This window comes from Falco cherrug, chromosome 2 (assembly GCF_023634085.1).
Source record: "Falco cherrug isolate bFalChe1 chromosome 2, bFalChe1.pri, whole genome shotgun sequence".
In the NCBI taxonomy this organism is placed as follows: Eukaryota; Metazoa; Chordata; class Aves; order Falconiformes; family Falconidae; genus Falco; species Falco cherrug.
Genome location: NC_073698.1, coordinates 81,262,483 through 81,334,571, shown reverse-complemented (window position 1 = coordinate 81,334,571; position 72,089 = coordinate 81,262,483).

Genomic DNA, 72,089 nt, shown 5'->3' with positions numbered 1-72,089 from the left:
GACCACGTTTTAATAGTTGCAAGGAATTCTATACAATTTGGCCCTTGGCACACAGCTGTCTGAAATGTTACCAAAAGCAACAACTGAAAAGATGTGCTGAGCTGGTACAGCATGTATTAATTGTTAGGTAAATCTCATTTATATCCTGACAATTTAGCCAGAGCATGTTGTTTGAAATGAACTAGAAATGTTATTCATCATGTCATGGCTGTGAGTTTGCTGCAGCCAGGCTTTACTTCTGAAGACCACAACATGACTTTGACGTATTTTCCACATCAAATTTACTGGTCTCCTATCATGAAGACATTTCTGACATGCAGAACATGGACTGCACTCCTAAGCAGCTGTTGCATTATTGCAGTGCTCTCTGATCTTTGAAACTTCTTCCTACAAGAAGCCAATCTCAGATTCTCTGCTACCTAGTAAATGGTGCTGTCGCCAAATGGCACTTCCAAAAGCAGTCTTCCAGCTGGGTGACTGTTAGACTGGAAGTCCAGAGACTTGGATGGTGGCCCAAAGTTACCCAGAGAGCTCCTACAGAGCTTTCACATAGAGATGAAAATATTGTGCTTTTTGGATCAGCCCTACTTGCATTTTCGTGATGAATTAAGCAAAGCTACAATAAGATACGGAGTGTACTCTGTGTGTGTGGGTGGAGATTGGCCAGAAAATCTGTAGAATCATGATTCAAATCAATGTATATCACCTCCAGAAATATGTGTACTGTGCACTGTTTGTAGATGAGCAGTATGTAAAAAGTAAAGATCCACATATACTGTGCAGTTTTACTTTTGACGAAGATGACAGGTGATGATATTACATGTGAATATTTTCAAGATCATATTTTTGTTTATTCAGTTAATATTAGCTGTATTTAATGCACCAAGAAAGAGACTTGCAATTGCACTGAGATACTCTGTTGCAAAAATTTCAGCAAAACTAGTTCAGTAACTAATGAGTAGAATTTTTTCCAGCTTTTCTTGTAACTTTTGTGCTTTAGAGACTTTTTAATGAGATTAACCTCTTTAATGCAAGTGCCTATAAAATGGGTAGTGGCATCTGTCTGGAAAAGAAACACACAAATACAGAATATCTGTATTTCTGAAGGTGAAAATGAAGGCAGCAAGTAAATCATGTTAATGTATGTTTAACAATCTCTAGCTTGCTATTTGATTTAGAAAAAAAGTTATGAAAGAATATGAAATGATAATGAGGACACCCCTCACCCAGCCCAAACTCTTAAGAAATAGCAGCAGTCCTGCAGCATTGCATTCGTCTTTCAGTGCCAGAGCTCTATATTTAACAAGCTTTCCCCAGCTCCCACACCCAGATGAATTCATTGGAATGCAGAAGGAAAGCAAGAGCTCATCTGACTCATTAGGAGGTTCACATGCAATTACCATCAATTAAAAATGTCTTCTAGAGCCACCGTGTGAATTTGGGTGTGCTGAAATAAATGAAATCATCAGGTTCTTTATAAGCAGGTCTTAAGCTTAGCATTGCGCTAAGGACAAATGCCGATTTGATTAACCTGCAAAAATAATTTATTGAGGTGCTGACTAACACGTGAAGGGATTCTTAGAGAAGCTATGCCAAATGAAGTTTCATGTCTTCTGCCATCTGTGACTTGCAAGTAATATACCCAAAGTAAAGCTTCTCTATATTGAGAATGTATTGAAAAAATACCTGCTGTAACAAAACGTTTTATTGATGCCAAATGATTTTCTCTCTTTCAGTTCACTGGTCACTAATACGAAAAGAAGTTAAGAGGCGGAAGTGTGATTTATAGATGGATACCAGTTTCACTATGTTCTGATTAAGATGGGTTTTAAACACTTTTCTTCCTCATCCCAAGATCCTTCTCAGAATCTATTCCATTTAGGCTTAATTTGTTAAATTTATAATAAGGTATTCAAAAGACTCTGGGAAGATTTTGAGCCAACCAAACAGAATTAAGGTGCCTCTGTCATATATGTTCTTTGAAAAATTTTATCTCAACATGAACTTTTCCCATTCATCTAATATTTTAACATGCACTTTTAAACATTTAAGTATTGTTGATTAAGCTTTTTATTACAACTTTTGAAAAAATATAATAGCACAATTAAATATACATTATACATAATTACACAAGCATTTTAAAAGTATATGCAATAATGTAAGCGTGTACCTACTCTATACTTATTTGTATTCACTAGTCATAAGAAGCAGCCAATCCTACCTTTGTCTGTTAAAAGCATAATACCTAGTTATCTAGGATTATTGTATTGTTTGTTCTTGAAAAATCCCACCAAACTTTAGCTGTAGGCACTTTAGAGCAGGAACTGCCATTTCTGTTACTATTTTTATTCTGGTGGTGCCAACAAGTTCCTTAGTTTAGATCTGTATAAGCTTATAATGAAACAGAATTAATCCCATAGGTGTAAAGCATCCAGGCCTGCACCAAAACCTCTAGGAGCTGCCACTGCACAGATAATAAATAACCCTAAAGTGCAGACATTGATCTTGGTATAAAGTTTGACTGATCCTTTTAGTTCTTACATGAGTGTATTTTAGGACAAATGACCAAATCCAAGCAAATCCTTTTGGGTTTGTATGGCTTTTTTTATAAATGCAAAGTGGTTCAAAAACATAGATCTGAGTTTTGCATGTTGGGTCTACTTCTTACTGGAACATTGTGTAGAAATTGTAACATATCTGCATATATATTAATTTTTACAAATACTGTTTTCTCTCTTGTCTCCAGTAAGCGGTTATTCTGTGGAGGCCAAACATGATCTCAAAAATCCCTGATGCTTTTTGCTGACATTTTAGACATATGTATGTACTCAATGTACTGAGGCCAAACAATTACTAAATGTGGTGAAGGTCTCAAGAAAAACATTTGAAGTTAGCAAAATATAGAGGAGCATATATACTCTCATATGACCAAGGAAGAAGTGTTTACAGTTGAAGAATACATCAGCTCCCACGTAACTTAATTTCACCTGTACATGTTAACCTTTTTCAGTATATCACAAGAGATCTCAAGTTGGAAGAGATCCATAGGGATCATCGAGTCCAACTTCAATATATAGGATTTTGTTCAATGAATTATCTACAAATAAACAAATACTGATCTTGCTTTTACATAAATATCCCTCCAGGTAACAGGAGTAAACCAGCGGAAAACCAGAAGTCAAAAACCTTGTTTCACTTATGTAAATTAAATGCAGACTGAGATTTTTTCCTAATGTTTCCCTTTTTTATTGTCTCTCAAGAAAAGGAGTGCTATGCTAGGAAATGTAAGTGTCAGTAAAGTATAGAGGTGGTTTTATTAACAGGAAGGATGCTGCTTTTTTTTTAAATATATCCAGAAGATTTAGTGCCTGGTATCTCCCCTGAAGTTGTATGAATCACAGAAGAAGGTGGAGCTGAGGGGTGGTATAGGAGCTATTTATCAAGAACATTGGAGAAACAGAAGACAAAAGATCCATTTATTTCATTATCTTTGATCATCTGCAGGCTTTGTTTGAATGTGTTTATATCTGTACTTGCAAAACTGGACAGTGTGTTAACTTGTTGCCAGGCAGAAAGGCTGTCTCCTCCCAGATCAATTTGAATTTATACAAGGGAAAAAATAAGTGTTTGAAACCAAAAGCAGTGTGACACTGTTGATATTCCAGTGGAAACTGAAGTCTGTCCTGCTATGTCCATAAAGTGAATGTGTCTTGGGTCACAACACCAACAAATGAGATATTGGCAGCCACTATAGAAAATACCTTTGGAGCATTATAGGAAAGGGTAATTTCCACACGGGTGTCCAATACCATCTGGAAGAACCAAATAGCATCACTGCCATCAGTGCTTCGACAGGGAGTTTCAGAAGGGAGAAACCTCTAGACCTTGGTTATTTCCTAGCAAACTCTGCCAGCTTCTGAGTAGCTTTTGGACAAAGCTGTTGATTTAAATTATGTTAATCTTCTTCACATGGCAGTGATAAGCAACTTTCTGATTATGAGAACAAAATAAGAAAATAATGGACAAAGTCTCTATGGACATAAATCAGTGCAATACCCTTGAAGCCAACACACAACAGACAATTTCATTTGCTATCCAGCATGTTCTAAAACAAGGAAAGAATATTAAAATTCTTCTTTTCGTGCTGAGATTAAGTCCTGCAAATTTGCCATGGAAACCGTTTCTTGCCTTTTCTTTTTCTTTTTTCCTTTTTTTCCTTCCCCTCCTTTTTACAGTTGAGGTTTTTTACAGTGATGCTTTCAGAGACATTGTGGTTTGGGGTTTTTTTTGGGGGAGGTGGGTTGAAAAGAGAAATGGGGAGCTGTGGAGAGGGAGAGGGAGGAATACATTCATCCTCAAAAATCAGTTCCCTGAGCTCCTGGCATCGAGAACTAGCAAAGGGCAGATGCTTCTAACAGTTGGAGAATTAAAGTACAGAGGCGGCAGTCATTCTCCAGAAGCTGAGAAGCCACCCCGCAAAGCAAGGAGGCCTGGGATGACCCACTTCAGTGAGTGCCTGCGTGGGTGCCGGCAGGAGGGAGAGTGGGGCTGGCAGGAGATGGAGCTCCCCCAGCCACGTGAGCTGTCTCTCTGCACTGGTTTGATCACAGAGCTGCAACAGCAGAGCAGAAGGGAACACCATGACAGCAGCCCTGAGTATAAATAAGGCTGGCATAGCATGACAGGGAGGAAAGGCTGGGACCAGGATCCCTCCAGGGTGACCAGTGTACCTGCCACTCAGCCCCAGTCACACTGGTCCAGGGGCATCGCCAAGGAGCAACCACCCCATGCGGACTGGCTCACCAACCCAGGCTTGGCCGCACCACCAGGGTGCTTGGGCAGTCTGTGGGTTCCTCATAGACATGAGTAGGTCTGCCTCAGCTTTCATTTTGGAAGAAGAAAAAGACTTTTGCAACATGCCTGGGTTGCTCTTTCAAAAGCATGGGTTTGGGTTTTTTCTTCATGTTTAAATTCACCTGTTGCTGAGTAGCTCAAGGGCACCCCAAAGGTTATGTCAAACTTTTAATATAAAAAAGGCTAAGAGAAGGGCATGGGGAGAGGGCAAAAGGAAAGGTAGCCAAGGTGGTTTGGCTCCCCATTGCTTCACCCAACATGCAATTTTGCATGAATCATGGAATCATTTAGGTTGGAAAAGACCTTTAAGATCAAGTTCAGCTGTAAACCTAACACTGCCAAGTCCACCACCATGTCCCTAAGTGCCACATCTACCTGTCTTTTAAATACCTCCAGGGATGGTGAGTCAACCACTTCCCTGGGCAGCCTGTTCCAGTGCATGACAACCCTTTTGGTGAAAAATTTTTCCTAATATCCAGTCTAAACCTCCCCTGGAGTGATTTGAGGCCGTTTCCTCTTGTCCTATTGCTTGTTACTTGAGAGAAGAGACTGACACCCACCTCGCTACAACCTGCTTTCACAGCAAATTGGGGGTATGCAAAATCTGAATGAATGCCTCCCTGCTTTAATTCAGTTAGGACTTTATGTGGCTGACAGGATTGCCAGAGTTAAACCAAGTCTGCCCCTTACCTGCCCACTAACAGTACCTTTGGGTCCATTTGTTTGTCTTCCCCATTTCTTAGTGTTTCCATTTTTCTCATCTATTTCTCTCAGGCGGACTTCCCATATCCTTTTCTACTGATGGAACATTTCATCATCCTTCTCTTGGCATAATGTCTTGTCTGTTTGCTTATGCTAAACATGAGGAATTTTTTATGGTGCCTTATCAACCACATTGAATTTTTAGAATGATTTGTTCCTTTCTACTTCTTTTACTCACTCATACAGTAGACTTGCTCATGACAGAAATGAGATATTTCAAGGGTGACTAGATGCTATAGCAGCCTAGCACAAAATTACATCTTTCTGCCCTGCTGTGTTTTTAATGTGGTACCTCACTGTCTTTGACAGTCCTCAGCTTTTCACCCTTTTTCCTGAGGATGTCCACAAAACAGAAAGTTAGAGCAAATTCATGCTCAGACACGACCTCAACAAAACTTCAGAGACTGAATGGGATAATCAGGGTGTACAAGGTTTACAAAATTCAGGTTTTGCCTGCCAGTAAGTCTGCATGTACTTTTCACATTATTTGTTTGTAACCCTTTGGTGTCTTGGAGTTTGAGTCATAGGTCTGGAACTTACTATGGATGGCCTCTGCACACAGGCTTATTTATACCCCAGTGATGATCTAGTTTCATCTAGGTTTAGAGCATAAAATTTATGTGTAGGAATATGCTTCTCTCTCCAATAAGTAATAATACAGGTGCTTCTAGACCACATACTGGGCACTGCATGATGTCTTGACACAAAATATCAGATGTTTAGATTTTGTCAGTTTTCTTCATGTATTTACTGTCTCAAAGGACTTACACTCTTACGGAGAGCTGCATTTAACTGCTTTTCGTGTACTGCTTTGCATTTCTCATTCTTGCACAAGTTACCGTAAAACACATAAATAAATATGTTATTTTTCCATAATGAAATCCAAAACAAACAGAAGCCTCTACACAAATCTCCCAAAAAATCAACCCTGAAGTTTCAGGCAGTTTTCCCACTTGCAAATGGACTATCAGTATTCTTCCAACGAAGCTTTCAGGTTCATCAAACTGTTTGTTGCAGCCCTTCATCGCTCTGATTACTACTCATGTGCTTTCTGCTGGTGTTAAATTTTGTGTATCTACTTCTGTGAGCTCTGCACAGCGTTGAAATGATTGCTGATTCAGAAGGTAATGGGGATTTTTTTTTTCCAGGTCAGTAAATATAAGCTTAGGATTCAGCATGCAGACTGGTGATGTTGAAAGACCAGCTTTACAGTTTCAACTCTAAATAGGGAAGTTAGTCTGTTATCTAAAAAGGGTAGAAAACAGGGGACTGGGAGGCAAAGCAGTGGTCAGCCATTCCTTCTGTAAACTTTTGAAAGGCTTACTTGCATTTGGAGTCTCATATTTGACATATGGAGGACTCAAGATTTCTGCTTTGTCAAGGTTTTTGCTGTGTTGAAGTTTGGAATCAAAATTATTATTTTCCATGATGAAAGATGAATTTGAATTCTTTTCTCCTTCTGAAACCTTAAAAAAATATTCCTGCACCCAGGCAGCTGCTGACTGTTCAGTCTTATAGGACAATGTAATACATTTTCGTAGCTCAGTTGATAAACTATATGCATACATATAGGTATATATGTATACACATGTATTTAAGTATGTACTACAGGTAGTCAAGCTTTCCTGCACATCTATGAATGGTTTAGACTCTGTCTTCATGACCATAGATGGTGAGTTTGGAAAATTAATTATATTCATGATGCCTTGGAGCTGGAGACCCAGTACCATGGGGTGCCTGCTGACACCTGCAAAGAGAGAAATTGTGTGGGAATGTAAAGCCTGGTAGCCCACCCTCCAGAACTATTCAAAAGGCATGTTTTTGTCCAACCCATGCTCTCCAGGTCATTTAAAGCTCGTCGAGCCCAAATGCTTGTATGCAACACTTGAAAACCACTAGGTTAGTTGAACCCAGCAAGAATTTTTTATCATGAAAAGATTTTGGGTGAGTCCTTGTGACAAGCCTTCAGCCCTGTCTCTCCACAGCACTCAGTGTGACAGCTGAACGCCTCCCAGATATTTTGTACTCCCAGAAGCAGGGTGAAGTATGAAAGGGCTCTTTTATTTCCCTTGCACGTGTTGGGGTAAGGCATGGTGACACTGCCCTCTCCCAGCCACAAGAAGCCTGGGGCAAACCAGAAGTAAATGCACATCTCCAAAGGCCTAGACTCCAGCCCAAACTAATGGGAGCATCCTTCTTATGCATAAATAAAGAGATCTTGATGGAATAAAGCTTCATGAGAAATGCAGATTTGTGAGAAACTGCCTGATTTCTGTGCTGCTGAGGCCTTCTGTGTGGTAGCACCAGATGTCAAAAAAGAAGCAAGAGAAAAGAGTAAACCCAAACCCACTTCTCCCCAGCAAAGAGGGCGAGTGACCCCATTCCTGCTGCCGTCTTGTGTGCAGGGCAGCTTCAGTCCCAGGGACAGCAGTGAAGGCAAGGCTGCACCACTGCGCGTGGGACACCCCCACCTTCTGCCACACTCTGTAAATCTTCACAGAAACTGTGAGACCCCACTCACAATCGATAAGCAGGGAAAAAAGGGGTATCCCAAACCGCTTTGGTTAATATAGAAAGTAAAAGTGCCCATGGCTCCTTCCTCATTTCCCTTTTGTGGTGAAGGGTGCCAGGAAAGACACAGACTGCAGTAAGAAAGCTGGAGGTCTCCAGGCTGATATATTTTAAAGGCTGCTTCTGCTTCTGCTCTCCTGAGTGGCCATTTCTGACCTATTAGCTTCCTAATTTGGCCACTCATTTTATTGACAGTGTGCTTAGGCACAACGTGCCATAACCCATGAGCAGCAGTGCTCAGAGTCAGGAACAGGTGGATGAAACCGAGCAGATTATGAACAGGGGAAGGCAACAACAGCACAGTACTCTCCAGTGATAACCACCATGGCAGGGTATTTTTGGAAAAGGAATGGGTTTACAGACTCTGGCAACTTTGCCTTCCCTGTATGTGAGGATCAGCAGAGGAAAACGCACAAGTACTCGGATCAGGCACAGGAGAGGGGAGGTGGGAACTGACTCTGCTGCTGGGCTTCTGTCTGGGTAACAGGGCTAGAGCTGGACAGTAAACCCTTGTCAAAGCAAGTGAAGTAAGCTGGATGTGGAAGAAGAAGGTAAGCCAAGAACATGGAGGGGTGAAGGAAATCAATACAATTATCTCACCAGCTACCTTCTGGACGATGCATGGCTTGCAAGCATCGAAGATGGAGGAGTGCAGGCAGGAGGGGACCAGAAAATCCATAATATTCTGGCAGTGCTACTGGAGAAAGGCATTTGCTCCTTGGAAATTTTACACATTAAAAATATTATTTAATTTGTGTATAGAGACAAAAGGAAACTTTCTTTGTACCTTTCTCTATCCTTACTATTGTTGACAATTGGCTGCAATTTAAAATTATAAAGCAGAAGAGTGAAAAGTGTGGTTTTGATGTGCTTGAAATTTGAAATTGACATTTGAAATAGTTTTCTTAAAAACTTGGACAAGTATTTGGATATCAGGTGGTCTTTTTTATGTATTTTAACTGGACATTCTAACAAAATCCATATGGACAGCATTGGTGCATGATACAGTATTTCCCACCCAGGGAAACAGTGAGATATGAAATCAATAGCTTCAGGGCTTAAAAGATGAGCACCTTCCGCTTGAAACAAAGGAATAGCCTCTGGTATTAGCTGCAGTAGTAAAATGTTCATGTTGGCCACTTCCTTGAGCATGACAAAGATCAATGCAGTGCTAAGTAGGTTACAGTAAGGTAGCAGATATTTCACTGATTGCTGTGTGTTGTACAGTAACTGGCACAAGGTTGACATCTATGCAAAATAAGACACTTAAGATAATCATTAATGAATTATTAGTCATATTTTTTATTATAGTCGTTCTATAGTAGTCATTAGTATGAATTAATATTGCCTTCGGGAGCATATGTGCTATGAGGAACTTCTCTGTGCTTCTCATCTAATAGAAACAGACTTTCCTGCAATGCGAAAAGATGTTTGGTTACTTGAACTGCAGACTTCACTCTCTGTTATGGCATAGACATGGCACCCAAAATTAATGTTTGGATTGACATGAAGGCATGAAACCTGTTAATTCCCTATCTCTTGTGTAACTTTTTTCTTTAATTGTAGTCCAAAATCAGATTACTGGCTGAAGATATTTTTTTGTGCCCAGTATATGTAAAGGAAATCCTTTCTGCTATTCTCTCCTTCCTGTACGCTACTGAGTCTTGCAGCTCAAGGCTAACACAGTATCGTGTCCCCAGCTTCCATGCACTAACATCATGCATTTAAACAGGGAATGCTTTTGCTTAGCCTGGTGTACTGAAAGTATACAGTTTGCTGTAGTTTTTGAAACATCCTTGAGTTCTCATCAAGCTGTATGTCATGCAGTATTCATTTTGCATAGGGAATGCAGAATTGCCCCAACTTGCATGAGAGGCTGGGAACTGCTCCCAGATAGCTGAGACAGGGGGAGGACCTTGTCAAAGTACAAGCAGCATTGCACAGATGACCTGTTTTGATTTGAACCCATTTCAGATTACAGTGGGATATTTTTTTTCTATTTAAAGTATAAAGGAAAGAGCAGATCAAAGAACACAAGAGGCAGATCTGAAAATTCATGTCCATTCACTCTAGGGGAAAAAAAAGACATTTCCCTTAAATGCCCCTTCTTGCCAGCCTGTGTGGAATGCTTCCTGATCCAGGAGTTTCTGGGTTTTGAGACTATTCATAATTCAGGATTTTTAACACCGAAAGTCAAGATTGTTGGCAATTTGCATGCCTTAATGTTAGCTGTTTTTTATCTGAAGAGTAGAACGTGGGGACCTGGACAGCTAGAGAAGCAGGCTCAGGTGAACCTCATGAGGTTCAACAAGGCCAAGTGCAAGCACCTGCAGCTGTGCAGGGGCAGCCTGCATTACCAATACAGGCTGGGCAGAGAATGGATGGAGGGCAGCCCTGAGAAGGACTTGGGGGTGCTGGTGGATTAAATCTGACAATGTGTGCTTACAGCCCAGAAAGCCAACTGAATCCTGGGCTGCATCAAAAGAAGTGTGGCCAGCCGGTCCAGGGAGGGGATTCTACCCCTCTGCTCTGGTAAGACCCCACCTGGTTCAGTTCTGGGGCCCCAACATCAGAAGGACATGGACCTGTTGGAGCAAGTCCAGAGGAGGGCCATGAAAATGGTCAGAGGGCTGGAGCACCTCTCCTGTGAGGACAGGCTGAGATTTGGGGTTGTTCAGCCTGGAGAAGAGAGGGCTCCACAGAGACCTAACTGCGGCCTTTCAGTGCTTAAAGGGGCCTATAAGAAAGATGAGGACAGACATTTTAGCAGGGTGTGTTGCAATAGGACAAGGGATATTGGTTTTAAACTAAACCAGGGTAGATTTAGCCTAGCTATAAGGAAAAAAAAAATTATAATGAGAGTAGTGAACTGGAGCAGGTTGCCCAGAGAGGTGGTAGATGCCCCATCCCTGGAAACATTCAAGGCCACGTTGGACAGGGCTCTGAGCAACCTGACCTAGGTGAAAACCCTGCTAATTGCTGAGGCAATTGGATCAAATGACCTTTAAAGGTCCCTTCCAACCCAAACCATTCTAGGAATCTGTGAATAAAAAAGGTGGTGGTGTGTTACTGAGGTTTTGATGGGAGGAGCATGAAAAAAAATAAATATTGTACAGATATTAGATTTTGTAAAGGAAAAATATGAAAAAATCCACACTTACTTTTACAGAATTCTAATTTTTTAAAAAAACAAAAATAGATTTTAAATTTCAGTTTCAATTGTTGAATCATTTTGAGTTTTAATATCAAATACATTTTGGGAAAACTGTTCCGTAATGAAATGCTATGCTACAGTAAAGTATATGGTGAAGTACATTATAATAAATTATAGTGCATTTACTGAGCTTCTGACATTTTACTTCTTTTTTAAAATAATCTTTATACTTTCTGAGCTGCACAGCTAGAGATAAAAACATGCTAATTAAACACTTATTTTCAGAGGGCTACACAAATATTTTTTACTCTTCATATTGAATAGCCTATATGATAGAACTGTGGCAGTATATATCAAAAAGAAAGCTGACCCTTAAAGATGTGTTGGCAACTTATATAATCTCTTAAATTGTATCAAAAATTGCTTAGCCTGGAATAAAGCCCCTTAAAATATTATATATATCTTGGAAGAGATAAATGATTTCACTAAACCATAGAACTACCTAAGTAAACTATCCATTTTATCATGTAATGACGTTGAGAGCAAAGCTTTCCTGTCAATGTAGGAACCACTTATTTCTCCCTATTGGTCATACCCTACTGCCTTGAAGGAGATAGACATAAAGTTGTAATTCCAGCAAATTATTAATGTATTTGCAGTGCTTTAAAAATATTGAAGAATAATTATAGATTTCTATTGGTAGGTTAGGTTTTAAATTTTGAATTTTTCTTAGTCAGTATTTCATTGTCATATTTGCATGCCTTTTACACAGTTTTATAGGCTACTAAGGAACCAAGGAATATATCTGAAGTCGTAATTTCTTGAGGTTACATTCTAAAATATTTAAAAGTATATGGTAAGGAGAACTGAACTTCTGTTTTATCAATGTTCTGACAAAAATACTGTAGTTTCAAGATTTTCAGGTAAAATTCTAAAAATAATTTTAATGCTAGGAGTATTTTCTTTTGTTGTCCAGAAGAAAGTGTTATGTGCTACAAAGAACAGCATGCTTAAAAATTGTTCTGCACCTGTAGTTTAAATAAATTTTCCTTACAGGTTACCAATTAATCATTTTTCAGAATTATGTTAAGCTCCAACTCTGCAAACACTTAGGGCAGTACTGCAGATAATTTCGGATTCAGGGTTTTAAATACTTCTGAAAAAAGATTTAATGTCTGTCTTTGACCTGCAAGCATAAATGTGAAGGTGAAAAATCCAGGATCAAATATTTCATTCTTTCATGTTTGTAGTTTGAGTTCAGGTTCTATAGAGTTGACTACAATTAGGGTTTCGGGTAGTTATTTTGGTTCAGTTAGTGCTATTAAAAAACAGTTTTAGGGGAAAGATGGAGGGTATGTCAATTCCATAGTTTCATTTTTTAATAAGGTTGTACATAAGAAAAAAATACTGCAAAGAAGTAGGCAAAATCACTTCTTACAAATCCGTCCTTTAATGGAAATTCTTCTAGAAATCCCGTTTAGGCTTCTGTTCTCCACGTGGTTTGTTACAGGTCTTTTTCTGTGGTTTTGATTTTTTGAGAAAAACAATTTGTTATGCATCTTTTGAGGAAAGGGCTTCTTTTATTCCCTAGATTATCTTCAGATTTTGGGGTTGTGGTGTGTGGGATTTAATTTTTGGCTTTTTTTTTAAAAGTTTCTGAGCATTTTTCAAAGACAGAGAAAGTATATGAGCAGATCTGGAATATTTCCTAACTTGTTTTTGAACCCTCGGCAAAGCGCTACTGCTTTCAGCAATAACAATACTAAAAATCCCTTGCTCTTTAGAGCGCTTTCAGTCCAGGCCTCAGACCTCTTACTCAAGGCAATGGCAGTCCCTGTTTCCCAGCTGCAGGCCCTGGGATGGGGCAGCTTGGCTGGGGCTGGGAGCAGGGCTGCAGAGCCAGCTGTCTGCCTTAGACTTTGTTGCTCCATAGATATTTAATGGTCATGCATTTGTATTCTCAGCCTAGTGCAAATACAGTATTAATGTAATCTGCACTTCTGCTTCACCTTGGAATATGACTAGAACGACTTTCTTTCTCTCTTTCTTTTTTTTTTTTTTTTAGTTGGAAAATATCTAAACGTTATTCCTGACCTTTTTATCTTGCTGGCAATGTCCCTGCTTTTCTATTAATAACAGGCTTTGGGGAGTGTTTCGTCTGCACTGGCAGCAGAACTGTTATTTCTTACTCAGTTTGGTATCTGCAATTACAGTACTTCTCTGAAGTGCAAAAGACATCTATAAAAATCAAACCCATTTCCCTGCTTAACAGTTTGGCAGCTCACTGCTGCTTCCAGCTTACATTACATTTTCCATCTTTTTGTTGAAACTCTGTCTGCAGTGATTGTTGATGAATGTTTGTTAGCAGGTGAAGGACCCTCACTGAAGTGATGGGAATAACATACTTCATCAAAAAGCCTGTTAAGTTTGTTTGGCTTGGATGTTTACTGATGCCTTGGTTAAGACCTTCAGCTCCTAACAATATCCTGCATTGCCAACATATCTGTATAGAGGGGCACTGTCATTGAAGGCAACGCTAGTGGGAAGCTGCAGAAGGGAAGAGCTGGTTTTCATTTCCTAGGAGGTCTTAATTTCTTCCTTTTAGATGGACAGTGCTGGTGAGGCTGCTCTCATGTAGCTGCTCTCCACGTGGTCTGCAAGACTTCTGAGAGGTCATTTGAAATCCCTGGCTCTCCCAGACAGAAATAAGTATTAGTGGAGTAGCTTAAAAAGGAAGAAGCTGGTGTTTGTGCGTCAGGGAGAACCAGAGCATCTGCAGTTTCAGGAACTCTGTGGAACAGTCTGTGATACTGTCACTGTCTGCTCTTTGTTAAGGTTTAGAAAAACTGTTGCTGGTTGCAATGGGCCGAATTTCTCAGCAGATCCAGCAGTGAGTGACCTTCTTACAAATAGTTTCAGGCTGTCAATAAATTACAAGCCTGTTTCACTCTTTCATCCAGTCTCTCTCTTTCCAGAAAGTTTCCCTTTCCCATGCCGAGCTATCCAAGAGGGACCTGTCTATTCATCCATGTGCAAAACTTAGACACTGTCATGCCGTTATGGGGTTATTTTCTACATGTAGGCCCATAGTACTTTTCACATAAGCACAGAGGTTCTGACCAGGACTCTGGGGACAGCCAGCCTGCTATGCTTTGCCCTCACCCCCCATCCAGGCAGTCCCCTGGGGAGGAGTGGGAGTGCATTAGCAGGTCTCGAAACATCCCTGGTCCTCCCTGGCTCAGCACTTGACTCACAGGACACCACCCGTCCCTGTGTCCCCGACCAGACTCACAGTAACCCGCTTTCTCCCACCCTAGAGCCAGTCCTGGCTCTGCAGCGTTCCTGTCCTTTAACCCCATCTGGGAGAGACTGGTGCCCACCAAGGGACCTGAGTGGCACGGGAAGAGCCCCACGAGCCATCCTGCTTGCCTGGTGCTGGTAGACTGGCCAAATCCCCCACGCTGGAAGGGTTATGGATGCAGTTGCTGCCGTAAGTGATAAATCTACTGTGAACCTGTAGTCATAGCTCTGCGGCTGTTTTCCTCAGAGTGGTCTGTCTGGTGATAATCTGCACAGATAATTTGGTTTGTGGGTTTTTTTTTTTTCCACCAGCCTCTTGTTTTCTTCCATGAATTCTACATCGCCTCTTGTGTTTTACCTTTCCTGGCAAAACTGTTTCTCCTCATGACACACAACTCTCCCCCAGGGCCAGTTATGTAAGGTATTGCTGCTTGGTGTTTGTACAGCCCTACATCTTGATCCCCTGTAGAGAGCACATTGTGTATCCTACTGGCAGCAAACAAAAGCAGCTTCCTATACAAAATACACAAGTCTTGCTTCTGTGCTTGCATGTTTAGGCAAACACCCTTCTGTGTTTTGGGACGCAAAGGAAGAACACTATCAGTACCTACTTTCCCAGTGACGTGTGGCTCTGAATGAGGGGGGGGAAAAAAAAGCTACTAATAAGGAGAAAAGAGTCTGCTGTACTAGTCTGCATTGTATATACACCTTTCACACTTCAGGCAGTCTTCAGGCAGTCATACCATTTAACATGCAAACAGCTCTTCCAGCTAGCAGCCTCATAGTCATTTCAAAGACTAACACATTTGTTTTGTCTTTAACATATTAATTCTGGGTGGCAGTGAAGGGGCTACCCCTTTCTCACGAGGCTCTTTAAGTTTCAGCTAGTGAGATGGAGAAACACTTTCTTTAAAAAGGAAAAAGCCAGACAAAAATCCCACCTCCAAAAACCCCAGGTTCTAGCTGATATGAATGTTTGACACTCCTGTTGCAGGTAAGGTGTAGGTGTTCTTGTAGGGGAAAAAATTATAAATATCTACCCTCCTCATCTTCTCTTCCTCTGTGCCTGGATGATTTGTGTCTTCCCCTTTCCTGCCTCCAGACTTCCCCTACACATGAGCTATATTTTATGTAGCTGCACTGCAGTTTGTTCATTACAGGTGATGGACAAAGCCCTGGCAATCAAGCCAGAACTGCAGCTATCCAGACTCTGGGTATTGGGGTGGGCTGGGTTGGGGACTACCACCAGCACAGCAGCCTGTGTGGCAACACTGCTTTGGGGCAGCTCAGCTGCATCCCCCTGGGTATGGGCATCCCTGCGAGCCCTTGGGCTGCCCAAGAACAGGGAGCATCAGTTTAGTTTCTGCCTGTATCAGACTGATCTGATAAAGGCTGGTCATAGGGTTTCCTGCTGCTTCCTTCAATTTCCCAGGGCCAGCACAAGAAATAAACAGGTTTCTGAGTCCAGGTGCATTAGATGGCAGGGATGTGAAGCTTTCTGAGTGATGTGGCTGTAGACCCTCCATGTCAAGGTCAAGGGAGGGTCTGACTTTAAGGTTGGGATAGTGGTTTCCCCTGGGGGAGGGGAAGAAGAAATGGTCCCAGCTGGTTGGACAGAGATTTGTTTGCTTTAAACAGGGGATTTCTAAGCGAGCAGAAGCTAGGTTGTGCAGAGCTGAAGGAGCTTGGGAAAGCTCTGAGCATGGGGGGAAGGCCAGGGCTGGCAAGGATGAGTGTAAAGGAAATAATTAATCCTTAATGAACATGTGAGTGGGAGGCATAAGGGGATGGCTGAGGAGGGATGGAGCAATACCGGAGAGGGAGAGGTTGGGAATCGAACAAAACAGCAAAAGAGTTGCCCAGAGTAAAAAGCAAACCAAACAAAACAAAACTTTCCCTTGCCATTACTGCAGATTGCTCCATTTTTTCCTACCCTGTCAAACTAAAACACTCTCTGCAACAGCCTCCAGCTCCTCGCCTACCTTCCAGTTTCTATCCTACAGCAATGTTTCCCAAACTGCAAGGTGCACCCCCTCCTAAGGAGGAAAGGGGAGCAGAGCTCACAGAAAGAACAAGACATGCAAGAAACATGTGAGTGCTTCACTGGCTTCTGCAACCTTATTCAGGCTCCCTGTCCCTGAAATCAAGTCCTTCACAGGAAAAATTCCCAACTGTTCGTTTTTATTCCCTAGCTAAAATTAAATGCATAGCAAGCCATATATATGGTTTTCATATAGGCAGTTAGAAACCATTATGGCAGCCCAGTCACTATGGCTACTAACACTGTGCTGTGTTGAGGACCATCTGATGCTGAGCTGTGAGTGCCTTTGAGCCACACTGCTCTGGTGGTGTTGCGGCTCCCTAAGCACTGCTCTTTCAGTAGAGCACTGTCCCTTCCCCTCTGTAGCTCCTGGCAGCTCTGCTGCTGGACACTCTCTCTTGAAGGTAATGTTGGCTCTCCTGGCCATCCCCAAAGCTGGGTTTTTACCATATTTACATTGCAATCCTCTCTCCAGTCCATGTTACAAGATCAGTCATTAGATCAGTAACCTCTTCTTCATTTTTGTACCTTCATCTTACAAATGTGTTACAAATGTCTTACATGTTTCATTGTGGTGGGAATATGGGATTGCTAAATTTCTGCTGCCCTCCTCTGCCTGAGAATACTGGAAACTGTTAAACATATCAAATGTATCAGACCCAGTTACTGTCAGGAGCAAAATCTGTGTCCTTTTTCACTAGCACTCATTGCTTAGAGACACGGAGTGAAGTATGGTTTAGATTTCTATCAGTTGTCTCCTATATTTGTAGAGTGTCAGATCTGATATACCTTTAGTCACTCTGTTTCTCCACTTACTTTCCTTTTCTTCCAATTCTGTGTAACCCTGGTACTGTGAGACATTCAGCAGGTTTTGTGGAACCATAGCACTTTGGAAATGTTTTCTCCATTCAGTGCCTTCTTTCAGCTGCCTCTGCTTGAAAGAATACAGGCTTCTTCCATCCCTCCACACGTTTTCCCCCTCCAGCAGTAACGCCATGTAAAGAGGTGGCACATCCTACTTTGAATGCTGCTCGCTTTTGACCCCGCTGCGGTGGTGACTGGGGAGGAGCAGCAACCTGCAGACCAGCAGCCTGTGGCAGCCGGCTGCTGCTGTTTGGCAGTGCACACCAGGGGAGGTTGTGCTGCTCCACGCAACTGAAATCTGCCTGAAGGAGGAAAAAACCCACAACTTTGCAAAAGTACTATTGGGAACAAACCCAGAATGGGAAATCAACTAGCTGTGTTGCATTGCTGAATTGGTTGGGTTTTTTTAGATACATATAAATTTTCCATAGAACCATGTCTGATCTCCCACCTGCTCATTACAGATTTCTCATGTGGGTGGGATACAGATTTCAGTTATATCAGCATTAATCTGGAGCAACTGTACTGATGAGCTTATAGCGAAGGTTGATTTGTTGGGTTGGTTTTTTGTTGTGCATCTTAAATGTCATTTTAAATGGACAATTTCTTTGTGGATTTAGGACTTTTTCAATTATGCTAACATGATGCTGCCTTTTTATCTCCTCTTCCACTCAAATTCTGTTGGCTTCACTAGTGGTTTGTAATAAACTGTCTGTTAATTAATTCTCTAAAAGGTGATTCTGTTGGTTTTTTTCCTTGCAAGATGGGAGACAGAGGTGAAATTTTGGCACTTGTAGCTGATAGGGTGGCTACCCACATTCAAACTCCATGACTGAGTGGGAGCTGAGACTCCTCCATGGTCATGGAAAGCTTGGAAATCAATCAGGCTTCTAGACCCACCTATAATAAGGCTTGTTTGTTCTGATGGCCTAAAACACTGCCCCTGACAAGGAACACAGAACACAGCGCAGGCTCCCTCACCTTCTCACCATTAGTACCAGTCACCGCCAGCTGGGCACCTCCCATTTACAGCTGAGAATCTGAGACATCCTCCTTCCACCCACCTGGCTTTTGGCCCACTTCTGCATGTTTCTTAGTATGGGCAAAAGCAGTTTTGAATATCTGGAGTGGCGGCGGTGGATGTGTGTGTGGAAGCTGGGTATCAGTTTTCCTTTTCCAAGTACTGCAACTTGGGCAGAGATCACAGTGGATCAAAAGAACATTTCCCTCCTGTCACCATCCTAAACAGGCAGCAAGAAACACACGTGCTGCTTTCTCACCTCTGGTGTTGTTTAGTTTCTTAAAGTTTCTAATACTTACTGGTTTCCTCTGCCAGTAGTGGCAGATGGGAAGCTGTGAACCCAGTAATGAGCTGTGGGAACATTTCATTGATGTTGTGGGAGAATAACTGGTTTCCCTTAGTTATGGTCCCATTTTTCACCTTTTCTTTTTCCTATTTTTTTCCTTCTGGTATGAAACAAGGAATAGTCAATGGAAGAAAAGAAAAAACTGAAGGCATATGGTATTTTCTTGCAGTCTTAAGTGAATCTTAGGCAATTTGTGTGACTGTAGGAAGCCCCATGGGCCACAGGTTCCCTGTTTTTCAAACAGGCATTATAATACTTAACCAGGTCAAAATACTATGAGGAGCTTGGGTGGAAAGTGCTTTAAGGCATGCGCAATGGACAGCTGTTACATTTGCTTCAGGAAGAGGCCATATGTTGTCCTTTCTTTCTCTCCGCTGAGCAGCTCTGGCCACAGAAAAAAAATTACAATTGAAGATCTTGTTTCTGATTTTGATTGGCCTGGGATTACTCCTGGTATTTTGAATGACCTTATGTGAATTTCCAGCTTGAGTGACCCTATAAGCAAGAGATACACTGAGCATCAGTAACACAAAAATAAAGTGGAACAAAATAAACATAAAATAAAACGCTAGTGGAAATCCCTTTCTTCTCCCCTACCTGCAGAGATGTTATTGCTGCTGCTGCCACGTGCATGAGAAGTGACGGCTGAGGATGCTCAGCGCTGGGGCACGGTGTGGGTGGCTGCCTACAGCTAGAGGAGCAGAGGTGATTGGGGCTGGCTGGGGCAAGGGGAGCGAGCAGGCGCTGCTCTGGGTGACCTGCCCAGCCTCCCATGGGGAGAGGAGGGAAGGTTAAACTCCCATCCCACTGTCCTGGATACTTGCGCTGGCTAGACAATATGGCTTTCCAATAGGTACTCAAATAAAATAACATGGAAAGTCTATTACACTTACCAGCTGCAGAAATGCAAAATCAAATTTCTGGGCTAAATTGTGGGCAGTACTGCTAACCTCAGGCATCTCAGTATCCCAAGAGAAATTCAGAATCACAAAAAAAAAAAAAAATCCTATTGATTTCTGATTTTTTAAAGTGTAACTAGGCCACATTATCTTGGTTTTCTTTGTGAAAACTAAATACTCGACAGCTTCAAAAGGGAGGCATGGGGAAAAATATTCTCCAATCTCCAGGGCTGGGGCTGTGAGACCTTCCCAGCAGTTGTAAGGCTTGTGTTAAACCTGAGAGGTGGAAGGAATGCCTCTTTGATGTGACATCCAGGTGGAAGGGAAAGCAGTTGCCAGGGTGACACTTGAAAATAGAGCTTGGCCTACTCTGTTCCCATTGCAAGAGAAGTCCTTGGGGATAGCTTCAATGGGAAAGGAACAGTGCATACAATGGGAATTCATGTGCTGCTGCTGCAAACACATGCATTGATGGCATCACGCATGGGAGAGCCCAAACATATAGGAGAACACTTTTTAGGTTTTGATCCTAAATACAGAAGCCTGAATTTTGGATTTTTAAAGTAAATGAATGAGAAGGTTTTGTCCTTTCCTCTCACTCAGCACCCACTTGCATCCTATGCACCTATGTTGTCCCTGAGCAACTGAAACATTTGGGTTCAAGTGTAAAAATGCATTTCAAACTCTAAATCTGCAGAAATACTTGGTTAATCATGTGCAATCTTAAGAAATTTAGTTAGCTTAAAAATTTCCCATAAAAATTTTCTTTGGAATCTTTCTCTTGGACAGCCATATTATTAAGCTTTTTTACACTGTGAATTAAATTGAAATGAAGGCTTTCATATTGTTATTTTCTTCTTTTTTTTTTAGTGAAAAATCTTGAGGTATGTTTTCCTTTGAAAAGTTGCCTCTCTGCTCCTTGGCTTTTAACTCAGCGTTTCTTGAAATTCCTTAGAAAAGGGGCTACCCTGCCTCTGAGGTGGTTTACACTGAGAAGAATGTTAAAGAATTACAGATGACTGTTGGTAACATACCTGTGTAGACTGTTGGTAACATACCTGTGTAACATTAAAATCAGGCTAATTGCTTACATGGCACTGGAAGTTACAGATTGCTGCAGAGCTTAGTACTTCAGCAGATACTGGTACAGCGGGGGTGGCGGGTTGGTGTTATTGATAGTTAAACAGCAGTAGAAGTTGTCTGTGTTCAGAAGGGACCTCTTTGAGGGAGGACAGAACATTTCTCAGAGCTTCATATTTTCCCAAAGGGATTTTTCTAGCAGAACATGCCTGCTGTTCAAAGGAAATATTCCCTGTATGAGCAAATGAATGAAAAAGTTAGCTTTACAATAGACACCCTATTAAACTTTAAGGGAGCTGAAGTGAAGGAGCCCAGCTCCATGTGTTTTCAGAAAGCTAATAAAACCCAGAAAATTATCTGTCGTGCTCTGCAAGGCAGCGTGTGTACAGGAGGCTGTTGCAAAAACTGTAGAAGGAAGCAGGACAGAGGCATTGAAAGAGCATAGCTAGGGTGTGATACAGCAAAAATCCAAGGTAGTCAGTCTTTGCAGATTTAATTGACAAATTTTAATGCCAAATGTATTACTGTCTGTCCCCCCCTCATTCTCCTTGCAAGTTTCAAGTGAGATTTCAGGTGACGAACACTGAGTCTGCCCACTCCCATTAGGAAACCAGGGGATATGAGTACTATGTACATGCATGGAGAGGACATTGCTGCTATCAGCAGCTCTTTGTGCAAGCTTAAAACAGCATGAGGAGGGGAGCCCGGACATGGGCGGCAGCCCCCCTGCTCACAGCCTGTGGCTGGTGCAGCTGTTTGGTCTCTGGCCCTGGGTGAGGTAGACAGGGGGTGTGGAAGGAAATCTGTTTCTTGGGTCTCCTTTCCATTTTTCCCACAAATCCAACCATCTCCAGCCTTGTGGTGGGTGCTCAGTGAAAGAAAAGGGAGCATGATTTCAGCTGGAGTTGAGGTGCTATTTTGATGCGTCCTCTTAGCTAGCCCTCGTGTCTGCTTGTGCGTCTGTGTGTGTGTGTGTGTGTGTGGAGAAGGGTGGCTTTCTTGGCCTGATCTTTCAGCACTGTAGATATTTCTCTAAAAAAGACTCAAGCTAATTACATAAGACATGTTGATTTGTTTATTGTACAGTAATCACTGCTCTTGCAGGATATCCACCTACTTGACTGTGAGCAGAGGCTCCTAGCTTTTCTCAAAACATCTGGGTTTATAGGAAGTTTTAGAATCTGAGTTTTACATTATTTGTTAGTGCAGACTAAGAGGGAGCATTCAGATTTCCCTTTCCTGCCCCAAATTCAGGAAGATTTTTTTAGGAACTGCAGAAAACAGTAAAGGGACCCATGAATACAAAATTGAACATTGCAATCAGAAAGAGGGGCCAGCTTTCCTAATGAGGTTTTATCTAACCAGTGACAATGTGCTGAGAAATCTAGCAGAAATAGGTCAGCTAAAAAACCTGGTACTACAAACGCCTGCTGTAATTTCCCCCCACTAAAATGCACGTCCTTTTGAAAGGGCTGGTTAAGGAATTATCCCCTGAAGTCCTGCAGGTAATTTGCAAGCCATGGATGAAAGGACTTGAGCACTGGGACTCAAAACAGGTTGTGTGACAGATCCACTGTAAGATGGTTTCACACAACAGAATTTAATGAGGAAACACCTGACCTGGCTCAGCAATTAGTGGGGTCAGTAAACTACCTGTTTTGGCATGCACAAGCTAGTTAACCCTTCCTTAATGCCACAATTTCACGATTCTCTTAAACCAGGAATTAGCCAGGGCTTCTGTCAGGAGAAGTGATGCTTTCCAGTTCCCAGCTGGAAAGTCTTTTGCCTAATGTCATCTCTTTCCTCAAGCACAAGTGTTGTGGCATGAACTGGAGCAGGGCACCAGGCAGGTTTAAAATTAAGTGGCTGTATGAGTGAGTTTGTCACTTCTCCGAACAGCTTTGGTGAAATATTTGTGTCAACTCAAGCAAAAGGAGAGTGTGGAGGAAGGAAGAGGTGCTGGGGGACAGTGGGACTGCTTTATTAGTGACAATGCTGGTCTGTGTAGTCTGAAAGCATCTGTGAAACTGTGACCTGAGGAAAGGCTTCTTACCTCTGTCCCAGTGCTGTACAAGGACGGTGATGTACAGACATGGCTGTATGCCTTCCAAGGCCTGATCGTGGCATCTTCATGCAGAGATGTGTTAAACTCCTCTCAGAGAAAGACCTGTAGACCGGGTTACTAGTTACTACTGTTACTGCTTCAAAATTATTAGCTACTGTTGTATTTCATCTGGTCTCAGGCAAAGCTGAGTTATAAGCTTGCACCCATGATTTTCCTGATACGAATGCATAAAGTAGGGTTGTCAATGTGCATGTTCTTATGCTGCGTACGGATTGCATTAAATGAAGATCTTACTTTGAGTTCAGATACTGCTTTCCAAGTACAGACAGCATGTGCATCATCACAGAGTATAGCCAAGGATGAGATAGCACACCAATTATTTAATATTTGAGCCAATGAAAACTGCATCAGACCATCCCCAAGAAATACTTCTGTCATTAAAATGGAGAAGACAAACAATGGTCTGGTAAAAGTAAGACCTAAACCTCTCTGATTGAACATAAAGGAAATCTTCTTGACAAAAGAAAAATCTGAATAAATCTCCAAAAATAGGGAAAATAGAGTTCCCAAGTCCTACATTTTCTTCAGTGCAGACAAGATGAAAGCCTGACAATTGCATAAGAGGTCTTCAGCTAGAAAGACCAGGAAAGGGAACCACTAAAACTGATGTCAGATGCAAAATTGTATGTGTGCATTTACAGTGGATTTGCATAGTGGATCTCTCTGAGCTTTGATACTTTCCTTTATCACTTTAAAAATATTTCATCAGCATTGCATCGCTCCAGCATGTCCAAAGATAGTGAGGTTTGCCTCCCTTTAAGCAGAATGATCGTCCTTTTGGAGGAAGAAGTATCTTCTTGTGTCCACTCTGCCAGAAAACTTGTCTGACATATAGCAAAAGAAGTGGGCAGGATCTTGGGATCCACAGGTCCTGAAGAAGTCAGTGAGATTGAATAGAGCAGCCTGGCTTGGTCCATAGCTGAGGATCTTGTTTGTGGTCTCCATCAAGCCCATGTTGTCATTTCCTGAACAGCTGTGTGTTTGGGCCTGTGGAGGAGGCACCGGCTGAGCCACTGAACCCACAGCACAAGAGATGTCCTTACCATGAGGTATCACCAAAACAAGAGGCTTACAATTGGGCAGTTGTGAAAAGACAAACTAACAATCTCTTTCAAAAAGTGAACCTGGCCCAAGTCACTCCACACTATGGACGGCCAGACTCAAGGACCTTCTATTTATTTATTTCACCTGATTTGCTTCAGTACACCACAGACAAAAGTGTGCAGCAGCAGCAACATATACTTAGATACCATGGTGATGGGTGCTATAGAAAACCTTGCATAGCTATGGAAACCACTGTTGCATTTATCCATCAGAACTGAGTATCTAGCAGCCCATGTCTATCCTTCATGTTCTGGAAAATCATGAAAAAAATACTTGTACATGGCATTATATTTCACAGCTTTCTTTTTACTTGGCAACGCACACTTATCTCTATTTGATAATAATAATGGTACATGTATTTTTAGACTAACATTATGTGATGGTAATTCTACTGTTATCCAATGTAATACAAGCTGAGAAATAAAGCCTTTACAGAGAAGAATTGAGGAAATCAAATCAGATTTAACCTGGTGGCAGATAGACAGGATTTATCTCAGAGTTTAAATAAACACTTTTTTCATTAAAAAATAAAGAAAACAGCAAAAAGTACGTCAGGATTATTCAGTCTTCAGTTTTCATGTTCAAAGTGTCTTCCTAATTGTCTGATTTTGCTATGCACAGCGCAAGAACAGAATATGTACTGTATCTGTCACGTCTTTGTAACCCAAAGGAATGAGAACAAGACTAAGAGCAAGGTATTTCAGAGCCCCCCTCATGGGTCTGACAATGGCTGTATCATCAGGGACAGGTGACATTCCTTCTCTGTTCCTTGTTATCTCCAAAATTAAGGCAATAACACAAAGCTGTAGATATCTGCATTAGAAGAAAAAAAGAAGTAGAATAGAGATGATAGAGTTGCTTTTCACTAGCAGTAATTGGCTGCATTCAAAGCTACGGGTGAGAGTGAAATAAGCTGTGTTAGCATCATAGTACCTTTTGCTTTTACCTGTCCTATTTTTTACAGGGGGCAAGCAGCTGAGCCTGCATTCCCAGGCAGCTTCCACGGCTGACCTAGCAACATATTGCCAACTTGGTCATCCATGCCAGGCAAATGTGCTCCAAAAGTACTCGGTCCACAAGCCAGACAACAGCTTGACAGACCATAGGTAAAATCCTGGCCCTGAGTAAAATCTGTGGCAAAGTTTCTGTAGATACAGGCATATTCCTTACTGCCCTGCAGTCTTTCTGTGTTAGCATGGGGTCATAGGAAATACTTCTTCCCTTCTTTTTCCTGCACTATCAGCTCTCAAGCTCACCTGGGAATCAGAGGCATACAAAGTGGAGACCTTGGAGACTGCAGAGAAACTCACAGAGATATTGGCTTTTTGTATGGGTGCTCCAGACACACAGTGAGGATTTCTATGTGAAATGCCTTTGTTAGCTAATTATCTGGAAATTATCTGGACATTAAACCTGACAAGTTCAGTTCAGATACTTATTAAAAAAAATCTGGAATAGGTAACAAGAATTGCACAGGTTTATAAAGCCATGGCTTACAAATAAAAGCAAATTAGTTTTCTTTAAAGGAGATCGAAGTCCTAGAGCTTAGTAAAACATGCTAAACTTTATTTACACCATGTTCCTTTGGTGCCTCCTACAGTTGTTTTTCAAATTCAAACCTTCTTACCCCCTACCTGAAGGCTGTTGTTCTCTAACTTTAAGAGTCATTTTCAACACCTCTTTGCACAGATTAGTGACAGCCCTCTTCTCTTCCAAAATGGCAGTGCCTCTTCAGTTAACCAGATGCCCTTTGACAGACTGGTCTGGACAATTAGCAAATCACTGATGTAGCAAGGAGCAAAGCTTCTTCTTTCCCCATCTCATCTGCATCTGATGAATCAGCGAATCTCAGCGTGAAGCTGTTCTGTACTTAAACTTCATTACCTATCCACATGAAAATGGTCAGCAGCTCCTTACAGCCATACAAGACAGATTTATAGATACAGCTTGCTACTGGCCCCTGGCTGAGACCAAATACAGCAATAAGGGGTTTGAGGCTGCTGGACCTCAACCCCTGTTTTCAGGGGGTTCTGTGACAGTGTGAATAGCAGAAAAGGAGCCAGAATTTGAATTAATTGTATTTTTCTTTAAAAGTGATCATACGCCAGATCAGTTCCTGAGGGTAAGGAGTAATATATTCCTTTTGATAAATCCCATCTGAGGTTACTGCTTCCAAATGCATGCTCAAATAATGATTTAACTCAGAATCTACTATGGCTTTTGGCAGATGTAGGAAAAAAAAATAAATAAAATTGTACAGCTACCTATTCATCTTTGTTGGGGAAAATCCTCAGTTATGGGCTCAAGCAGTGGAGATCATGTGTCTTTCACAGCTTGAAATCCTGGCAAAAAGGAACTTAAGGAATTTCAGCTATTCCACATGACACCCGGCTTGCCTTGCTACTTCCTTCTGAGTAATCTGCCCCCCAAAAGGAAAATCTGCAGTAGCGTGGTATTTCTACAGAGGTGACTTTTTGCACCTGAGGGCTGCTCCCTATTTACAGGACGATGCCAGCTTTCCCAGCCATCGCCCCAGCCAAGCAGGAGAGCACGCAGCCTGCAGCAGAAAGAGCATTACCCCGCATTATTGTTTTCCCTGGGAAAACAGCATGACCAGGAATACACACTACTTTCCTTCTCTCCACAGATCTATCTGCCTCCACAAAAGTGGCCATTCTGGTCCAAAGCCAATAGGTTTGGCCTGCAACATAAACAGAAAATGTCTCACAGCTTGAAGCATTTCACTTGGCTGCTCCCCCCTCCCCCCCGCCACCCCCCAGAGACTTGACAAGGATTGAGTGCAGCCAGAGGTGAGGGAGGTCCCTGGCCTGGTGCCAGTGGCCATTTTCTCCTCGATAGTTCAAAAATTCACCTGCCTTGATTTGCTGGTAGGAAGCAGCAGAAGAGGAAGGCAACAGCAGGGAGAGGCGGGCAAAAGCAAGCTAGGCACCGGACCCATGACTGGGGGACAGGGAACAGTTAGGGCAAAGAGACGGGGAAGAAATCTGTCAGAGACCAGGGAGGAACGACACACAGCATCACTGCCTGCGTGACAGGCCTCTCCCTACAAAGGGGCCAGTGACAGCCCTCTTTGGAATTATTTCCCCCAGCAAATATATCTTTAAGTGATTTAAAACGGAACTGTTTTCAGCCAGGTTCCCCTTATGCCAGAAATGCCTGTTCAGGAAACTGCCCACTGCCTGGACCCTCTGCCCGGCAGGCCTTGGCGCTCGCCGTGGGCCAGAGCCAACTTTTTTTGAAGGCTCGTGTCTGTCTCTATGCTACGTTGCCAGGTGCTGTCTCAAAGCTACTGAACCAGACAAATCTGCACTTGTTCCTCGCTCCTCGACATTTCCTTCATGGGGCCGGCAGAGGCAGAGGCGAAAGGGATCGGCCGCGGCGGTTCCCGGCGGACTCACCATGGAGCCCGGGGTTCAGAGCAGGGGGTGCACGAATGCTCCTGCGCATCTTGATCCCATCACCGGTGAACCAGTCCCAGAGACAAAGTATCCCATGTATTTGGCAAACTTGAGCTGAATCTGCAAAAGATGTTCTTTCTAGCCTCCTAAGATCAACGTGTGGACCTTGGGTATAACTGAGCCCCCCCACTGCCCCGGGGCTGTGCTCAGGCAATGGCACTGCAGACAGCCTGGGCCAGGCCAGCCTTGCCAGGGCAACCGCAAACCCGCATGTCTTCACTTCTCCTCAGCTGCTCCAGCCTTCCTCCGCTCTGGGGATTTTGGTGGCCAGCTGAGGGGGGACGCCTCGGGGCTGACACCTGTCAAGCAGGGGCATTTCTGCTGCCATAGGACAACCTGACCTCTGAAGCATCTCACCTTCCCCGTCAGTCACTGACTGCTCATGCTGTCCTCCCTCTTACTGGTTTTCAAATTAGAAAAGTGGAATACTTTGGCTGAAAAACAGCCTTTCTCCCTTTTCCTGAAGGTTTTCTTCATCTTTATGGAAAGATCTATTGCTGATCCCACCACTGGGGTGAATGGATACACTTATTTTGCCGAGGTGCAAACTGGAGTACCAAGAGCTGTTGGGGTTTGACTGTGGTCTTTGCCCAGCACTGAACAATTTGTCTTAGATGTTGCTGCTGCCAGGCCTGAGCTGCTCCCTGTGTGTAGGAAGGTGCCTGGGTAAACATACTGCAGCATAAAAATGAGCTTTTGAGAATGGAAGAGATATGTGACCGTGGTGCAGGACTGGTTCAAGGATCCTGATGCTGTAAAAGCTTCATCCTCTGTCCCCTCCATCTCCTTCCCCTCTCCGAAGACCCAGAAGCATTTTTCAGCCTTCTAGTTTTCAAATGGAAGACACATGTCCAAAAACATATGTCCGGCTGTAATGTGAGTGAAGCTTTGTATGGAGATGCTTTCAGTGGACATTTAAGGCAGATGAACATCTTAACTTTCATTGTCTAGGCTCCCTCCATAGCCAGAGGAAGCTCCTTGGAGGGTGGATGGAAACACAACCCAGCCTGGGTGGCCTGGGGCTCAGAGATGCTTTCCCTAGACCACCGAGGATATGTGGGACTGGACATGGAGTTACTCCGTGATGCTCATCAGCACAGAGCAGAAAGCTCTTTTTCCTCTTTCTTCCCATCAGTTCCTCTCTTATATATAAGCCAAATCAATTCCTGTATGACCCAGTAGTTTGAACTAAATTTGAAAACACTATTCTTACTACTTTTAATGATGCTTCTTCAGTCACAGGAGGTTCTTTGTGTTTCCAGAAATGGCATCTGCCTGAGTCCTGCTATGTTCACCTGATGTTACCTAGAATACTGACGAATACTGAATTAAGGGATCTTGTTCCTTTTATTTGGTAATAGGAACAAAAAGCCCTATCCTGTCAAAGTTTTATGAAAGCAGGTAATTAGGACTCGATTTTAGAAATAACTAGCCCCACTTTGTTCTTCTTTGAGCCTCTGTGATCTAGTTGCCTAAGCCTCCTTTCCAAGAGTGATATCAACCTCTAGGAGCAATCTCAAGGAAAGTCACTTAATTCATCAAGACCTGTGGTTACATACTTACCTCTAAAGGCATACACAGTCCTGCTGAGGTCAGCAGTGTTCCTCACATGCATGAAACGAAGAGCCTACTTCAGTCTCCGAATCAATGTCAGGGCAGAACTGCCACCCAGTCAAAGTGAACACTGCTTGATCATCTCAAGTAATGATCATCTGAAACAGCCTTTCAGTCTGCTGAAAGAAAGACAAAAATTCAGCAGTGAAAATATTCCCTCTTTTAGAAAGGTCAAACACACAAAAAAGACCTTTTTGAAGAAATGCGGGACCCCCAGAGACTCTCATAGGCAATCTTCCTGCCCCTGCACTGTTTGGAGTTTTAATTGCCTCTTTGGGGAGGTGCTAGTAGCTGCCTGGAAGTACAGTCACAATTCAGCAATTTGGCACACGTGACTCTTCCGAATATGGGAGCAATTAGCAAAAAGCGATATGGTGAATGGTAGCGTAAGCACCAGATTCTGGACAGCATTCAGATGAGAAATGTAAACCAGAAGAGAGTGGAGCAGACGGAAATCCAAACAAGCTTTCACAGAAATAAAACGCATTGGCTATACTTAGATAATGAGAATCTAACATTAGAAGATTGAATTCAGAGTCACTATCCCACTCCTAAACCTCGCTGACTGAACGGGTTGCAGCAGACAGTGCAAGTTCACAAAAGCAGTTTGTGAGAAAAAAATATCCAAAATGCTTAGTAGAAGTAGCTTTAAAGACTTCTGGGAGAATTAAATGAGCCTAGATTAGACGAGGAGCACACCAGTTCTTAGTGGAGAGGAAAACATCTGTATTCTAGGCATTTATTTATTTATTTAAGCTATATAATAAATATATATATTTATTATATATATAAATAAATTTAGTTATTTATTTAAGACTGCACAGATTTGGGTGCACCCATAGGATCTAATTTCCTCGGTAATTTTTGGTTATATGCTGCATATAGCATTGTTTTTGGCAACCCGCAGGATGCCACGAAACATTAATGGTAGGTTTAAGACAGACAGTGAGCAGTTTCTGTCTTAGGGACTGCAAGTCCCTAAGTCATTAAATCCTTCCCATTTCAAAGAACTGTGAGTTGCATTTATCCTAAATTATGTCCCCCTAGTTGAGCTATGTTTTCTTTAATAACTGAAAATGAATGAACTGTAACCAGGATGGTACTGTCTCCTGGGTTCGTTGCACTTTCAGATAGCTTTCGCCCTGTCAGTGAGGCCCCCACTCTCTCCAACACCTGAATGCGGTGCTTGGCCATGTCCACTGTCTCTGGGGGTGGCCTGTTGTGCCCTGACGGAGGCTGGGCTGGCCCACTGCTGAGGCAGGCAAAATGTGTGACAGCAGAGAAAAGAAAGAACCAGGAACTGAAACTGGGAAGATACAGCAAAGGGAGGAGGCCTGTTACAATAGAGTAGAAGGTAAACACGGTGGCTAGAAAAGCAAGATGAGGCACAAGCAGCTGATTGATGAATTAGCAAGGGATAATTAATTAGTGAGCAAATCCAGAGGGCAATGAAATTAAATAGTTAATTATGCAATGGAGCAAACCAACAGCAAATTAATTAAATGTATGTGGATCTACCAGATGCTCTGATTATTTAAGGCAATACATGGTTAGTGAAACTATTTATTCTCTGGTATTTCAATTATTCATAGCATCTCTGGCCATGGACATTACAGCCTGTTTAAATGCAAGGTCCAGCCACGTGCATCTAAAAAGCATTTATCTTGACAGTGCAAGTGAGATGAGCAGGACACTGATGGAAACTGATAGAAACCGCAGCTGTTCTAAATAAAATGCCTTAAAAGAAGATGCTGTAACAAAGTAATATATAATTTGTTGCTTTCTTTCCTTTTTTTTATTATTTTATTTTTTGAATTATCAGTTTGAATTGTTACACCTAAGAATGGAAGTTGGAAATGTTAGTCTCTTGCTGCCCCTGACAATGGAAGCTCTACTGTGTCTGAAGCAAGGTGATTCAAAGAGATAAATCTGCTTATTCTTTGGTTAGCTTTAAACTTCTGGAGGAAGACAGGATTTTTGAAAATGAATGATTAACAAACTCCAATAATTTCTAATGCTTAAAAACATTCCTTTTTTTGCTTATCTGTAGATTAAAATCTTGATAAACCCACCATACCATCTCTACTGTTTGAAATCATTTTGGGTTACTTTATAACTCCACTTTTCAAGTATGGCAATGTCTGATCTGCTTGCATTGCCCGCCTTTGTTTTTTCCAGTGGGAATTTCCTATTTTTTTTGGGAAATTTTATTCTGTAAATATTTTCCATTTTCCTTTCTGTTAAGTAAATTCTGATCTCAGGTGTGATGGCATTAAATTGAAGTTATTCCTTTTATCTCATTAAATGTTCCTGATGAACACAATCAGCCCATGTGATCATTCTTGGGAATATTTATATATGGTATGAAAATTTTACTTGCATGAATAGCCAAACGACACACTAAATACTTTGAGGACTCAGCCAGGTGCTCCCTACTACATTTAACAGCAGGTTTTGTGTTGGGACGTCATGGGCAGCAGTTGTCTGTATTTGGAAAGTAATAGCAAATGTAGCATTGCATGTATCATTCATTTATTTTCGTCACCTGCACATAAATGTCTCCCTCACCTAATACTTCACAGCTCTACGGGACACATTTATTGTCTTAAATGGGAGAGCTACGGTAGAATAAGGGCTTAAATAAACCACAGGTGTGAAAAATTCCAACTGGCAACTTCAAACTAAACACCACGAAGCATAAAAAGACACTTGTCAGAGCTGGAAGGAGCAGTTTGATTAAATCATTGCTTCAGCCTAGACATGTTGGGCCTAATTCTCCTCTCCCACCAGATGACTCACATAAAGCGTGGGCAATTGCACTGCTGTAAGACTAGTGTGGTGGCACTTGGACTCTGGAGCTCTAATTATGCCTGTCTGACACCACAGAGCTAAAATGTGCAGCTGAACAGATTTATGATGCTACGCTCGTCTGAGGTGAATGACTGCTCCTACTCATGGTCTGGGATCGCTAAACTAAAGCAGAGAGAATTTTAGTAGCCAACATTGCCCCAGTGTTGAAAGCAACAAAACCTGCCTGAACTGCTGGTGAGGCAGATGACAAGAGATGGATCTTTTTTTAACTGTGTTTTTCTTGGTGCCAGTTGCCAGGGAGGAGCCAGCATGGCATGTATGTGAAGTACTGCAGTTGAAAGCTCTGATGCCATCAAATTTTATGGCCCCAGCCTCTGCTCTTTGCCACTTCTGGCATGTGTCCCCACCTAGAATCCCCTCTGGCGATAGTCCCTCATCACTTATGGCACAGCAGGGCAAGGTAGCTTGCAGAGCAAGCATCTCCTGCCTGCATCTCCCTCTCCTATTTTGGCTCCCTTAGGGAAAAGAAGGTATGGCAGCTGCACTAGGCATGCCAAGGATGTGCTGCCAGTGAGTAGACAACAGAACTACATCCTCCTCAGAGACATCTTTTAAAGACCATGGCAAAGGAGGATGACCAGCCCATCAGCTGTTTCCAGCCCCAGCCCTGGTGCACAGCAGCGGCCAGCTGGAGAATGCAGATGCTGCACTGCTGCCTGCATGAGGAGCATGCCCTGGAAATGCAGGAAAAGAGGGATTTTTTTTAAAGTGTGAAATGCACCAGTGTAATACTTTTAGCTTCTTCGGAAAACGTTAGCATGTATAGCTAGCATTTCATTACTTGGAGTACTACTGAGAAAAGCACTAGCCATTGAGCCGATCTATCTTAGTGAAAGCCACATGATCCATTTTGTTCTTATGTGGATATTATTGCAGTTACAAGAGACAATTTGAAAATACCTGTCTGTTTCATAAAGCCAATGTACTTGGATTCACAGCAGGTACTAATTTTGCATGCATCTGCTGAGCTGTGCATGGGATCAACCTGTTTTTAATTACACCTGCATGTCAGGCTCAAAATGTGTCTGTGAACAGGAAAGATGAAAGGTAGACAGAACAGGATGTCATGTATTTCCCATCACCTTTCACTGGCTGGCTGCCCACAGAAAAAAGAGGAAATTCCCTTCTTCCATAGTGAAAATGTAAAGATTTACTAAGCTTTGCACTGCCAACAACAAGGTGTAATCACCACTTCCTTTAGGAAACATGCATGTGTTAACAGGGGTGAGAAGGGGAGCTCCAAACATCTTTCCACACCTTCTCTGCCACTGATCTGTAAAGGGCCACAAGTTAGCCCTTGCTTTGTTGTATTTCACTTGTATTGAAATGTCTAAGTTAGTTGACTTAATATCCCAGTTTCACTGTAAAATGAAATATGTGAGAGCACGGGTGCCCAGGGCTTTTTAATGGCTGGAGTAACAAAGAAAAAGTTAAACAACACTTCTCTCTTCTATTATTTCATCCAAGTATAGTAAAAAAAAAAAAGAGTTGAAAAAAATTTATACACGATTATAGAAATAAAATAGTTCAAGCTACAGCTAGAGATGTCCATGACTCTTGAAACACTGGACAGAGTGATTCAAAAGCTGCTAGACAGTAAGAAGAAATGTTTTTCCCTCTGAATGAAAAGTACTAAGCCATTCATGATTGTACCTTCTTATTCCTGCCATTTGAAATTGTTTCTTTTTTTAATTGCATTAAAAATTGTGCACTGTAAAAACCATAGTGTGTGCCAAGAATGTGTATGTGTAGTAGGAATATAAAACACGAGAACAGGGGAAGAACAATTGCTTTTGTTATTCTGGAATCCAGTCAGTGCTACCTCAACCACTTCACGCTGAAAAACAGCACTTACAAATCAGCAACGGTACATTCAAATTTCAGAGATAAAGAAGTAATTCAATAGCCCCTTCTATTTTAGCAGAAGTGAAAGTTGTTGAAATGTTTTGATCTTATTGCTTATTCCTACAGTATTTCTTGGGCCTTGGGGGTCTTTCAGTAGAATCTACACGAATTAACCAGTGATAAAAAGCACCCATGAAATCAGCCTGTCTGGCAGCCTGGGGCTTGTGTGCAGGTAGACCTTGAGCCCCTGGCTTTGGTAACCTGGCCTGTGCTCTGCATAGTCCAGGCTGATGCAGGAGAGCATCCCTACCTCGCCCCCTGGCAGTCACCCCTCTGGCAGCCCCAGGGGCAGGGGCTGGGAGACACTCCCTGGTGTCTGCCAGAGTTAGGGGAGGAGAGGGGATCAGGGCCAAGGCATCTTACCGCTTAATGTTTGTGTCCAAGTTTTAATGAGTTTAGTCAGAGGCCTTGGAGACCGTAGTCCCAAATTCCTGCTTTCCTCAGTCAGGCACCGATCCAGTAGAAGCTGTGGTTGTAGCTGCCCTGGCACCATCTTTGCTCTCCTGGAGTGCGATATGAAAAAAAAAAAAAAAAAAAAGCTCTTTTGCAGTAGAGGGAAGGGTCTTTCAGTACAGTTCAAACTTGAAGTGAGAGAAAACAAAATAAACCAGAAATGAGTTTGAGATCCAGACTCCTGAATGCCTCTGCCCTCAAGGTTTCCCTCCTTTGTAGCCCCATGATCCAAATATTCCTTGGATTTTTTGCATGCCTTTTCAATTTATGCCACCAGCTGTAATTTCAGTTTCACGGCAACCAGGCAAAATCTCACCACTCTCAGCAGCACCCTGCCAGGTTCTACTCTTTATGAGCCCTAAAGTTTACAGAGGTGGTACCTTTACCTCTGCCCGTTGTTGCTGCACAGATGCATTTGCCTCTAAAGGTTAAAAGTGTACTGCTGTTTTTAACGTTTTATCTTAGTTACTTATTTCATTTGTCAGTGGATGTAAGTCTTACATAACACTTTTTTTTCTTTTAGTTAAACCACTATTTTCATTGAGCACTTTCTTTGTTACCTGAATACATTTTTTTGTGTACTTTTTTTCAGGCTGCAGGAATCCAGACAAACAAGTGTTAATTCCCCATGATGTTTTCCAGCTGACAGGCCTAATTGATTTGATTTCCACTGTTTTCACAAGTGACCCCCCTCAACCCGTCATCACCACTTCTTTTGATACCTGAGCTTTACTTTCTACTCTCACATTCCACTTCAACAAGCAATAAAGAGCTTATTAGGAAGGAAGAATCTCATTATTTGTTTTCTAAACTATGCTCTATGTGCAGCAGATTCAGTGGGTTATAGCTCTGTATTATTGATCAATACAAAACATTTGCTTCTATTAGTTACCAGCATCTTTTACCATCAGACTGAAGTTAGGAACCCGTTTCTTTGTGTTCTGCTACCCACGCTCCAGCTAGACTAGACAGAGATAAAAGACAGCTGAGTAATATTTTCCTGAGATCCCTGATGATGCACACAGATGGCCTGTAACAAATGAAATATGCCAGGTGACGGCTGGAGTTCTCCTCACTCCAAGTTCAACTTTTATGGCTTAGAGAGTATTTCAGTCCTTACACCGCAGCTTCATGGTAGAGAGAGAGATTTGAGAGAGATATTTATTTTCTTATCTGTAACGGGATTTGTGAACCTTTGCCATTAATGGTTGCAATTGGAAGTAGCCTAGTACTCTTACGTACTTCTTGCTTTCTTCATTAAAAAACAGCTGGGAAAAATGTATTAAAAAGATCAAAAAGGCCATGTGGGGCTTGACAAATCTAAAGAGGAACACTGGAGAAGTTTGTTATCTGCATGACATGAAATACAAAGCTGAAGAACCTTATTAAGGGGTTTAGTATATGTAAAAAAAAGCAAACAAACAAATCTGAAATATTAAGTCAAGTGAAAGATTACATGTTGGTAGCACAGAAAAAAAAAAAAAAAGCCCTTTGGAATAAACACAGATCTCTTTACAGTGCCTGAAAAAAACGATCGTATTTGTTCTGTGTCTTCTCTGAGACAGCCTTATCAGATCACAGTCCAGCTGGTGACCGTCCCCATCAAATTCACTTTTGCCAATGTATTAAAGAATCTGACCATAATGCCTGACTGTGGATCATAGTCTGGTGAGCAGAAATTCATCCAATTTGAAATGAACATAGTTTTAAACACGTAACTCCTAGCCTTCCTAACTCCCAGTGTCTTAGCTTGGTGGCAATCATCTTAAAACAATCCAAATGTTTTCTGCAAGAAGCTAGAGTCAAAAAGTGACTTAGCTCTGTTAAACTGTAGTGGTGAAGCAGAGGTTCTTTAACTGCTTATGTGGCCTGGACTCCAGCAAGCCAGGAACAGCTCACCACCGTGCCAATGTCTGTGTCCTCAGGAAACCGCATGTGCAGAGACAGAAAAATAGGGGCGGGGGGGGGGGGAACCCAACAAAAAAAACCACCCTAGCTGCCACCCGGGAGCTGTTGCCCTCCCAGGAAAGTGATTTTATGTATTACTTCACTGGGGAAAGGGTGGCCCTAGACAGCATGTGGCCATGCAGAAGACCGCTCTGCGATGGGGGTGCCCCACTCCTAAGAAATGCAGGGCACCTTCTCCAGATCCCAGGACAGAAGAGGACAGTGGACAGCCCAAGCTACAAGAGGTGCTAGGTAGCTGGGGGGTTATGGGACTGGGGACCTCCACAACCTTAAACAGAAACCGGGCCCCAGACCAGCCCTGCTGGTTGCAGTGCCGGTAAGAACAATAAATTGGTACCCCGTTAGGAGTGGTAGGATGAAGAGTAGGTGAGAAGATACACCTTTGAGAAGATATTGTGGGAGCAAAGGGGGACCATAAATTATGATACAGAGATGCCGAACAGACCAGATTTGGTGGCTTTGGGTGACTGCTGGATGGCACATGACCCTCATACCATGCCTGTCATGTCTTCAGTCTGATGGGAAGGAATCTCAAAGTTTCCAGATTTGTCTTTTCTGCGTTGTAGTAAAGCATTTACATAGGTGTGTATCTATTTTGCAGCTTCAACCAATTATACAGTGATAGTTTTTAAACAAATCGATACTTTATGTATGCATATAAAGTATACTGTATTTCTATATATAAACCTAAGCCATTTCCTGTCTATATGGAAAGTATGGCTATTGTCTGCTGTGTGAAAACAGAAAAAAAAAAGGATATGCTCCACTTTTTCCATTTATTGTCCAGAACATACCCTCATATCAAATGGTTTCTGATTGAAAACAGCCTCTTAATGCATTACAAGTAAAAATAACCCATTATTGTGTAATATATGATATACCCTTTCCTCTTTAAGGCAACGCAGTGCTTGCAAATATGTCTAGACAGTGTGATGGAAAAGCACAAATTGGCCTCTAACTATTGCCGCCCACTTATCAGACAAACCTGGAACAAAATTTAAGATATTACAGTCTCACTCTTTGCACGACAACTATAAGGGGGAGTGTGTCTCTGAGACGCAAAGGCTTCATTGCTTACTGCAAAGCACAAGTATCAAAAACTGTCAATAAGAGTGTGACTAACACACCTTCATGGCCTGATGAGAATTGCCAAGTGACTGAAGTATGCCAGTGTTTCCTGTCAGTGGTATGTCCTATGGATGGGCAGTGTTAAAGAGTCATCTCTCCATGCTGCAGATGAATGAGTCACCTGCCAGCAGTCCAGACACGGTGAGAATTCAGAATCTATTTGCCACATTTTGGAAGAATGATTTTAAGTCCTGACTTCATCCTTCTACCCTGCACCTGATCATTTTTTTAGAAGTTTTTTTAACTCCCTGTGTTTGTGTCTGGTAACAAAATTGCCTGCGATGAGGTTCTCTTTGTAAAAAGATCATTTTCCTCCTCTGGCACACCACACCTCCTTGCTACCTTGTCATGGCAGGAAATCAACTTTGTACTTGTGCTGATGAGTCTCAGGATGCAATGTACATCTTGGGTAACAGCCTTTGGTTTTTGTTATTCTTCTGTTCTTCTCCTCACCTTTAGACAATAATGACAGGGGAAAAATAGTAATGGAAAGAGCAGCACAAGGACAAGAGAAATCAGGTGTTCAACCAAGAGTTTTTATCTGATGCCATTTATTTCCCACTTACAAAATACTTTATTAAACATAAAGCATTAGTCTTGCCTATGATGAAAAGAGAAATGGTTTATCAACAAAGTGGGTGATTTTTGTAGAAAGGGTGTGATGGATGATAATTATCCAGTTTGCAAACACTTGCATGTTTTCATCTGTGTATGTATAGGCTGTTGGTGTGCAGGAAAAGTGATGGATTCTGGTCCCAGAGAAGTTACAGAAGCCTTGTCACGTTTTCATGCCTAAATGCTCAAGACACTGTGGTGGTGAGAGCTGAGCGTGGGTTGGGATGTACAAGCCCTGTGTAGGAGCGGGGTACTGGAATAACATACTGCCAGCTGCTTTAGTCCCTACACAGAGTTATCCCTACGTAGGTCAATGGACAGGTATCAACGTCAAACTATGTTTTAATCTAACACCTACCAATGAATGAGCCAAACAGTCAGGAAGCTGGATTTTTTTGGGTGAAAGAAGAACCTAATAACTCTGCAGGCACCTGTAGCCCATGAGTCAGCACAGACTAAAGTCCTATGGACCAGGAAAGTCTCTCCTATACACATATATGTGCACCCCACACACACACATGCACACACAACTGAGAGGTAACCTAAACAGGACCGTTGTTCCTTTTGTTTTGGAAAGCCACTATAAGGTTTCTTCTGAAAGAGGAAATAAGGAAAATGCCACATACAAAACAACCATCTTGCCCCATACAATCAAAACACTGATGGACTTTGCAAGCATCACAGTAGTTCTGACACAGATGCCCCCATAAATTGAGCCATGAAGCTGTTGCTTCATGATGCACCAGAAATACACTCGCTGTTTGAGCTCCCAACTCACCCATTTGTGTAAGTGAGGTTGCAGCTGTGGCTTTGCTGCTGGGGCAGGCAGAAAATCAACCCGTGGAATAATCTGCAAGACAATCAGGAGGAGGAGGCACGTTCCAATTGAGTTTTGAAGTTACATGCTTTCTGCCAATGTGCTTTGGATTTGCTCTGCTATTTTTAAAACTGTCAGAAATGTCCAAGCTTCTGCCCAGCCCTCCCCCTTATGCTTGGTGCACTTACCATGGTTGGCATCCTGTCTGAGGCAAGAGATCAGTCAGGAAGTTAACCAGGGGTCCAGATGCTGCTCTTGGAAATGCTCATGCCAGAGCCAGGCTTCCACGCATTTCAGCTGCCAAATTCCCTCCACACAAATGTCCATGGTTTCTGGCTTTCGCACTGGGGTAGTTAGAGGAAAAGCCTGAAGAAGAATGTTTTCTACTCTACAATTAACAGGGAGGAGCAGTGCCAGGGGAGTAATACTGCTGACATACACTGGCATGCTTTGCATTACAAGTTACTGCTTTCCAGCCAGAGAAAGTTCTTGTTTGATGATGAAGATTTGCACACATGATGGGACAGGGAGTACACTTGGTAAGCAGTGCCCTGAGGAAAGGAATTTGGTTAGACTGCTTTCCACTTACAGGTAATACTGAAATATAGATGCTTATACACATTTGTATGTTAGATATTAGATAAATATTGCAATCCCTACCCCTCCTTCCTAGAAAAGACACTAATCTTACAATAACTGCTTACAATGTAGACCATGGTTGCTACCAATCTAGCAATTTATTTTCCTTCAGGCTCCTGAAATCCCGTTGCATCAAAAGCTAGGACCATATTTCAGGCTCTGTATGATATCAGAAAACTTCACATGCTAAGAATGATTTTTTTCTAAATGGGCCCTGGTTCAGCAGGCTGTGAGGCTCTAATGGATGCCTCTGCCATGTGGGGGATGCCTGCTTTTTGCTGGAAGCCTAGGTCTGCAGGAACTGACAGGGCTTTTCTTCAGTCACAGTGCTTGAAGGCTAGGGCTGCTGGTGGTGAGCATACACTATGCTACCTACTCATAGTAGGAAAAACAACTGGAAAGCCAAATCTGAATACGTGTACATTCCCCCGCCAAGACCTCAAGCTATGTTTAATCATCTTGCTTCAAATAATTTGTCCTCTTAGTCCCCTGACATGAAGGTATCTGAGACTGCAGGATCTATGAACACCATCAGCATGGGGCATCATTTCTTTGGACCAAACCTAAGCATTGCCAGAGTGCCCACATGCACATGTCCCTCTTGGGACAAGAAAGTGTGAGATTTCAAATCCAGTCACATTAACACTTTCCAGGCCATTGATGCTTTTAACATTCTGAACGCTGGATTTTTTTTCTTCCAATTTTAGATTACTCACTGAGACCTCTATTGCAACCATGGACTGTGAGCCCATAAAAAGTGATGTGGGTAGTGGACCCTTACAGATCTAATTGTCATCTGAGGCCTGATTTTGTTTCACAGGTCTCTTTCAGATCCTTCTGGGGTGTCTCTGTTAGTTCTGAGGGTTAGGGCTGCATTTCAAATTACACCTAATGGATATCCAAATGATTAAAAAAGAAAAAGGTTATTCAATCTAACATGGATTTATTTTTTTTACCACAGAAGTAATATCAGCAAATGTGACAATTGTAATTACAAAAAGAATTGCTTCCAAAAGCTTTGAGCTGCTAAAAATGTAGCAGAGAGGATAAGGAGGTAGAATTTAGGACAAAAGCTGGAACTCATCCTTCAGTATAACAGTAAGTATCTACACTTACTGTCATAAAGATCTTCTTATCAAAAGGATGTGATAAAAGCCCCAGTGCACACAGCACTGCACTACTTAAACTGGCCTATTTAAGGCCCGTTTCACTCAGTATACCCATCGGTAAGACATGGTGGCAGGACTCACTTTTTGCTCATATCTCTATATGAGGAGGCAGCACTTCTCACAAATGCCAGTAAAGGCTAGGGCATTTCATCCCAGATTTTATCTTTTGTTTAGTGGTATTTTGGCTTTAGTTTCACTGCCCTGCTGACAAAGACATTTGAGCATTTTTTTGATTCAGAAATCTGGGCATTAAGACTCATCTTTATAGTTCACCAAAAAGTAAATGTTTAAAAATGTAAAACTCCTCATACAGCTTTTAAACTTTATAGGCTGAACACTGAGTGCTGTAAAATGACTTTTTTCAGTCATGGAAGCTCTGTTTTATAGAAAACAGTAACCATTAATTCTGCTTGGTAAGAGCAAATGAACAAAATCAGACCTGCTCTATGAAAAAGGAGGATTTGGTCACTGTAATAAAAGTACAATTTTTCATATCCTCTGTTTTCACAAGACCTGCTCTTTCCTAACTCATGGGTTTTACTATATAGTCATATGTTAACAGAGGAATGATTTTGCTCATTTTAATGCATTTGGAATGAAAAGTGATACAGGCGGAAATGGGAATGAATGAGGGAAAACTTGGAAAATAGTTTTTTCCTCTTCTTCACTGTAGTACTTGCGTACTACCTGGAAGGAACTCCGGAGGTTATCCGCGGTAGCATCAGCTACATCCTTGTCCTTCCTGGCTGCTGTTTTCCTGTTCTTAAAGGCATCCAGTGGTGGAGACTCCAGAATTTCTCCAGGCAATCCATCACAGGGCTTCATAATCATACTGTCACAAAGCTTGAGGTTTTTTCCCTTAGTGTCTAGTAAGAATTTTCCCTATTCCAGCTTAAGCCTCTCCCTACCTCTGCAGCTCACCACAGGCTAACACAGTTGTATTCTCCTGCCATTTGTTGTAATCCTTTAGATATTTAAAGATATTCTCAGTGTTGTCTCCCATCTCCTTTTCTTTACAGTAAGCAAATACAGGTTTTCCAGTCTTCCCCCCACAGATACTGTTTGAAGCTGTGGTGATTGCTACAGTGCTCTGGACCTTCCCCAGATCATCTGCATCTGTCTTACGTGCTGTGACCAAACTGAACCCCATGGGGCCAGATTCATCAATAGTCAAAATATCAGTGCCACCTACAGTCTTCTGGCTCTTGAATTCTTTTCTGGCGTTGGTACTGGGCACACCACAGCCCCCAGACTGTATGACTTGCATACAGCATCTGCATGACACCAGACATGCTCCAGCAGCTTCTAGTGTATACGTTCAAAGGGAACTATAGGCCTCTTGACTCAACTATTTATAATGATGGTGTTTCAGTGAGAACCTGGCCCCAAATTAATCTTGTTTCCCCTTTTTACTCCCAGACCTCACAGCCACACAGGACAAGATGATGCATCTTGGCACTCATTGAGCTCTCCTTGTCTGCAGAGAGCAAAATCCTTCACATGAGGAAACTGCATGTGGGAAGGATTGAGAATTCAGCAAGTTCTCCTCACATAAATCACTTAACCTTTCTCACAGTGTCTTTCAGCTGCTCAAGAGCTTATTACCCCCATCTTCCTATTCTACATGCTAATCCTGTGGCTTTCTTGAGAAACTTATCTGTACTGAACATCTATGGAGCAGTTACTTGGTCATCTGTTCCTTTCTTTGCAAAGCATTACATCCTTACCACTGTCTCTAGGCTTGGTGGAGCTTTTGGGAAATTGTTTTTTGGTGTGGCATCTTTTAACAGACTTGAGCCCCGTCGCCAAAGAGAACAGCTTCGAAATTGCATGGGGGGATCAGGCATGTGCAGTCACTAGAGGAAGGGAAAACAGTAGTGCACTGTCCCCTAATGACTGATTTTCAAATCTGTCCCACGATCTGTGTTCTCTCTCCCTGGCTATGAAGTCTGGTTGCAGGAATTGGATATCAGTTGTGGTGGCTGAGGGGAGTGTTTGCGGGGTCAGCAAAGTTGTACTGTTCTGGATGGATGGAGCAACAGAAAGCTCAGGGACCAGGACTTCAGGTGAGGGTGGGCCAGATACACATACTTCTTAAAGAGCAAGGTATAGGAAAAGATAAGTAATTGTCTTTGGACCATCTAGGAATAGCTGCACTTGTGTGGACCTAGTGCGGAGGCAGGGCAGGCTCTGAGGCTGCTCAGTCATAGGGTGCTCCAGAATGCCTCCACCTCCACACAGGGTTAGCATTTTTATACCTGTACCCACTACTAACTGCTGAAATGCCTGGATTCAGCCTCTGTCCAACAAGTCAGGCTGATTCCTCAGCATGGACATGGCCTAAAAGCATCTCTCATTGGTTCAGACATCCTTTAATTTTGCTCAGTCCTGAAGGTTAAACTAGCAAGATGGCCAGAGAGCAGCCCATGGTGTACTGACTATGCAAGCAGACATAGGCAAGTAGACCAGAGAGCCATAACAGCAGAGAGCTGGCATGGGTGGGTTGCCAAAGTACTTACCCAACATGCTGGCAGGATTTTTGAGCCCTTGCTGGTGTTACCGATGCTCACGCAGCTGAATTTAATGCTGCCTTAGAAATTCTTCCTGAGCAGTACTCATACTCATGAAGTATGAACATATTTTGGGAAGGAGTAAGATACTTTGAAGGGTACCTCCCTCTTTTTCCTTTGGCTTATGCTAACAGCCTTCCAGCTCACCCCAGTCATCCCCCAGACGGCAGTCCTTGTTCCTGCCATGCAGCCTACCAGCACTCCCCCTTAACGGCCCAACTCTGCCGTAGCAACGGAAGTCGAAGCCAGTATTTTCCTCCCAGGATAATCGGGAAAAGAAGAGCACTTCACCTTGCATTTAAACTCCCTAAAATAAGGCCTAAATCAGCTTGAAAGAGACTGCCTGGTGCGTGCCTGTCCGTGTGGGAGCAGGGAGCTGGTGGGGTGTGGGGGGAGGTCTGACTGACACAAGTGCGCACCTCCCTTCCTCATCTGACCTGGAGTCACTGCCGAGGATCGCCCGGTACCCAGCTCCCTGGCGGGATGGCATTCTCCCGCGAAGGAGTGATCACATTACCCAAGCCCCTTGTGTAATTCTGGTTCCCAGCAATTGTTTTCTGGTGACCTTTTATTGTTAACAATTAGTGCTGGAGCTGGAGCACAACTGGTGTAAGCATATTTTACATCCTCCTCAAGCAAACAAAAAAGCTGGGTGGGCACGGGCTTGTTTCCTGGTTCACACCCATGACTCCTTTGTGTCCCAGATCTCCTCCCACCGTGTGTCATAGTCAGCAAACTCCCTCCCTTACCTTTTGGCTCCCAGACCAAGTGACGTTTTCAAGGGATGCGTAGGCATGCTCCGCATATCCCATTCTCCTCCCACATCCTATAAGAACTCGCCTCTCCCAGATACTCAGCCTTTCCTTATCCATGAGGCCAGAAATGTAAATCCCAGTGCAACAGAGCGCAAAGAGCGAGTGTGAAGGATGGTTTCTATTTATTTAAATGTACAGACCATAAACACCACCCTCCAGCGCTATGTTTTGGATGCTTGCGTATACTCCTGTACAGTATATGTCTTAATAACTGCTTCCCTCTGCTCAAGCCCAGTGATATACACATGCCTCTGGAGACACAAACATATCAACAGTCTGCTAATCATCATCTGTAATAGCATAGATTTTCTTCTCTCACCCCACTTTATTAAACCACATTTGCAGAGAAAAGGCGTAGTTGGCACCTGCTCCAAAACGGACAGCACTTCAGACCTGTGGCGGAGCAAGACTACGCCAAGTTCCTGAACTGAGGACCCTTCCCAGGTGTGTAACACACTGCCAATAAGTCTCTGTCTTTCCTGAGGGGGAGAAAGGAAGGTGGGGAGGCAAAAAAGCATGGAAATACATCCTGGTCTAATCTTGTTTCCTGCAATATGGCACATGTGTGTGAGGGGGAGCATGCAGGGAGTGGAGGGGGACACACTGCATTAACCAAATTGCAATCCCTTTAGGGTGCAATAGGTGATTAAAACCAACTTGAATTTATCCTGCAGCCTGTTGGCAGCTAACAGCTAACTCATTCTTTCTGTGGGTAGCTTTACTTAGCGGGTCTGTGTCATAACTAATGAAACCACCTCTCCACTAGTGCACTAATTCCAGACCTTTTGGGAAGGAGCCCGGCTGCAGCTTGCTGCATGGCCCTCCCCTTGCAGGCTCCTTATGGCTACCCTGCAGGTCCCTCCCACCGCCTGCACTGTGCTCTGGAAAAGTGTGAGAAAATATTTCTCCCTTAAATCTGCTTTAGAAGAGCTCTGCTTTGCAATGACATTTAAGGACAGATTTTCTGGGCCACTTCTTATTTTATCTGAAACATTTGAAAGCCACTTCCTTGGCAATTTTCTTGCCTGCTCCTCGGTGGCACGTAATCTGATCTTGCCGTACCCACTGGCTGTGGGGAGAGGCACACATTTCACCAGTAAAGTCATAGTTAAACTAAACATTAAACTGTCCAAGAACTGACTTCCTCGACAGCTCTGATTCAGGCTCCCAAAAATGCTCTGCACGGTGAATCATGCTTCCTTCTGGAAATGACAGAACTTCCTCATCACGGTGTTCTAACTTGCCCTCTCCTCGTCTCCGGTGCTATCAGGAAAGGACTGAATTGCATGCCACATTTTTTCCATGGTCAGCAGGGAGATGCATCCTTTTTGAAGAGGAAGAGTTTCTATGAGTCAAAGGATGACAAACTGAAAATTAGTACCAGCCACAGAAATAAATGACAAACTACAACATAAAGCCCTGTAGAGGTGGCCAGTGGGTGTATATTGGATATTTGCCTTTCTGGCAACTTGAGTTGCCCAACTATCGCAAGGCAAACTTGCTCTTCACCACTGAAGGTTGAAACAAAGTTGAAAATGCTAGTATTAGCTGCCTGCCTTTCATTCCTGTGCCTCGGTTGACAGGTCTTGTCTGCTTGTAAATCAGCTAAGGCAGTGTCGTGCATGAAAGGTCCCAGCATCCAGCCCAGCTTTGAAGGACGATCACATTTGCCATCCTCACAGAAAGGGTGTGGGGAGGGGGAGGAAAAAGGGCAGTGCTTCTGGGGGCTTGTTCCAATCAGACTTACACAGCAGACTGGTTCACAGCCATGGCAATGACAGCAATTTACTGAGACAGTTCGCTGCACAGAACTTTAAAATCAAAACAACAACCCCTTTCCTTGTCCCCCACCTCCCGCAAACCCCTATGATTTACTCAACAACACGTAGTTGGGATAAATACCTTACCATATGGTAAATGATGACTTGCACTGGAAATCAGATTTTAAGCAGCTCTTTTTGTTTCTTTGTATACAAATTTTTAACTCCCTCGAAGCCAGGGTAGGTATAAACCACAGATGTCTAGTTGATATTAGTTGCCAGGCTGTGGGCATTCCTGGGATGAAATCCTGTTCTGACTGAAATCAGTAGCAAAATCCCATAGGAATAGACTTTTGATCTAATTTAGCCATAATATAATGGGAAGGGTTGGACATCAAAAACTGGAGAGTGGTTGAATGGAAATACAGGGGCAATGACTACGATTTCCATAGAGCAAACTTACCTTCCTTACCTAGCCATGGTCCACAGTCAGCAAAGCAGTATGTACTTGACAAGGGAGAGGAGCAAATAATACTAAAATCTGTAACTTTTCATGCATTTTATCTAGGTGAAATGCATTTCTTCAAGACTAATTTAGGAACACTCATTGCTGTTGAGACCTAAGTTTGTATTCCTGCTCTTCACATTGTCCCTGAGAAACGGTATTATTTCTGTATTGACATTTCATTTTTTTGACATGGTTCACACTTGCTGCCCATTGCAGATGAAGAACACTAGAGGCGAGAGTGAACAAAAGAAGAAAAACAAATGCCTAGTCCACCTTAGCCTTTGTTGTGTTCCCTCTCTACAAAGTAGGCTTAAAGCACTATTAAGGTGGAAGTCAGGGAACACAGAAGTGGAAGAAAACCCCTGAGAAACTTATGAAAAAGTCATTCTCATAAATGAGTCAAGTTCTACCCTGAAAAGAAGATGATCTGCTGCTTCTTGAAAGGCTACCCCAAATCTTACTCCTCCAAGTTATCTTTTTCTGGTTTCCTCCACAAGTTTCTTTGTGGCCAGGACAATCTTTGTGGTGTCTGTTGTTAACTTGAAAAACACTAGTAACATCAGTCCATTACAGAAAGGTAATGCTTCTGGGCAGCAGCTGATTCAATCACAGGAGTAATAAATACTCTTAGTAATGACTAACCAGCAGTCCTAAAAAGGCATATACGGGCCATGCAAAAAGCCCTGTGCTGGAGTAGCGCACATAATAAAAGCTATGTGCTAATTCCTTACCCTGAAACCATGGACATTTAGCAGACTGATCTGGAGCTGCAAGGCATGGGGATAGGTATTGAATCCCAAGGACTGATAATGCTCCGCAGTTTTGCAATCAGACAGGACCTTGCCAATTTGCTGAATCATTTCCTTTGGTCCCTCAGAGGTAAAAATCAGAGGTCTAATCCCACTGCCACTGTACAGGGTATGCCTCATCGATGGTGTCCAAACCAAAGTAATCTGAATCTAATGGGAAAATTCACACATCAAAAGTATGTACACTCATACACTCATGGAAACATAATTGAAACAACACTCAGAAAGAACATTTGGTTTTTTTACTTTGATTGGTTTGAAAACTGCAGTCTTAATGCAGAAAGGCTTATTTTAAACCACAAAGGGAGAGCTGTGGGAATCAGAAATTATCTATTTTCAGCAGCAATGTCTGTTGCATTTTTTATTCATCTGTCTTTCAGATGAGGGTTTGAGCCCAATTTTTGTACAGCTGTTAGCAAATCTCCCCTTGAATGCAGTGGAAGAGGCTGATTGTTCATCTTTGGAAGATACTTCAGATGTCTTCTGTCACACAATAAGTGCATGCAAAATGAACTTGTTCAAATCGGATAGGCTGCGACGCAAGACCAAGGACTCATTCCCAGGAGAAGGAAAACTCAGTTTCAAGGAGGGTGCAAGGCTTGCATGGGCAGGAGAGACACAGCAGGGTGAAAGGGGCACTTTGAACATGGGAAAACGCAACAGACCAGTACCAGCTCTTGCCACTGTGGTTGCAACCCAAGATGTGCAGGCAGCAGTGGGGGCCAGAAGGAGCTTTGGAGTTGGGAAAACACTGGCTGGAGTGCGGAGTGGAGGACATACTCCCGGCACCAAAATGTCTCCTTGTAGCTCTGATGGCTCATATAAAAATGCTCAGTGTTTGGGTAATGCTTGGTTGGTTATATAACATACAGTACTTATCAATGGTGACATTCATTAATGTAACTGCATACAGTGATTATGGATTTAGAGGGCCTGTTTTCTCCCACATCCCTTAACATCTGTGAATACCACAGCAAGTAGAAAAATACCATAAAAAGTCACAGAAAGGCTTTTCTCAAAGTGCTACCCTGGAAAAGAAATAATTCAGCTACTCTGTGAACTGCTCAAGATGTAGTGAGCTATCTTCAGATAAACTGTCGAAATCAAAATCACAAAACTTTTCTATCACTTCTACTGAACAAGCTGGTCTCTCTCTTATCCTACAGATCCACATGTGTACAAACACATAATCATGGTTATGAGCTCTATTTTCAAACAACTCCTCCCCTTACACACCCCCTTCTCCTCCTGCCTTCTCCGCACGCGCGTGCTCAGGCTCTTTGCTCTTCTGCTCACACAAAGACTGGCCCTGGCCTTGCAGACGCACAGACGTAACATGAAGTGCGACCCCAGGGCCAGCAGCACTGCTCAGTGCCCAGCCATCTGCTGACACCCAAGGAGCCTCGGGAAAGAAGCTACCGCCAAACCACGGCTCCTCCTAGCTATCACTGTGCTGCTGACTCCTTGACTGTGGACTCATCCGCTGCAGCCCCATGAGACCCCACCAGCTATGCAGGGCTGGAGTAGGTCAGCACGTGGCTAAGACGCCTTCAGAGGGTTGCGGCATGTACTCCTGGTGACTCACTAGGAGTTCACCAAATGAACCAGATCCCAAGCACTGAGCAACTCCGCCGACCGTGCGCAAATGGAAGAAAAGGGATGGAGAAAGTTTTGTTGTTGCTCTTTTTCATGGTGATTCATACTAAGTCCAAAAAAGGGCTCCAGGATTAGAGAGGGGAAGCTAAGATCATTTGAGACATAGAATTTAAAAAGGATAAAGCCAGCTGGATGGGAGCTGGAGCCCACCAGACACCATGTTCTTCTCACTGTAGAAAGATGGTTGTGAAAAAATCAGAGAAGGGAGTGATGAGTGGTGATAATTTTCACTGCAAGAGTAAGGATGTCCAAATAGCAGTGCAGAGATACATGAAGAAAAGAGAAAGGAGCTGTGTAAAGCAGTAAATAAGAGCTGATGTATGGTTGTGGAGGAACTAAGCAGCAAAGAGAGTACCACCAGCGCCCGCCATGTTATTGAGTATGTGTGGCTGGAGAGGAAAGCGGGGACCTAAGTCAGGAGCTGTGCCTCAGAAGTACATCTGTTTTGGTGTTCCCCTTGGCTGTATGTTGATTGCCTTACCCTGTTCTATGACGTGGGAACAGACGCTGGGCTGGTGATTTGCAGAGCAGGCTATGATCTGCTTTTTTTCCACCCTGGCTTCTCACTAGCCCATCCCACTATTTGCTGTGGGGAGACAGAGGGAGAAGGTGTCATGGGTAGGCCTGGTGAAGACTGCCTTCCTTAAGGAATGCCTCTTAAGCAAGGAGGCTGCTTTCTGCTGGCTATCAGTGAGCTGGTCATGGTCATTTGTCCTGCCATGGTGCTGGTGGAGACTACAGAGGTCCAGGGTGCTCACTGGGGTATTCCCCGCATTAAGCAGGGTTAACGCTCAGATCAGCTGCAGGCTTTGGTGAACTTGCAGTCCTTTGCCGAGGTAAGGTTGCCAGGTTTTACATGCTAGAATTCAGGAAAAATAAATGTAGCATAGCATGCTAGCACTTCCAGTTGTGCGTGCTAACTGCGTTACTGGAAAAGTGATCCGCTGTTGCATAAGTACCAGAAAGTTGCAGGCTACATGGTTTTTCACATAGGATGCAAGACATGCTCATACTACATTCAGCAATTCTAATAATACATCAAATACATGCCCAGAAATTAGTTTTTGAGATGCTCACGTTTTGAGCAAAAATCCTTTCAAAATATTTCCTCCGGCAACCTGAAGTTTAGGACTGAAGAGTTTATCCTGGTTTATTCTGACTTTTAAAAGAAACAAGATTGTGGGGATCGGATCCCTAGGTGCTGTAAACTGGCCCTGTTCCACAACCTAAATAAACTTTTGAGTTCATACACTTGGCTAGAGAGAGTCTGGCCCTGTTCTTCAACTACCTAATCCCACAGATTTTCACCGTACCAGCAAGAACCAGTTTGGTTTGAATGAAGAAATACTAGATGGTTTTCAGCTCTACCTTACTGTCAAGTTGCTAGCACTAGTGCTTACGTCCAAGCACTACTTGTGATCCTCTGTATGATCAGTGTTTGACATCTAAGTGCTAGAATGGATTTATCAAGGAGACAGCTGAGACTGATGCAGGAATGTTAATTTTTGTATCTAAAGAAGCCAGTCACAAATACCTATTAAACAAATGTACTGCTGCTGGGCAACAGCTGGTGGAGAGTGATAACTTTTGCTTGGCACCATGTATCTTATCTACATTATTTTCTGCATGTTTTTCAAACTCTTTAATAAAGTGGACACTATATAAGATCTTTGGTATCAAATGTATTGCTTAGACCGTATTTCCTTTAGTTGCCAAGGAAAGGAAAAGTGGGATAAAGAGCTGCTAGTAAAACGATTTCCAGGATTGCCTATTTTTTCTTGCTTGTAAAAAGGTTCACTTCAATTTAACATTAGTTACTAATGGATGCTTGGCATAGGGGACTACTGCCTTGATTTACGCCTCCTTGTGATGTACTTTCGGCAATTGTCCAAACTGCTTTTTTTTGTTAGTGCTTCATTGATTAGTGCAAGGATGCAAATTGCTAAACCTTATTCCCAGGAAGTCAGAAATGCTAGGTTTGGTATATCCCGTTTGTATATGTAAATTTGTATTCCTGAAATGCATCATCCCTTTGAAAGGCAGCCTCACTAAGTCTGTATTTATGAATGTTAATTATCATGGAGGCAAAGCTCATGACTTTATAGCCTGATGTGAATTTGGTGCTTAAAACAGGAATTAAACCATTTCATTATTTTTGAAGTATATAAAGCAACCTCCCAGAATTCACAGCATTTACTTGTTATATGAAGAATGAATTTTCTGACAATTGACATAGCAAAGTATGAATTACTGTGATTTTGAAAGAAATTATTAGACATGCTTTAAGAATTTTTTTCCACCTCTGTCAGCCTATGAAATCCTAACGTATTTCATACAATTCAGCTTCAAATTACCATGTGGCTACAACTCTCTAAAAGTTATCTCTTTCTTTTATCTGAAGATTCCTCTTCCAAAAGAATTAAATAATACTATATTCCAGAAATTGCCACAAATAACTTTCCTCTTTGCAAATAGCTGTTGCTGCTATTATTGTCAATGACAGCACAACATAGGAAAAAATACTCTCTGTCACAATGATCCCTACTTCCAGTCCAGTGGGAATGAAACCTAAACTGCCTTGGGACCATGGTACCGTTAGAGACTGCATTCTCAAAAAACACAAAAATGGTGTGCTCTTCGGGAGTTATGTAAAATGAAGACATTGTGGACATTTTATGTACAGCCTCATAAGGGTGTATATGCAGTCAAGGGGCTGGCTGGATAGGGAGATGCCTGCTTAGGCTGGGAAGGAATCCTGAAATTAATGTTAACCCTGACAGCACAACCAGGGTAACACTAAAGTTACAGGACACTTGCATGATGACTTCCTTGGCAATGAGGACTGGGCACAGAGGAGTCTGTGTTTGTGGATGCAGCAGTAGGGTACGTACTCTTAGATGCCTTGACTCTTCATGGTTTTGTTTTTATTTTCAGTTCTTATGCTAACTGTGGCATATATAGAATGATTTTAACATACAACATAAGAATTTTTATTTGTCTGAATTATAATACACCATATGTGAATGCATCTGTTCTTCACTGTGTTACATTTATTATTTATACTATGGTGGGGCCTCAAGTTTCCACCTCAGATCAGGGTTCCAACTTGCTAGGCAATGCACAAACACATAATGGGAAACACTCCCTGCCTTGAGAAAAACATACTCTAAATTGACAAAAACAACTCAGGGTGGGAAAGGAAAACAGAGCCAGAGTACCGTTCCATGGTAGTTTAACCTCATCTAAACTGAAGTTGCCACGGTCACACACCTCCAATCCAGACCCCCGATAGCCCATTTGGTGACTTAAACTGGCTCACGGCTTGAGTAACTGCATCCCAGCAAGGAGCAGAGTAGGATCAATCTGAAACAAATAACCTGTTTTTGGTAAAGATAATGTAGCAGAATTACCTCCCAGAAGTGACTCACATGGCAGCAATATGAGCACCAATGCTGACATGAGGGGAGGGCTATGGCGTGTCAGTGGAAGAGCAACAGCCCTGCCCTAGGTTGGTGTAAGCGGCCGTGAAAGCTCACAGGTGGGGAGGCTGCACCTGTCCCATCCCTGCAAGGTCAGTGCTGAGTAGGAGAAAGTGTGCAGTGTCGCAGCTCCATGCCACCACACTGCTCTCTGCACCATGCCCCTTGGTCAGGGGTGCTGCAGACCTCACCTGTCTTAACCGCCTGGTGACAGCAAAACACACTAAGAAGGATCCTGCAGACAGGATCAGGCCCTTGCCTACAACAAGTAGGATACCCAGGGCCGGACAGGTCAGGCACAGAGGAAATATTCTGGCATGTGCTAGCAAGCAGGGTTTGCTCATGAACCCAATTTGTCCCACTCTTTCTCCCCTGTGTATGCACGTGTGCATGCACACACACACACACACACACACACACACACACACACACGTACACACACACACGTACACACACACACACACACACACAAGTACATACGTGCCCACTTGATGGTCCGGAGGCTGAAGGGTGGCATAGGATGGTCAGCATTTCTGGATCTTCAGAGCAGAAACTCAAGGCTTCTGGGGCTATGCTGACTTCACCAAGCCACGGTCAGTAGATACCATTTATGAACCCTTCGATATTAAATGCTGTGTAACTAACAAATGCTGTGCATTACATGTGTTCGTACCGCAAAAAACGATGAGAATGGTTTCCATCTTCAGATCTATGTGTGCTTTCTGCTCCTCTCATTTTCAATTTGTGCTCTTGTTTTTAGAAGTCCACTGGGGCTTGCTCCATCTCAGCATTTGGTTTCTTTCTTTGTCCTCCTACTGCAATCCACTACCTCTTGTTATCTAGCATTATTCCTTTCTTTATTCCTTTATGTGGTCTTGCATGGTTGTGCTGCCACCAGGAACAAGCTGCCTGACTCCAAGGGCATATCTGTTTGGGGTTTTTTTATTCTTATTTTAAAACACATGTTTTTCCTGTATTTATGATGCAAAATTGTTCTGTCCTTCTCTGCTATGGGCCATGAAGAATGCTTGCTTTTAATTTACCCTACATGCTGTGCTGTTGCATTCTTCTTGTCTGTAATTTATGCCACATACTGTGCGCTCCCTTGTATTATACAACATAAAGTTGCCAGATGGGTGAGTGCAACGCATGCTTTAAAATGAAGGCTTTAAGGCAACTGCTTAATCCAAAGCTGCAGAACAAGCCAACACCAAAAAGGAAAAAGTGTTTGAAAACATACCCAAACGGGTCAGTAGCTATTATATGGGGCTAGCGCTCTGAGGAACACTTGCTAATTAGAATATCATGCTATTAACTTTTCCTTCAGATTTATTTTTTCCTGGTTGCTTTTCATGCTTATGATGGCAAAAGATGGAGCCAAAAACAGAGCGTTAATGGCAAAGAAGGATATTTGGTCCTAAACTAGGAGCAGTCACTTTTCAGAATGAATTGGTGCCCAGCACTTGGAGATTTGTTTGGCTGTGTTAGTGGGTCACTTTGGCACTGCACTTTGCCAGGCTCTGGGGGAATCTGTGGAAGATATTCAGCATATGGAGGTTTTGTTGTTCCTGATCTTTTCCTTTCTTTTCCTAGTAAAGGCCGTATTTTATGTCCCTAGGGTTTATTTTATGCAGCTTGGGCTGAATAACTGAGGAGCTCCAGCGCCCAGTTGGCACTGCTCTACGCATTGCATGCTTCCTGGGGCATACGTTGTCATAGCAGCTGCATAGTCCTCATGTTCCATCCCCAGCTCCATTAATGGGAGAGCTACATCCAGCTGCTGATCTGCAAAATTTGCTCTGCTGTTGCTGACCTAGACCACACCATGCAAGACTTGGCTGCACTGCTGCAGTGCATGCAGTCTGGCTTGGACCTGGAGAAAGCTGGTGTGGCCACAGAGGGGTCCTGTACTAACCACTCCTATCACCCACGCTGGGATTACATGTGTGCTTTTGCAATACCTTGTGGGGGAAGCTGAGATATCCTGGGTGAAATCTTGGCTCTGTAGAAGCTGACAGGAACTCCGCAAGTGTTGGCTGTGAAACAAGACTTTCTCCCTACTGATGAGCTCAGGAGGCTGTGGTCACTGACACCTGTAAGAAGCAAGGTGGCTTGTTCAGCCAGTGCTCCAGCAAAAGGAAAGATTGGGGGTATCCATGCATTTCAGGTGGGCTATTGGAAACCAGGCTGGGATTGCTAAACAGATGGCATAACACTAAGCTTCAGCACCACCACTCCCTGCGATGAGCATTTTCAAAGAAAAACGTGAGGATGGGGAGAAAAATATGTTAGAGTGTGACAGAATCCTACTGTGCTATGGAAGGGCCAGTGGGAGGAAGAAAGATGTGGAAAGAATCTGTCTACATAGTAAAATGAAGGGATAGCTTATCTATGCTAGCTAGCACTGAAGCAGTGAAGATGTACTATCACGGGCTTTTAATACACTGTTCAATACAATACAACAAAAATGCAAGTTCTCATCATTATACTCTGGTGGCAGCCTGTACTGAAGCCTGCATGGCCTCACCTTGATGCTCCTGCAACTCAGAGTAGCTATCCTGAGCTAAGATGGCCACGCCAGTGCACGCTGCAGCAACATCTTAGCAGGCAAGGTGCTGGATGGAGCAGGAATGAGGAATCACCAAGAGGAGCTGGATTCTCTAAACAACAAAAATTCAGCTGTGAGCTCACAGCTGAGAAGTGAAGATGCAGGACCATGATTTGTCTTCTGCCTTCTCTGTTCCCTATGATACCAAGGGTGTAGCTAAGAAATGGACCTTTAACTAGACTATGTTTTTCAAATGCTCCCTGCTGTCCCACCTTGCGTAGGTGGGACACCTCAACTGCTTTAACTATCATACCGCTCACGTTAAGAGAGCAAGTCTGGCAGAACGGGGTAAGATTGGTGCTGTGAACACGTTTAGTGCTCTCCCACCACGTGACATATATGCAGTAGCTTGGAGATGTTTCAAGAGTATCTCTTTACCATTTACATTCAGATGTTTTAATTGTCAGTCAGAGCTCACTAACATAGGTATTTGGCATTTTAAGTTTCCTCCTCAATTTTTTAAAAATTTCTTCACCACTCTGAATGGTGATGGATTATGTTTGTGCTGCAGATTATGTTAAAAAGCCCATGAAGATCTTGTCTCTGATACAATGAATTTCCTATTGACACTAAACCGGCAGTGTAATGGAACTGATAAATACATTTCACACTTAGTTGAACATGCCTTTAAACAATCGGGTTAAAGAACTGAGAGTAAGTAAGAAGAACATCTAAAATAGCTGCTGATATTGTTCCTTTACTTTCTGTAAGGCTTGACTTATTAATAATCAGCCCAGTTCTCCCATGCATTCTCATGTACTTGAGTAAGTTGGACACAATCCAGGCATTGATTGACTGTGCCTTGCAGCACTTGCTAAGTTTCTTTTTCTTCTAGAGGAAAAAGAAACTCAAGAAAGAGAAACTTAGTGCAATAGTGCCTGAAAAAAAGTATTACATCACAGAGCCTGAAAATAACTGATATGTGCCTGTCGGTCACGGGTATGTTTCCCCTTTCTGTATGACAGCCATGAGATGAGACACGTCAGTGAAGCCAGTACAGCAGCTTCTTCTCTAAGGATATATACACGTGTATCTGCATATATTTAACTTCTATTCAAAGCTTAGTATCCATCAGTACCTAAATTTCAGTTGCAACTCGGTCGTGTTATGTGGGAATTGGACGCCACAGCACAGTGTTTCAAGAGTAAGAAATCAGAGCAGTGTTTGCCAAATCCCAAATTTAAAAATCTCATTTTCTGAGCTTTGCTAAACACCTTTCTTTACTGCCTATCACAGTCAAAAATTCTGCACCGGGTCAGGTGCTCCTGACTTGGCATTTCCCAGGGGAGAGCACACTGGAAGATCCCAGACACTCAAGGAACAGAGAGGACAGAGCTCTCTTTCGAGCTCTTGGTTCCTTTCATAAGGCCTGCTATGACATTTTATGCAGTGGTTTGCTTCTCTGTTGTAGTGGTCTGAGAACAATGTGTCTCCTTCAAGCTTTTCATTCTTTTGGTTTGGGTGTTTCAGTGTCATCAAGAAGGATTGAGGCTGATATATTAATTTTCATACCACTAGGATATAGTTTTCAAGAGAAAAATCTGTCATATGTTGAGAGAAGGAAAGACACATACTGGCTTATTCAAGATGAAAAACTTCTGTTTACATGACTAAGACTTAGTCACATACCTGGGACAGGGTTCTGTATTGGCCTTAAAACTGGTGTGAAGGGAACATCCTTAGTTTTGGCAGGGGTGGGAGTTCAGTGCATTTTTCAGGGATGAAACTCGGAAGAACAGAGAAGGTCAGTTTAACCTTGTGGCTGTGGTTACGAATGAGTTTAAATTACACTGGAGGACAGCTCCTTCAGTCACAGGAGCCCGTAGTGCACTCTAGATCCTTTATAAATAATTACGAGCACTTTGTGTTTTTACAGCAATAAGCAAACTACCAAGACACAATGACTAGGTTGTTCTTATTTAGCTTTGCTGATGGTAAAGCTCCTTATTGGTTGCTCAAGATTACAGCTATGGAGCAGTCTATAAACAGAGCCACCATGCATCTTTCACAAGCGTAATACAGTAGTTTTTCAGCAGAGCTCTCTCCTGCTCCCTCATAATTTTAAATGATAACCATCGAGCAAAAGAGAAAAGACTAATTACATTTGTGTTTAATCAATCCAACAGCTCATTCCAAATCTGATGGATTCTTTTGCACGTCTGGCTGAACTCAGCAAAAGAATTGGTTTTTCTTCATAAGCAACTCATACGTCATGCACAGGATTGCTTGGACATTGATTTCTGCAATTTTTCCTCAGAACTTTTCTATTTCAGACATCTGAACATTGATGGTCGAGATTCCTTGCTCCACTGCTCCTGGTTCACCTTGGGATCAGCTGCACTTTTGATTATTTCTGTTCCTTTCAAAACTCGTCTCTTGTACCACGGTCGACACTGCAATGCTGTTTCACGAAATGCCTGCTCTCAGAAATCCCCAGATGTGGTTTAGTGCTCCTCCCAGTCACTGATGTGCCCCGGTGTTTTGCTGGCCGATGCTGGTTGGCTTGCTCAGCGACACTGGGTCCATCCAAACCTCCCTGCGTTCCTCAATCAACTTTTTCTAAATTGTTCCAGGAGCGGCAGCCTTTGACTGACTCACTGAAGCCCTATTAACTGAATAATAGGACATTTCCCACTGCTTTACCTGGCATCTGCTTTCCTTAAGTAATATTAAAGTTTTAATTAGTGATATAACCAGAAGTAAATAGAAGCCTGAAGTCAGTAATGCTCCCGCTGATTTATGTCACCAGTTGTAAGAAAGATCTGCATCAGACCTTTAATCTTTATTAGCCAGGTGATTAAGTACAAAATGACTTTCTGGGAGTGAGAGCAGATGCCCAAGATACATTTACCAAAAATTTAGGTAGAAAATGCACTCCTGTTTCAAATGGCACCTCATATTAGGTGGCATTTACAAAAAACATGTAACTGTACAATGTTGAAATGATAGGGCAGCCCTTTAATAAATCCTGTGCAGAAGAGGCCTTTTGTAAAGAGAAGCTGCACTTCAGGCATATTCTTATTATTACTTAAACCTAGAGTCAACCAAAAGGGAAAAGTCTCATTGCCAGCTGTGGCAGACTGCAGCACTGCACTAACAGGGAGGCTGTTTTAGTTCTGAATTGGGAACTGGATTACTTATTCAAACAGCAGTTTTCAAAACTGCAAACCTATGTTCTTGTTCCCTTTGCAGTATGTTCCTAACTGTATTGTTTTCACTGCACATTTCCAAAGGATTGTGCCTTTGCTATATACATACACAGCACCTTGGTTTCTGAAATCAGTTTCCCCCAATTTCTGGCTGAACAACCACAACTTGTTTCCCCTCCGCCTGTTTCAGTAATGTTCCAGCAGCTGACAGCAGGCAGCTTTGGACTGGGCTTCCCATCAGCCCTCACAATACCTGCCGGGAAAAGGACAATAGTTCTGAGCTACAGACGGGTACACCTGCCGTGGACGTTACAGTTTAGGTTCATGCTGCTGCACTACAGATACCTGCAGTGATTTGCATGCGCTTTGGGCTTCATTCCTGGGTGGGCTCAAGTCACTGGGAAACGTGTTACCAACTTCCTAACAAGTGCTGTCTCTTTAACGGGCAGTACAGATGTCCTTCCTTTTGTGCAGAATGGAAGTACTCTGCTGCTGGAGAAAGTCCTTTTACTAAAGGAACCAAACAAAAAATTGCAATAGCATGTAAGATAACAAATAGAGAAATTTTTTGAAATAGAGAAATGATGCTTTGAAAGGCAAATGTTAAGGGCACTTTTGCCATCTGAGCTGCAGTCACTGGAGTGAAAAGCCTCCTGAGGTACCTTGCTGTGAGGGTAGGGAGACTGAGTCTTTAAACTTCTCAGATGGGAAGGGCAGCCAGCCAGTTCTTCTCAACTGCTGGAAAGCTGGAGGTGCTTTCTCTCCACAGGAAGGATATATTCTCACACATCAGGGGACATATGACCGTGCCCTTTAAAATCAATACAAAAAAATTCCACCCATGTTTCACAACATACTCCAGTGAAGGCTACTGTCCTGTGAAGTTCAGTATCCCTAGGACCATCGCTGCTGAGCCTGGGCAGCCTTGGTATCGTGAGCATCATCTGCTTGAGGGGTCCACAGATGCCAACCCAAAGCCCTCATCAGCCTCCCACTGCCCTGCCTTGTGAACACAATCCTTGCGGGGGGAAAGTTCTGCTGCACTTAAATGAAACTTGACTTGCTTACTTGTTCAGACAAGCTATGAGTATGTATGACTCATCGTTCCCCTACTTTGTTTTGCCTGTTAAGCAGCCATCAGCATTTACATCACAATTGATCATAAAAGAGCAAAAACGATGTAGCAGTTCCAGCCTCACCCCCTGTGAGTTACTACAGGAAATTTGCTATCCTCCCCTGAACTCTCCACCTTAATGTCCCCACTTTGAATATTCAATGGAGAAAATATTCTCAGAGCTCTACATTTCCTGTACTTCTTGCCTATGACTTCTCTGTGGCTTCCCAGTACTAACTCTCAGTTTTAGGGGAACAACAAAAATGATGATCTATTGTGATGGGCAGACTAGCACAAATAAAAAAAAATAATAAAAAAATAAAAAATAAAAAAGTTTATGAAACTTAGAACTACCTAGACAGAGAGCTCAATGCACAGACACAAAAGCTGCTTCTTACTCCTTCAGCCTGACCCAAAAGCTCCAACTACAGCATCACTCTGTAGCCAGGTAGCACCGTGATACAAAGATGGCACGGTGAAATGCCACATCAAATTAGCTTTAACCACAGCAGTTTACCCAGCTGGGTTACCACAGCTATGTAACCCTGGGTGCATTTCACCTTGGTTTTGTCCTGTCTGCTAGAAACACCCTGCACAGTGAACTGCAGCCACCGCACAATGAGGCCACAATAAGGCTGAGATATGACAGCTTGCCGTAGCTTTGGTGTGGCTACAACTGGCCCTGCAGAATGCTCAACCCTCCTTGGTGACTACAGACTGCCGTTGCTCTCCTCTTTTTGGGGGAGAGAAGTTTTCCTAGCAAACACAACCTAAGCAACTTGGATGCAAACACAATTCGGAATGGCAGGAGGAAGGGTATGAGGGACTGATTTGCAGCCACAGCCACAAGGAGCCCTGCATGGATTTCGTAACTGTGTGATACAAATGGTCTGACTGCAGCCCTTCAACGCCTCAACAATCTTTGCAAAAGTCTTGTTTCATTTCTCTGGCTCCCCATGCTTGTCAATACATTTTAAAGTAAGTTGTTACAGTTTGAAGGGTTTTTTTGATTTCGTGTCTCAGAACGAAAAAAAAGGCTACTTTGTGCTTCACAATCCCAAGGGCTCAAGGCATGGTTTTCCTTTAAAAGTTTCACTTGAGAGAAGCTCTTATATTAAGAGGACTACAGGTGCTGGGATTTTCAGGCATGTACTATACAGGACTTGAGTGCTAGCTGTCCTGGGCAGATGTTCCTCAGCTTCCCCCTGCCACACAGTACACGTGCATTAGTGAGCATGCAACTGGAGCACTGCACTTGATTTTTCTGAAAGCACCCGTCTGCCAAGGAACCCAGGAGAAGCAGACAGAAAGTGCCAGCATCTTGCTATAATCAGCAGCTGGAGAGGGAAAGAGAAATTCCAGTGAAGAACGAGAAATCCCAGTAGCAGCATCACTTTCTGTCTGATGACAATAAGTGCCTTAAGAGCATCCCTGTGCAGGGAAGGCACAAGAGAAAGATTAAAAGGAGCAGAAAGTGCCAGACCTGAAAGCAGAGAAACAGATGTCATGGAAACGGGAGATGTCTGGAAAGCATGCAATTTATTAATGATGTTAATTAAAGCCAGGTCTGAAGAAGGGTTTTGGTGGCCTGCAACTTCCCATGAAGTTATGGGTTGTGTTGTAGTCAATGTCAATGTTAAAAGCGTGATTTAAGCCTTGCTTGGCGGTTACCTATTTTTGGAAGTGCCTGTCTCGGTAGGCTCCTACGGCTCTAGGACTGCCCATGCCCACCTCCCTCCTGGCTTCCACCCCAGCCAGGAGGCAGCATCCCTCTCCCCCAGAGCAGCAGGTTGCGTGCGTGTCCCCTGAACACACTCACCACCATTGCTCTCTGGTGCAGTAGTAAAACGTTAGGGAGCTACTGAACAAAACAGAGGTGAAAATGAAATATTAAGAGCCTGCCCTTGACTTTAGTGACTATGAGCAGTAGAATATTGTAATGCTACTGGTGACAATGCATTTCTGCTGACGTGCTACTGCAATTTTTCCTAATTAAACAAAACCAGTTAATTAAATATGCAGAAAAGGCAATTCACTCATTTTCCATCACAAATGATCACTAGCTGTACTGATTATCTTTTGGGTAAAAGCCACAATAGGAAAGAAAAAAAAAAAAAAAAGTTCGTGTGTGGGCAACGCTTTAATATTCCATTGCTGCTTTTGCTTCCTTTTTTTCTTCTCCAAACAGCAAAAATTTAGCATTTTCATTTTCTTTAAATAATCCCTCTTGCCGTTGGGACAACTCCCTTTTAAGGCCAGTTTTTTGCTCAGAGGGAATGTTGACTGCACTTATAAACACCCACTTCCTCGGGTTTATAATAGTAACAGCACCATAACCTGAACTACAGTTTCAGCAACATGCGGCAAACACGTTCAGACTAAGGCTGGCCTACCAGCTCTTTGCAGAAATTATTCAGAAGTGTTGGCAATGCTACCGTGGTTTTATTTGCTATCCTCACAAAGTCACATCTTTGAAAACCTCCCGTCTTTCTCCTTTCTTTTTTGAAAGTAGAACCCTGTGCTTCTTCCAGCTCCAGAATGCACAGTGAGAGTATTTGGTTGGGGCAGCAAACACCGAAGGAGGAAAATGCCGCCCTCTTTGTAACTTAGCAATTTTAGGTGAGTGCAAACTGCAAACACAGAGAGAATTTCCAAGAACTACAGTGAAGACCAGATTTCACCATATGTGTTATTCTGCTCATAATATCTACTTTAATATCCAGGGAAGGCTGCAAAAAAGCCTAATGACTTTTCAGCTGTTAAGACTGCCATCCCTAGTGCAACATACTGTAATCTGGTTAATTAGCTTGGTACTTTGGAAAAAGATCTGGTGTAATAGGGTGAAATAATTTTCACCTTGAAAGTATGCAGCGCAGTTAAAAAAAAACCTCCAAAAAGATTTGACGTATGAACTGCAACCTCCAAAAGTACCACTGACTTCCAAACATACCCTGCACTAACATGCCATCAGCACTGAGCCAGGGAATGGTACTAGCAATCTGATCTTTACTGGCCTTGCTAACGGCTGCAGATACATCAAAACTTTCCAGTCATGCAGGTTTTGCATTGCTACCTTGTATTTAAGCTATTGCCTGTGTGTTCATGTCACCTCTCAGTATTTTGCTCCATGACCCCCCCTTCGCCTGGAGCGGGATGTGTACCTTCAGTGCAGTACCAGCTGAGCAGATCCTAAGGGCCTGATGCTGAACTTGTTCACGTGGTCATAAATTAGGAGCAGCTCCACTACTGGTGGCAACACCAAAACACACAAGCCTGGACTGGGGTTCTTCATACCTGTTTGCATGGCTTCTAAGCGGATGGCTGGGAGGCTAAACGCAAAATGATCCACCCCCATCCTGGAGGGTGGGGGGGTGACGGGCCAAAAAAAGGCATCAAAAAACCAAAACAAACCCCCAACACATGGAAACACATTAAAAAATATGTAGGGATGGGGGGGAGGGGGAATCCTTGCTGAAAACAAACCAATCTTGTGCCAAACGAGTTGTCATGGCTTTACTATAACGTTCCCACAAAGAAGAACAGAATTTTCTTTATTGTGAAATCTTCGTTGTGAGCCTTGGTGCTCCTGGGAAAAGTCATATGTCAGAATAGAACAGTGTTTCCAAATATGACTAGTCTGAGCAGATAAACAATGAATGTCAACACAGCACTCAAGGAAGTCTCTATCTGTGGTTAAATTCCTTTCTGAGGGAGTTTAGGTTCTTGTTCTGGTAGTACTACACATCGTGAATACCTATAGAGATGTTTGCCTTTGTACTACAGACTCCACTGAACTCCAGCTGGAGTCCCTAGGGTCCTAGTTATGGGCAGCCAAAGCATCAGCTGTGTCTGAGAACATGCTGCAGCATTATCTGCTGAGTCCAAAACTTTATGTATTACATTTGATTTGAGACTGTGGTGCATAAGAAACTGACAAAATTAATATTGTTGTTCACTTAGGGTTTTTTTAAATGAATAAAAACCTGATGAATTTTCAGATTCAGTCTCTTGTACCTCCCAAATTTTGGCAGCGGTCATACTCCCGCTATGGTTGTTCTAGGGCAGGGAGTAGCAAAGTTCAGAGGATCATGAGGAAGCAGAAGTAAAGGAAGATTCCAGTCCTGTGCCCTCTCTCACTTGCAACCAAGCACATGTCATCCTTCAACAGAGGTGAAACCAAAATGTATTGTTAGGAGGAGGTCCTTGAGAAGCAAAACACCATTGCAACAATCCTGCTCCTGGGGCTGCTGCATTCAGTAACTCTTTACTGCAACATGCCCAGCGGTCTTGTGGAGCAGGTTTTCTGCTGCAAGCCACCCTCTCAGTCATGCATGTTCTGACCACCAAATCACAGTTGTGTTTCTACTCTTTGGATGTATGAACTTCCATATCTTTGCAGCAGAACAATGTTACTTTATTAAAGGAATGCATCCCTCTGCTGCCAAGCAGACTAAAACTTAGGGGTCAGAGCAATTTGCAAGTAATAAATTTGGGTCTCCTACCTCCTTGGGTTCTACTCTAATTTATATAGGCTGTCGCAGTAAAGGCAAGAACTCTCTCTTCTGATCAGCATCCAAAGCCTTCCAAAACCCAGATCCTCTCCTCTGCCTTCTAATTTCTTTTAAATGTAGACAACAAACTCACGTTCAGTTCTCTGCAGGTTTTGGAGACGTGCCTTCCTTCCCTCTGGGCTGAGAAGCCACTCAAGAGACGCAGCATTTCAGAGACTTTCATTCAAACCTGATTTTCACTTGGGAAGTGGGGAGAGGGGGAAGGCTGGCCCTTAATTTCACTGTGCCTTAACTGCAAAACAGGGACATTATGGGGCAGATGAAGATCCCACACACTTAAGAACATGTATTCTGGACAGCAACTTTCTTTTGTGGTCCTGCAACACAGCAGAAGTTTGGATCCAAGAGAGCACATTAAATCACACTGTCTTTGTTAGGGGAGAATTGAAGGGAGTTTGGCCACTGGAAGGATTTTGTTTTTTGTAGCACTATTAAACACAAAGAAACCCAGAAGTTTGGCAGCCTATTCCACCATGTAAATTCATGTCTTTCTAAATTCCCAGAAAGTTCAATTGAGGTGAAAACCCTCTATGAAAAACTGGCTTCTGAAATACCTTCTAACCAATATCTCGAATGATTTTTTCATCATTATCCACCACATGTGAATCAAAAAATGGAGTAGCACTAGCCTTTGAGAATGGCATAAAAGTTTCATGGGACTGGTAACAAGACAGATGGTATATACACTGCATGATTAACAGCCTTTATTGCTCAGGAAGCTCCAGTGAGTTCCATGTTGCTGCCACATACCGCAACCATCCCAGGACTTGTTACCTCTCTCTCACTGTGTCAGGTAAGCCACGGGCTGTTAACAAGCGCCTATGCTAGTTTAGTTTAGCAACTTAATATGCCTTAGCCTAAAAGCTGATAGCACCATTTAGCAAGCAAGCGAACTCTGCACAAAAGAGCACCCAAAATGTGTGAGCAGTATGCCAGCATAAACTGTACCAACAGCTGAGAACAGCTAAACAGCTGTTAGCAGCAAAGTCATGCCCCTTGGGGAGCTGTCAGACCCAGGACTGACACGTGGCTGAAAAGATCAAGAACCTGCTGCAAAGCACGCAGAAAGGCCAGTCAACAACAGGTACTACTTACCTTCACATCTTTATCTATCTAGCTAATCTACCTATCTTAGTAAATAGACAGAGATATTAGGAAGGGTTGTCGCAATTCCTAATCCTACAGCTCATGAGTCAGTTCTGTAGTAACCATGACAAACACCGCCACCGTGCTTTTGCAGCAGTGCCTTAGGCTTACAGAAGCAGACAAAAGGCAACAGCAGGTTTGTTTACTTTTACGTTCATTCATTTTTTGCTTATTGGAAAGGCTGCAGCTACATAGTTGAAGTATTATTGGCTGCGCTGCTGTGATTTTAATGTCTTTTATGTGGATGTTTTGCAAAACTGTAATTACCCAGTTATCTCACTGCTCCATGTAAGTCTACAAGACAGACCCTTCTGTGTATTGCTCAAGCAAACTTCATGGAACAGAGGGAAGTAACGGCAGCTCCTGGTCTCAGTATTAATGATGCCCTGTTCAGCTGCTGACAGTCTTCTCAAAACAGGCACAGCTCACCTGCCCTGACTACACAACCAACCAGGGAACAAGCACAGGCAAACACAGGAAGAAAAACACAAGAAGTATCTGGTATAGCACATACGTCTAGTGGAATAGTATATTGAATATCTAGATGTGGGGGAAGAGAACATACAGATCCTTCTTTCTAGGAATTAAAACCAATTAAAAGAAAGGGAAAGTTTCCTATACTCTTCATCAACCCTTCCCCTCACATCTTTCCAGTGCTTGCCCCTTCCTAAAATCCTCAGCACCTACTTATTGGGGTATCGGCTGGCCTTGGGGCACAGGAAAACTATCCACCTAATGATTCAGCCCAGGTCCCTTCAGAACTCAGCACTTACAACAAAACTAAGCTTGGAAGAGACATAGTATCAATTTGTTCACTATAGTGATAATGTAAGCGTGCCCTCTGCAATTTACTTCTTCCATAATTAGCATGTGTTTCAGTAGATGCTGTTTTCTTGTAGCTAGAAAGAATCGGAGATTCACCATATTAGCGATTCTGCAAGTGTCTTTAGATGGGAGAATTAACACCTACAGCAGGCAACATGATTGATTTGAATCACAGCACCACTACCTTTCAGGAGCTTGACAGACCCTAATTTTGGAAAGGTGTTTTGCATAGAAGACTGGCATTCAGAGCACATGGAAGATCAAGTATGAGCAGGTGTTACTTAGCAACCCACAAATGAAAACTTTAAGAGTAGCTAGAAAAATTACCAACTTACAAGGATAAAGTTTTTTAATGTGTAGGAGCAGCAACTGTTCCTCAAAGCCTTCAAACTAACCTGCTGCAGCCACTATCATACTAGCCAAGCAGTGGTGTGCCACTTCCTTAAAACAGAGCGGTCCTCTCATCTCCTACAACAATTCAGCATCTTTGAGCTACCACTAAACGCTGTAAGCCACACAGCAAGAGAAAACATCAGTACTAAACTGGATCTCAAGGCTTTTTACAATTTTGGTGAAGTGCTTCTATGAGCAGCCAGTTAGCCATGGACAGGACACATTCAGAAGCTGCGGGGCTCTCCAATGCCAAGGACCACTTAGCTCCATGCTTTTTCAGTGGAGCTTTGTTTTGCATACACCCACAACCAAGGTAGAGTTTTCCAGTTTGTTGTAAAAAGACACATCACAGCACAAAGCACTCCATGGCAGGCAGGCTCTACAAACGCTGTAGCACTGCCTCTAAGCACTTCGATGCCAGAGGGACTTGTGTTACAACCCTATGCTAAAGACCCAGATACATACAGTACAGAGGTCTCAGGGCTATCCATCTTGCCTGTATCATCACTTCAGAAGACCAGTTTTCACTGTTAACTCAGAGGAGTATTTATGGAGTCAAAAATTCACATTCCACTCCCCCCAATATCATTCAAGTCAGATACCAAAGTACATTGTTAAAAGGCTACTTCTGGTGAGGAGTCCCAGGCGTGTTTATGCCTTTGGAAAACTGCTTGCTCACACCGAGGGAAAGAAAAAAAGTGCCTTCTTCAAGGTTTTCAAAAGACTGCTACGAAACCCAGACTACCTTCCTTCTACCCTGACCCTCCATAGATAGGTCCTCAGGGAATTCCTTTGTGCTGAGCAGAGGTGGGAAGACAGCCACAGCCCAGTCAGCCCCCATTAACTAAAGAGCCCCAGAAAGTTGTGCACAAGACACAATCTGCTCAGTTATTCAGGACAGTAACAGAGGTCCAAATTACAGGAAGTTTTCATAGTTTAATTACAAGCCACCTGTTCAATGGATGCAGCTCTCCCATTAGGAATTACTGTTCGCATCTCAGGCAACTCATTCACTATTGTTTTATTTAAAGCACGTTTGTTTTTTGGTATGCTACCCCCACACTCAGTATTTGTTATTGCTGTTTTAAAAACTTAATGACTCCAGTTTTTTTGAAGAAACTTACAGAATGGGTTTGTCACTATCTTATACTGATTGGCAGCATGTGCTGTTAAGTGCATCAAGGTCAGAGCAGATGCATCCTTTCAGTACTTTGAATCTTGATTTACACAGAAAGAATAAACATAGCCAAGAAAATCCAGCTTAAGAGTTCATAGAAGTATTCATCACAGAACAGAGAAATAGCAGGCGGTGAGGCTTTCCTAGTAGTTATCTGGAGCCAGAAAGTAAAAATATTGTTCTTCCTGGTATTAAGATTTAAATAGATATTCAAGTCAATTCTAAAAGGGAGTCAGAGGACTGGAAAAATATCAGCGTGGAACAGCATTACATAAGCTGTGACAACAGAAAATGCAAAACTATGATAGTGCTGTGATCTTCTCTGATCTACTAGTCCAAACAGATCCAACTGCCACTGCTGTTGTAGTTCCCACTATTTACTTAGTAAACTGTGCTGAGAAGGGCGTGTGTGTGTGCACAGAAAGAAGCCTGAATACCGGACTCAAAGTTCCCCCTCTTGGAAAAGGGATATAACAAAGTAATTTAGCAGTTGTGTTACCATCTACTGCCTTGACCTGGCCTCAGAGATGCTGTGACAAGACAGACAGTTCTGGCCAGGCAAAAGCCTGCATCTCATTCTTCCCTCTGAGAAGCAGCATGCACCCTAGTCAGTCCTCCCACCCATGAGTATCCCATCACAGAAGCATCATATAAATATGGCCCAGGTTCCAGTTGGGATTGAAAGCTCAAAGAAAATGGAAACTCCAAGAACCCCACTAAGGTTAAACATGTGGAGAGCAGCAGCTTAAACAGGAGTAGTAATGGTACCCTCAGCAGGGGGGGGGAAGGGATAGGTGTTTATTCATGCCAGTTTCACTGAAATCCATACAGAAGAAAAAAAAAAAACACCACAGTAAGAGTGACCACTTTTACATGCTTCTATTAGCTACACTACACTGAAAATAAACCAAGAACCTCAGAATAAGGTAACAGAGAAGGGTATGTGCTTTTTGTTTTTTAAAGGTGCCTGTATACGAAGGCAAGTAGCATGACAGACAAATAAGAGGAACCAGAAGTACCTGCCCACAAAGGGGATTTCAACATCATAAGTTTAACTGAAGCACAGTGGGGAAGTGAAACTGAATAGGAGAGGGGCTTGATGCTAAACATTAGACTGATCCGCTTTTGAATTGCTTTATTGTACTTGCTGAATAAACAGTTGGGGTATATGTACCTTATTCTGACATGAATCCTTAAAAGCAGAGTTGAACAACTATAAACACAGTAACAAAGCAATGCTGTAAAAGATGCTGATATCTTAATCCTACTGAAGCCAAATGAGCCACAGAAACTTTGCAGAGTAATATATTGCCTTTTATGACCAATCTGCATATGCTGGTCAGGACTCAGAGGGCTACATGAAACAGTATCAGTAACAATGCTGAGAGTGCCAGTTAATTTAAGAAAAAAAAAAAAGACTAAGCTATATCTAAGTCTACCAATTTTATGAAGTCAGGGACCTAGATGCCAACACACCAGCATTGAGGAAAGCAACATAATGGGGAGGATAAACACTTGTTTAACCTTAACAAGCAGCTTTCAAAACTGTGTAGGCAATCCAGTTATTTCAATGGGAAGTGATATGCACTAACTATTGGCTGTAGGCAGTTGTCTGTACATTTTTAATTAATGTAGAAATGTGGAATTGAATGCATACTTCTTGGGCACACTCAGGCCGATGCAAGTATTGAGGGGCTGTCTACACTAGGTATTGTAATGAACAGCTTTTATTCCATTGGTCCTAGAAGACTGTGCAAACCTAGCTCGATAAACAGGAAAAGACACACAATTCTTTGTATAAGGAGTTTTATTTGTTTTATCAAAAGCAGTTTTGAAAAGCAGCACTCACCTCTGAACCCTTCTGCCTCCTGAAGAATTGCCCTTCAAGAAGAAGAGTTCTGGATGCCTGTTGACCTAAAGCCACCCATATATAGTCCAACACACAGACAAGCTTAGCCAAATCGTATGCTCCTTTGCTCTTCAAATGCCCATCACAACACTCCCAATTTCCACAGCGAAAGTGCAAATGGCATGGAGCTTGCCAATGAAGGGTTAACAGTAGACATATGCTGTACAAGCTTCCCCATTTACTACTGTGACTGTAGTCCAGGTCTGAAAAGACAATTGTCCCCTGCTATTCCAGGCCTAATCTTCTCAAATTGAAACTGCTTGTTCTGTCACTGCGTGGCTGGATGTAGTGCACAAATGAAGCACACTAGTTTTGGTGCTGCTCAAAAAAGATCCAGCTGGTATCAGCACTCAAGACATTATCTTTTTCCTCCCCAGTTATTTCTAGGCACTTCCTGTGTATAAACCATGTGTGCAACAGAAGTTTTAAAAGTCTGACTCCCTTTTCCAAAAAATTCCCTACCTGTACAGCACACACATACATAGCTCTCCATCCAAAGTAAAAACGTGAAGCACTACTACCACAGCAAACTAATAGTTACATAGGTAGCAGGAGTTGCTGTCTGCCTGACTGCTACTCATGCTCAGGTGTGCAAACACTTCAATCCCTTGAACTTTTTTCCTAACTAGTTTCAGATCTACCCTGGCTCCAAGCTCTAGTTCACACCAGCTGGATCCCTTGTGCAAGGACAGAGGGGGAGGCAGCAACTGGACATCAATTGCATTATCTTCCTCAGAGATGCAAGGGAGGTAATGTGACCAAAAAAACTCATGCAGATAACCCTCCACTTTGTATTTCCAGGCAGCTGGAAACCCAGCAGACAATGTAGCTGTTGCTTAACAAACACAGAAATCTACATTGTATGCCAGGTTCATGCCCCAAACCTGGACAATCTTCCCATACAACTGAAAACACAGCTGTGCACACCACAGTTCACAGTATGTTTGCTCCCCTAACGGACAGAAGTCATACTATCAGCCCAGATGCCTGTTTCAACACCTATACTTTGCAGGAGAAGTTAAAGAATCTTCATTGATAAGAACGAAGTCCAGCTCTGATCTTGGCTCATAGCTGCAAACACTCTCATCAGTTTTGACTACTACAAGCCCCAAGACTAGGCTATAGAAAAGAGGTTGCTTTCCAATACACAACATCCAGGCATTTAATCTGATTCCCACTGTGAAGTAGATCCAACAGGTATCCAATCCTTTATTTGGGGCCACACCTCAGACGTTAACTTGTTAGCACTGTGAAATTGCTCTGCACCCAGGAGAGAAGATAAAAATCCAACACAAAGTCTAGATAGACGATATGAGATGTCATCAGAGACCCAGTAGCCAGATGTAGCTGCTGATTGTAAAGACAGAATCTACACTGACTACTGAGCGATTGATGGGCAACTACAGGTTCTGGGTTGATTGATCCACAGCATTAATCCGACATGACCTGCAGAAATAATTAGAAAAAAAAGAAATCAGTATATGGAACAGTTCTGCAGACAAGCCTGCTTTAACAAAGCATTTTCTATAGTTTTACAGATTTCTTGTGGACAGCAAACAGAATGGTGTGTTGCCAGAACAGAGTCACCTCAGGTATGTAGTCATTAGCTTTTACAATTAAAAAGTACTCAAAGCATTTCTCTATCTTTATTCTGAAATAACCTGTTTCATCCTGCCATGTTAGTAAAGACCCGCTCCCAAAAGCAGATAAGAAATGTTCACATTTGTGAAGTAAAATAATAGCAGAACCAAAAGTCACTTAAGTTTCTCCTCTAATTCTCAATACTATATGAGAAGCTATGAATTATTAAAAAACAGGCTGTCCTTACCCCGTCAGAAAAGGTATTCAGTAAATAAAAGCAAGCTTAAAAGCACAGAGGTAATCCTGAAATGGTGAAACATCCCACATTGCAGTGAGGAAAAAGTGCAATTCCTACATAATTTAAGCAGAGAGAAGGAGGGGAGCTGCTTAGCATTAACTTTATTAGAAAACAGTGCAGCATTTCAAGTCTTTGCATAAAAACTCCCATTCATGGTGATTCAAAATCCTTTCATCTCTGCTGTCAAATGAAGGAATCCCAGCTCCTCTCCACCAGCTCAGGAACTGCCATAGCATAGTGCAGCACATCTGAGAAAAATCCCAGTGGATACATGCCTAGCTTAGCCTTCCAATGGTGCTGAAATACACCCTAGGTAATTCCTTGAAGTCTTTGACCAAACGTTAAAATTTTACATTATTGATACTGACATATTTCTTGCAAAGACAAACAAAAAATGGCCCTCAAGTTAAAACCTCTCATTAAGTACTTCATGTGTTTAAATAAAACATTTATTTAGGAACTTGCACGGCTTTCAAATTTAGCAACAGTATTTTAACACTATCACTGGCCTGACAATTGTTTTTCTAAACACAGAACCATGACCGACTAAGAGCATTTTTATGTTTTTAATATAATTTTTAGAGCAGTTTTACAACTAACATTTGACAAGAATATAGCAATAATCAGTGATTAAAGACTGGACTACTGGAAAGCAAGTAACTAGAGCAGCTTGCTATCAAATGCTTCAGGGAAAGAGCAGTTGCGGTTACACACCCATTGTAAGAGAAGCACAGGAGGTGCATCCATGCCCTGCTGAACTTTTCCAAAACAGTTTCACAAACAGCATTTATTAAGCATGAATCAACATTATTTAATCCCTATACAGTACCTATGCTAACCTCTGGAGCTTGCACAACTGGCAGGTTTGCCAGGAATAAGCATGTACACTGAAGCACGAGAGCAGCAGCACTGAAGTCAGGAAACAAATGGCATTCCTCAGCT